Source organism: Girardinichthys multiradiatus, chromosome 17, assembly GCF_021462225.1.
Source record: "Girardinichthys multiradiatus isolate DD_20200921_A chromosome 17, DD_fGirMul_XY1, whole genome shotgun sequence".
Taxonomy (NCBI): domain Eukaryota; kingdom Metazoa; phylum Chordata; class Actinopteri; order Cyprinodontiformes; family Goodeidae; genus Girardinichthys; species Girardinichthys multiradiatus.
This window is the reverse complement of record NC_061809.1, coordinates 150,308-218,423: the sequence shown is the minus strand read 5'-3', so window position 1 is coordinate 218,423 and position 68,116 is coordinate 150,308. Positions and strand designations below refer to the sequence as shown.

Below are 68,116 nucleotides of genomic sequence, written 5' to 3'. Positions count from 1 at the left end.
TCAGCATACCACCAAGAAGGACGAACCACATCCAACAGGATTAACTGTGGACGCAAGAGGAAGCTGTCTGAAAGGGATGTTCGGGTGATAACCCGGATTGTATCCAAAAAACATAAAACCACGGCTGCCCAAATCACGGCAGAATTAAATGTGCACCTCAACTCTCCTGTTTCCACCAGAACTGTCCGTCAGGAGCTCCACAGGGTCAATATACACGGCCGGGCTGCTATAGCCAAACCTTTGGTCACTCATGCCAATGCCAAACGTCGGTTTCAATGGTGCAAGGAGCGCAAATCTTGTGCTGTGGACAATGTGAAACATGTATTGTTCTCTGATGAGTCCACCTTTACCGTTTTCCCCACATCCGGGAGAGTTACGGTGTGGAGAAGCCCCAAAGAAGCGTACCACCCAGACTGTTGCATGCCCAGAGTGAAGCATGGGGGTGGATCAGTGATGGTTTGGGCTGCCATATCATGGCATTCCCTTGGCCCAATACTTGTGCTAGATGGGCGCGTCACTGCCAAGGACTACCGAACCATTCTTGAGGACCATGTGCATCCAATGGTTCAAACATTGTATCCTGAAGGCGGTGCCGTGTATCAGGATGACAATGCACCAATACACACAGCAAGACTGGTGAAAGATTGGTTTGATGAACATGAAAGTGAAGTTGAACATCTCCCATGGCCTGCACAGTCACCAGATCTAAATATTATTGAGCCACTTTGGGGTGTTTTGGAGGAGCGAGTCAGGAAACGTTTTCCTCCACCAGTATCATGTAGTGACCTGGACACTATCCTGCAAGAAGAATGGCTTAAAATCCCTCTGACCACTGTGCAGGACTTGTATATGTCATTCCCAAGACGAATTGACGCTGTATTGGCCACAAAAGGAGGCCCTACACCATACTAATAAATTATTGTGGTCTAAAACCAGGTGTTTCAGTTTCATTGTCCAACCCCTGTATATCTGAGCGTACTGCACCTTCACCCAGTCACTGCAGACTGTAGAGAGAAGTGTATACATATGCTGTGCAGGTTTGCCTGTACACACAACAATGACCATGCGATCCATGAAATGTGCATATGCTTTCACCACTGCATATGCACACGTGTTTAAACACAGCAGAGAAGGAATAGGATCACTCGGTCCATACAGCAAAATTAGCTTGTCTGGTCTTTAGATTTGCGGTTCTGAATCAATTTGTTCAGTTGATCACGGTATAGAGAACTTTGAGGCTGTATACATGGAGGTTCAAAGTCAGCCTGCCTGTTGACGACTTGATCAAGTCTGTAGAGTGGCTGACTTTCATTAGACCATAAACAAACAGTTTGTTTTTGTACATTTTAAAACATATTCTTTGAGTGGCATCCCATAATCCATCGGTTTAGTATGAAGTCAACCCACCCTTCACAACTATAACAGCTGCAACTCCTCTGAATGATTTTCACAGGATTTAGGAGTGTGTTAAGGGAAATGTATGACCACTCAGCCAGAAGCACATTTGTGAGGTCAGACATTGATGTTGGACTCACAGTTCATCCAAAAGATTGTCTATTGGAATTCTTTACAGGCTTCCAGACCAAACGTGCTCATCCATATTTTCCTGTGCCTTTCCTTGTGCACTGAAGCACAATCATGTTGGGACAGGAAGGGGTAATTCCCAAACTTCCCCACAAAGATGGGAAAAGAATAAAATTGTCCAAAATGTCTTTGTATACTACAAAATTAATAGTTCCTTGCACTGGAACTAAGGAGCACAGCCTAAATCCTGTGAAACATCCCGACCACAATCCCCTATGCACAAAACTACACCTAACATATTGCAGTCAGAAAAGTGTTGTTTTTGTTTATTTGGATTTCCAGACAGAGAGGAACGTTTGTGTAATATGAAAATAAAAAGCAAAACACATCAAAGGGTATGAATACTTATGCAAGTCACTGTAGAGATGACACATTGTTATGTGACAAAAGAATGAGGGATCTCAATCCTGTTTCTGACTCAAACACCAACAATGGGCAGGGCTCAGGAAAGGCTTCCATCTCAACCACCATATCACATCTGTCACCACACACTGGAAGAGAACAACCTGAGACTGACAGTTATTGTCTGTACAGTAAGTCATCTGATAAAGATCAAAGTTTGAAGTTTAAACTTGTTGAACTCGCCTGTCTAGTGTTGTGGAATTTTCTTAACAAGTTGGTAGAAGTTGACTCACAAGAAGAGAAAATCCGGACTTTGTCTTTATAAGCTTTATTCAAAGGCATTCAGCGTTTGAATGACTCTGTCACTGAGCAAGTCAGTGAAACAGAGTCCTGATCAACATTTACACACAGTATTTATACCAGAACATGACAGTGTTATCTCAACTTCAAAGAGTCTGTGTTCTATGACCCCAGACCCTTCTCGGGTTCAGAGGTGACAAAGTTATCTAGGAACAGACCTAACTGCTCTTTCAAAGGCATCACCCTAAATGATGGGTTTTAACCATTAAACTTCTGATAATGGCTTTACAGCTTCCTCCTCTAACACAGATGTTCTGAGGAGTGAGGTAACCTAAAGGTCACACACTTTGGAGCACTTAATACAAGAATTTCCATCACACTCCTTTCTTCTGATTACAAGATAATCACAACTAAAGGAAAATTCTTCAAAACCATCACCCCTCTCAGCTAACAGATAATCCAAAGCCATTCTAGTTTGCAAACTCATCGTTCTAATAGCTTAGGCTGATTGAAGTATAAGTTGTGACCGTAGGTAGTAAATGAGCTAGATAACATACTCCAGACCAATTAGCAGGCACATACAGATATAATCTATTTCCACACATCCAACCCATGTTCTGAGGACATGAGTACCCATCTCATAAAGGAAAAGTAACAAAAAAACCCTGGTTAATTCACCTGCCATGCCATACAATTAACCTCCATCCGGCAAGGCTGTAAGATTAAAATTTAACACAAAAGGATCTGGAGCCAAAGATCCTGAAATAGTAGAAGGATCAGTTCTGATAGGACATGACTCAAATTTATGTCTGTTGATTAAAGCACATAAAACACATATAATAGCTTCGCAACCTACTGTCTTCCCAAGGAAATAAGGTGTACTTTCCTCCTGTGTAATACAAATATCTGGATCTTCAATCGGATTTCTAATACCCCAAATTCTATAAAGAGTTCCTGTAGAAGCACACGTTAAATTAGTCTCACTAGAAAATCTACTAACATTTCTGCTTTTCCTTACACTATAATTCCTCACCCAAGGAAAAATGACCTCCACCAGCTGGTTATGTTGCCTATCTGGAAAGAAAGTAGTATCAATAGGAACAGGTACTAAAAATGGTTGATCATTAATAACACGTGAAATCAAACAACAAACATAGCAACTGTCATTTCTAATCTTCCTCACAGTTTGATGCATCTGCTGCCACCAGACATTATCAGTATGATCATAGTAGTGTTGGGACCACACAGCCATGGGTTTTCAACACTAAAACTCCGGTACATACTTTCCTGGAACCTTTCAAAATAAAGTGCATTAACCTTCTTCCAGCACAGCCAGGAAATGGGGTAACTGCGGACTTCCTGTGGCGCCAATACCCAAATAAAAGCCCCACCTTTCCACAAGTCTTTCTCTTCCACACCGATGACCATCGGGTCAGGAGGGAACACAGCGCGCTGAATGTCTTTTGCTGGCAAAAGGACATAAATTCAACTGGATCCAAGGACCGATCATTTGGAAAAGTTAAGTAGAATGAAATACTGTCTATGTATCCGGTATTTTCATTCATGAACGGAGAAATTAAGGTGTAAGAGTTGCTTACATTTTCTCTTCGAGGCCCCACAGAAGCAAACGGTGTTCCGAGAGAAGCTGTTTCGACAAGCCGAGTCTGGAGGAAAGACTACGGCCCGCAAACGTGTTTACGGTAACGAACAGCTGGTCACCTTCTGGTCGGGAGAAACTGAAGAAGTTAGCGGGAAGCTAACTCTTTGTTCACGACGGATATCTTCTTCAAACTTCGCCTTGGGACGACATTCCCTCAACAGTTTCAGAGGTTGGGGTTTGGGCAGATTAACAGATTGGTTTAGGATGAAATAATCTAAACGTTTTCATGTTATGAAGTTTGTTTTGTGGAACTCGGCTATCTTGGTGCTAGCATGCTACCTGTAGCACCCAGGCCGGTTCGGGTTCTTTGTATGTTTTAAAGCTATGATAAACTTTATTAAAAGGGTGGTTTTAACCAGAACATTGCTCATAACGCGCCATCAGCGCTTATGCATTTTAACCCTTTTATTAACCTGGTATTTTAAAGGTATGTGTTGATTCTGGTGCTAAGCTATCTTTTAGCTTAGCACTTTAGCTAGCTTCTTTGTTAGCCCAACGGCCAGCCGGTAAGAACACGTGTGCTAGCATTAAGGCTAGTCAACAGAAAGGTTGTTAGTTTTCAAGCTAGTGAATAATAGTCCCTGAACATCATTTACTAAAGTTGATAACTAAGTAAACACCATTAAGCCCCATTTCTCCAGAAAGATTTGGCTCTCTTCCAAAATACTCAATAATATTTCTTCAAATATTATTTTAATAAATAATGGCAGTTAATTAGACACCGTTGAGAATTAGTCATCCAGGAGGTTGGTTTTATTCAGCAGATCATTATTTAAAACATTATTTTATTAAAATAATATTTAATCTGATCTTGCATTGTGAATGGTTGCCTAAAGGTTGCTGATCATTTTCTAAGTTAGTTCCAAAACTAACTTAACTTCATTTCCAGATTCTTCAAGATAATCCTTGGTTCTCACACATAAACATTGCATGGTAATGTTGCATCACTCTTTTTGGTCATAATTTCTAATCATCTTTAATCAACTTGTTTATATTGTACATAGTCCATTAGTCTTCATTATTCTTTAATTCTGCTTGGTAGTTTAGTTGGATTGTTTTAGCATAGTAAAGAGTTTGTTGATTGAAATATGTTTGACTTTGAGTTGACTTATTTTTGTTCATAAATTCTTGTATTTTAAGAAATTGTGTGAATTCTGTGTCCCATATGTGTGCAGAGTTTATGCTGTTCAATAATGCCTGAGCTCGTCTCACACCTTTCTATTCTGTCCTAATACCATCGCCATAATGGGCTGGTATTCACAGGACAATCCTTAACAGACCGGAATATTATTTGGTGAAACATTAATATTAAATATTAAATAATATTCTCAGATTTATATTTACAACAGTAGTCAGAAAAGTGATGAATCTCTCTTCGAATCAGCTGATGAGTATTATTAGTCAGATTAACCACACATTGTCTTTGCTGTACCTTTCCCAAAATGAACACAAGAGTTATAAAAAATACTTGCAATACCAATCATTAGCATCAGAACAAACCATCTTCCATATAGCTGCATCGTGACCTTGAAGTGGAATGTCCTTTCTTCTGGTACTGAAAGCAAACAGTTTTGTTTCAAAGAAAACATTATAAACACAACTTAAAAATCCTGCTGTCTCTCCTGAGTGGCTTCAAGCTGCCCTGTTACCAGTCTGGTACAGGTGGGCGGTCGTAGGAAGCTCCTCTAGAAATATATTTAGAAACAGGAACTCTAACCTGCTGGAAGTTAAGCTTCCATAGTCCAACTAAACAACGGTGGAAATGAACACATTCAAATTTGTAATAATACCAAAACGATAAATATCAAGCAATAAACATAAAAGTTAGATAAAAGCATCCGAGATTTCCTCCTCAGAGTCAGTTTCGCTGTCAAAGTGGGAGAAAAGAATTTGGCTGACCCTCACTGTCCAGGTAAAGGAGCGCCTAGTAGCCACCAAATATTAAGAAATTAAGGAGAATAAGCATCATGGCGCATGTTTGACTGTCTCTCTGTTGCAGACGTCACCAGTCCATCATCCAGAGAAAGGTTATGTGCAATGTGTAGAGGTCTTCCCTGTATGTTTCCTATGTGTCTCTCACTGTGATGTGTGTGCAGTGAGGCAAATGACCTTATGATTTCTAACTTTCAGGCAATGCGATGGCCTTAAGTAGATTCTGAAATAACGTTGCACTGCCCAAGGGATTATTGTGCCCTTGTAAGAACAGTGTTCTTCAAGCACCTCTTCAATCACTCGCCAGTGATCAACTTACAGTTCTTTGTCTTGTGGTGGTCCGCTGTCCTCACACCTTTCAGGCCGTGGATGATCCAGTTGGAAGATGACTTGTCCTGGAAGCCAGATGAAGCTGGGGAGCTTTCCTGCAGCTTTCCTGGGTGTCTAGTAGGATCTGATATGGGCCATTCCAGCCCTGGACTTCCTGTGTTTTCTCCTAGATTCTCTAATCAGAATCCAGTCCCCAGGAATAAAGGACTGGAGGGTGGAAGTGACTGTTTCTGGTAATGCAGCCTTCACCGTCTGTGAAACTTGAGAAAACACAGTGGACATGTTTTGACAGTAAAACAACATCCTATCTTCCCACAAAGATGTGGAAGAAAATGATCTTGGCAATATCCCCATGTCCAAATTAGGAGACCTGCTACACAGCACTTCAAAAGGACTGAGATTTGCCTCTGTCCTTTGTCTCAATCTCACATAAGTGAGAACAATAGGTAGAGCCTTCACAACACTTGGCTAATTTTCAATTCAAAGTCCCATTCTCAAACCTAAGTGCTTAACTACATGAACTTCATCAAAACATCCAACAAAATCAAAAGAGAATTAATCTTCTGACTCCACCTGATATACTAGCAGTGACCATCAGCTAAATATTCTGAATATCAAAAATATGACATGATGTTTGAGGAAGGTCTGATTACAGGTCAACATTTCATAGTTTCAGAATACCCAAAAAGAATTTCAAAAATGGTCTAATCTATGGAGATATAAAATTTCACAAAAGAATCAACACCATAATTTCAGAGAGGTTTTCATAATGTGGTCTTAGGGAACTATGCACCATTTATAGAAACAAAGTACAACGTCTCTCTCGCATTGTCACTAAGTCCTCACTGGAGGTATGAGCTACCCTTTTTCCATGAGAGCTAAAACTTTTGGAACCTCATGTTACTTTATTCTGACATTCCCCTCTTCTGGCGCAGGGTCCAACCCATGCGACAATCCAGCAAAAAGTTTGTACAAAAATGTTCTAGTAACCAAGATCACATTACATAGAACCAAAGAAATTAATTCTGACATAACTATGTGTCATTATGAATTTAATGAAAGCAACATAAAGAAAATCCAGATGTTTTTAACTGCTATTCAGTTCCATTAACAACTAAACACAAACTTTAATTATTCAGTTCATCAATGTCTCACTTAGAAATTAGTCACATATCATCCTAATTTGTCTTGTATAAAGAGGAGTATTAGATTAATGGACATCTAATGTAATTCAGATGCATAAACCCTACAAATTCGAATCTAATAAATAATTCCCACCAAGTATGAAGGCATGACTCTGATTCTTTATCAAAAATATATTCCTTACTTTTGCATATCTTGAACTGTCAGCTAGCTTAATGATTCCAGGGAAACTTTCAATCTAATAAATCACCAATGATTCTGCATTCAAAACAAATTCTTCAAACTAGTTTAAACTATTTCATTAACCTTTTAGTAATAAAACACATAAATCTAAAAGTCATCCTACATCCAAAAAAACATGTTTTCAAGGCAACAATCACTACAAGCATTTTGATTCTATTGTCTCTTAAACAGTGTTAAAACTCAGGAAGGGAGGTGCTGAGCGTTACCATGACAACAAAGGCATGAACCAACCTGGTAGGTGGGCGGAGTCAGGCAGAACTAACCTCTGATTGACAGCCTATGGGCGGAACCACAGTTTCTTCATCCCATCCCACATTAGTGCAACTTAAACTACAAAACTGTTAAGAATTTCAGGTTAAATGCAAAGAAGTATTTTAAGCCGGTGTTGACATTTTTATGCAGTGTTAAACTTAACCAGCAATGATGCTAAGAAACTTGACTCCAAACTGGACTTTTTCCCACATAGTGTTTCAAAAGGAGAACAAACATCATTTTCTTTAATTTGGACTATTTGAATTTTGAGAGTTGGGGAGAACTTATTACTAGAACCCCTCTTTAATAATCCAAATGCTGATAAATGTTCCAATATTTTATCTCTTAGTAATCTGAAATCACCTTGTGTATCTTTGTACTCATATGTATTCTTTTAATCTTTAAACCCTAAGAAATCAAACAAGGAGACTTGAGTTTGATCCGACCATCCTCTTACTGTTAAGAGAGCCTTTATTTATTTTCTTTTCCTAAAATGAAGGATTTTACTTGTCTTGATTCTGTTATAAAAATCCTAACCTTGGTTCCAAAACAAAACTCTTCAACCCCAATCTGTGTTCCCCAGAGTAGACATTTTTAGTATTATTGCATTTCAAAGCCACCAAATGACTGGAACTCATCATTGGCTTAGATCTGTTTTAATAAGTAATCATTCTACCTTTAATTATATATTATAATTTTATGGACCCAAAATCTATGGCTTACGGGCTTCAGGAGTCCAGGAACCACAAGTTGAGTACTACTGCATTGAACAATGGTGTTAACTTTCTGCAGAGATTGAAGGATTGGCTAAATATATTGTTTCTGCTTGGACAATAATCAGATTTAAAATTATTAGTTCACAGCTCCTAATTTACCTCAGATCATATTTGCTTCTATCCCAGTTCATAAGAAGCTTCAGACAAACATTATGCTAAAAAACAAAAAAAACAAAAACCAGATCTGTTTTAAAATAAAGAAAAAGCATGCTTAAAAAACTTGTTACTGTGGTGGAAAATAACTCCACAGTTCTGAAGGCCTTTTCATGCAGAGTCTTTTAGGAAACATGAGATTAGTTTAATTTTTGTGTGGTACCACTGTCCAATCAGATTCTTTCTAAATAACCCCATTTTTTCATACTCATTTTAAAGATTTGTTTTACCAAGGAAAATGTGTTTAACAAAACCAATTACTCTCAAAAGTTTTAAAAGTTTTAGCTGGTGATATCTTAGAAAGCAACAAGTGTTTTAATATTTCTATGCAACACAGAACTGATCAGGTGTCCTTTCCTTCTCCAAAGGGAGAAAAAAGGAAACTGCAGAACCAAACCTTTCATAGTTTTTTATCAGGACCTGATATAAGGTACAGTATAAATCAACACGCTGCATGAATCAGAAGAGGTAAGAAAAACCTAATATAACCTCTTCCCAGCAGCTGCTGTGAAAAACAATGAATTTGTACTTTCCATAAGCGTCAGTTAGCACTTGTGGACAAAAACTGCACCAAACTGTAAGTACTGTATCAGAGACTGTATGAAGACCATCTGCAGTAGAACTAAGCCTGTTTTAATGAGGTCTCTACCCATTAGATTTATGGAATACAAACTCTGACAACAGAAAATAATATCTGAAGGAGAAACCCATCAGGTTTTACGCATGCAATGGGTTTTAAAAATGCTCCTTCATGAGATCTGTCCTGAGAATAACATAGAAACACATGGTTACTGCTGAGTTGTGGAGATGTTGTAACTTCCTCTGCATTTTCATAACTTTTAATAACTATAATAATTGACCCTGAATATTCCACGACAAAAGAGAACTTGCTTCTCTGAAAGAATTAACTGGAATGTATCAAATGAGTTAAGTTATCACCCTTTTAAAGATACTTTTCTAACCCTAAAATAATATTTTAACCCGCTATATCTGTCCACGTCAAGCAAGCGTGTCACATGAGCAGAGGTTAATAAGCGTTCTTCTTTGCAGAAAATAGGAAAAGATTTATGCAAATGTGTGTGTGTTTGTACGTTACCTCCATCAGTTTCTAAATCGCTCCAGAGTCAGACTGTCACACAGTCCTCTATCAGTCCAAAAAACAACCAGGCCCTTCCCAGGTCTGTTGGTGAGACATTCAATCATTCTTTGTCCACTTTAACTTCTCCAGGAGGGAGAAAGAAGAAACTTTGCTCCGGTTTCTCTTCTGCCCGCACAAGATGAACTCAAATCCCATATATGTGTGTATTTGTGTGTGAGAGAGGCAGAAGAAAAAGTTTAGTATAGGTTCAGATTTTGCACAAAGAAATATTATCAGTCAGTCAGTTGTCCCCCTGCCTGTCACTTCCTTCCACAACATGAACTATACTCCTTTCTAAAACAACTTTATTTTCGCATCTCTAATGTCCTTTTTAACTTTTACCTTCTTTTCCAACTGATCGCAATATTTAAGACAAACGAAACTTCTTTCAGGAAAGTTTTAACTTCTTTTTTGAACTTATTTACACTCAAACTTCCACGCTGTGAAAAACCAAACGTATCTTCCAAATTAAAGCACATTTAACACAATCATCCCCACTTTTTCCTTTCATTATTTTATAAATCAGAGTATGAAGAAGGAGACACCCCTGATGCCTCAAGGTTCTAGAACCATTTTTTTTTACCTGTTCAGCGGCACGTCTGCCCACTGGCTTTTCTCCTTGATGAGGTGTAGAAAATTGCTAAAAACTACCTGCAAAACCCTGTGTTTTGCTTTATCTTATTGTTACCAATGAGAACCTCCCTGCCATTCCTTTTGCAGGTTAACTGGGCCCTCAGCTGATGTCCTCCCTCTCGCAACTCTGGAACCTAATTAATTAGTTAGGAGATGATGGTTAATGTGTAATAAAAATAATAATATACATTATATCCTACAGAGCAACTTCTCACCCAGATATATTTGAAGACAAATAGTTCGGATCTAATCGTCCAGAAGCCGCAGGCGGGCACCAGAACTCCCCTCCGTAAAATGGAAGTGGACTGAGAACAACTCTCAGGCTGGCCAGGCGTCCGTGTCCCCGTCCTGCGGTCTCCTCTGGCACGATAGATCCTGTTCGTGACGCTAAAATTGTTGTGGAATTTTCTTATCAAAGTGGGTAGAAGTTGACTCATAACAAGAGAAAATCCAGACTTTGTCTTAATAAGTTTTATTCAAAGGCATTCAGCGTTTGAAGACCCTGACACTGAGGTTAGTCAGTTGAAACAGAGCCCTGATCAACATTTACACACATTATTTATACCAGAACATGACAGTGTTATCTCAACTTCAAAGAGTCTGTGTTTTATGACCCCAGACCCTTCTCGGGTTCAGAGGTGACAAAGTTATCTAGGAACAGACCTAACTGCTCTTTCAAAGGCATCACCCTAAATGATGGGTTTTAACCACTAAACTTCTGATAATGGCTTTACAGCTTCCTTCTCTAACACAGATGTTCTGAGGAGTGAGGTAAACCTAAAGGTCACACACTTTGGAGCACTTAATACAAGAATTTCCATCACACTAGCGATTAAGAGAAGAAAGAATTTTGTTTCTGAACTTCGTGGAAGTCGCTATGCAAACATTTGCCTTTAGCTCTCTTTGTGTTTAAGTGCCTTGGTGATCCTAAAGCAGAAACAGATACATATTTACTGGCTAACAAGATCCTCTCAGTTTGTTCTGAGATGATAAAAGTATATATTTTAAAATATGTTATGTATGATATCCCTTGATAGCAGAGGTCCAAATAAGGAGCTTGTTGTGACTGCTTAGTTGTCCTTTTTCATTTACAGTGCAGTGAGAAGTAGAAATATCTCATTTGTCCACACGAGGATGCTGTTTCCTCAATAATATTTGGAGAGCAGATTTTAATGTGGCCTTGGACTCTGTGCCGTAGTTAATTTAAAAATTGTGTATTTAAATCAAGAACGCCGAGCGGTATAAACCAGACGAAGATAACGGTAAAACCTGAATGCTGAATCATGATGGGCTGATTGTAAGTTACAGCTAATCACTGATTCACCCAGCAAGACATGAGGTGGAGGTTCACTCTAATGAGCATCTCCAGGGTCATGATGAGGGACTTTCACCTGAGCTCCAGATGAGGTTAAATGTGGCTGTGATAGAAAACAGCAGCAACCTTCTCTGTGAGCTTCTAGCCGGATTTGTATCATAATGTGAAAATATCTGGTCCTTTACTTCAGTCAAAATAAAAGCATTTAATCCTAACGTAGCTGAACACATTAAAAGGTCCTTCAGATCAACACATTGATCTCATGGCTGCAGCCAGTCTTATAGTCCAGTTCTACATGTAGACAGAAAAAAGTGTTGCTCAATAAACCAGGAAAATATCTCCTGGTTCCAGTAAGACGTAGAAGAAAGAGCAACAGTAACCCTCCCTCTTCTCTTTCATATCTTCTGTGCTGATTCTAAACATACAGCTCTGTACGGAAGAGTATTAGGGCCACTACAGAAAAAAATAAATAACAAAGTGACTTTAATGCAGGTGAGCACCTGGAAGCATCTGGGTGCAACCAGCTTCAACCAGCTTCATCCTGCCTCTTCTTATGAGTGAGTTTTTTGTTAATTAAAGCCTTTTTTACTTACAGTCATGCTGCCTGCTAGTCTGCATTCCGGGGTCCTCCATTTCGCAAGTACTAACAAATAATGACACATTTTAAAAACCTAATCTGAATTTTTGCTGACAAAAGTTTTTCTTAAACTCAGCGATGTTTACTTTGGGCCAGATAAATGTGCTTCTTTTGTCATCTACATAAATTACCTTTTTAAACGTTACATTTTCATCAAAGTGTTTCACTCCTGAGTCTCTATTGTCTTTATTCTTATATTTCAAAAAAAGAAAATGAGATAAAGCTGATTTTCCTAAATCTTAGTCAAATGGTAAAATCCTAAAACACATTTATTTATTTTAATTATGCCAACAGCTTTTAAAACATTTTATTAAAATTGTTCTGAGGCACAGAAAATAGATGTGTCGAACAAATGCAGATGTTTCTGCGGAGAAACCACGCAGACAGTTTTGCAGGGGATAAAAGTTTCATTTATGGGAGAAGTACAGCCAACCAACACATATCCATCTATCCATCACATCATTTTGCATTTCCATTGGTTGTGCGAACAACATCACATCACCCTATGGTCAAACTTCAAGGAGGCAGTGCTCCCCAACCAGCAATTGTAATTTTACTGTTTCATAAGAAACATTAATCAGCGTATCAAGTTTGATTTAGTGAATTGTAGCCCACCATTTCCACACCTTGGCGATAACTGCACTGACAACAATGAGGGTAGCTCAGAGTATAAAATGTAACTTAAGTCTTGAGCTGGCACATAAAACACAGAGCAGGAAAATGATTTTGTGATTCTGACATTTTAACAGTTTGTATATTTTCCCGACATTGTACCACTAACATAGCCAATATATAGTTATTTGCACATTAGTTGGTGCTAGTGAATGGTTTAGTCAACCACAATCAGAACAACAATCGGGGATCGGCAGCTGTTTATGCAAGCCATCCATTTTCCTGATTAATATATTTAAACATGTATTTCACCTTCAATTTCATTCAAGTTTCTCTCCTCTGCTGTACGAAACGTTACTCAATTGAACGCATCAAATACATTTCTCATGTTGGCAGGTGGTTAGCGTCTATAATTCAGCTACTGGTTAATTTCCATGGAAAATATTCAACACAAAGAACAATAAAATAAAACACAACCAACACTATTACCAACAGCTATTAACCCTATATTCAATGCGTGTGATGTAACATTGTGGAACACGTTTATTCCTCCTAACGATGTAAGCTAACAAACATGCTAACAGCTCGTTCCGTTTTGGACACTAAACTAACTCTGTTGTTTTAGTCACCTTCTGCTCTTCCAATAATAAAATGGCATCTTCGGGAACCCCTCGGCCACGTAAAAAGTCCCTTAAATTTAACATGTTCCCTGAGATTGTTGGACGTTCCCCAGCACGATTCACATCTCAGGTGATGAAGCTGGTTGCACCCAGATGCTTCCAGGTGCTCACCTGCATTAAAGTCAGAATTCTGAGAAAAAAATCTGAATTTTTATTTTTTTTCTTTAGTGGCCCTAATACCCTTACGTAGCTCTGGCTTTAAAGATGCAGCATAATTAAGAAATAAATCATAGCAATTAATCACAGGTGGACCATTGATTAGTTAACTATTTTATTTTTCGGAATTACACATGTAATATAATATAAACTAAACTAATTAAACAAGGATACAGTTTTACTGAAGGTGAGACATACATACCAAATGTATATCGTTATTGATAACTGTAATATTAGTACTGATAAGGTCCAGGATGAGACTTTATGCTATATTTTAAACACCACAACTTAACATCCTTTCCTCTCAGAAAGTCTTTAATAGTAAGAACTGCACTATTGTCTCACATGTTCAGTGCAGAACAAAACACTGTGTTGAAAAATGTTTCATTTATTATTTTTGGCAGGACATATTTCTTTAGAAATGGAATGAAGGGCTGAAAAGATGGAGGTGAAAGATAACAGGTTCATAAAAGAAGGAACAATTTTAATAAAATGTTTCGAAAGCTGTTGGCATAATAAAATAAATGTCTGACTAAGATTTAGGAAAATCAACTTTATCCCACTTTCCTTTTTTGAAATATAAGAATAAAGACAATAGAGACTCAGGAGTGAAACACTTTGATGAAAATGTAAAGTTTAAAAAGGTAATTTATGTAGATGACAAAAGAAGCACATTTATCTGGCCCAAAGTAAACATCTCTGAGTTTAAGAAAAACCTTTGTCAGCAAAAATTCAGATTAGGTTTTTAAAATGTGTCATTATTTGTTAGTACTTGCGAAATGGAGGACCCCGGAATGCAGACTAGCAGGCAGCATGACTGTAAGTAAAAAAGGCTTTAATTAACAAAAAACTCACTCATAAGAAGAGGCAGGAACAAAACAATAAACAGACAGGCAAGACAAGGCTTGGCATGATCCAAAAAACAAGACATGAGCATGATCGAGAAAATGTTTCTGTGAGGAATATATGTATATATGGAGTGTGAACCAGGTGAAGCAAGACAGATGAACTAGGTGCAGGTGAACCGAATAAAGTTGATTAACAGACAGGAGAGAACAAAACGTGACTGGAGCAAAACAAACACTTGAATACAAACTAACAGAAACTAGAAAAACATGAAACTAAAGCATAACCAGATCTAAAAACCAAACTTGACAAAACATGAACAAGACTAAAACATGACCAGAAAAATAAACAGAAACATGATTCAAAACTTCAACTGTGAAATAAGACCAACAAAATCCAAAAGCACCCACAAATCCTAACATTATTTACTTCAGCAAAATTGTTTTTCATGAGTCCTAAACTCTGTTTCTCCTTGTCCTTCATTCAGCTTCTAACAAAAATAAAAAGTAAAATTATTGCAAACCTTTTTTGTTTGATTCACAATAATTTACATTCAGTCTAAAACCAGCCGAAACAGAGAACTGGTACAATATGTCCTATATTATTTTGATTTTAAATTACCTATAAATTGTCTTATTGAAATCTAAATATTTTGGATTTGGGCTAAAGTCCCCAATGTTTTGAGACACTAAAAACGCCCCTGACTGAGATATATTGACAGATTTCACTGAGTAATCTGCACGCACGGATTGCAAAATGGAAAGCACATTTTATTAAACCATGCAGACGGACTGCAGAACATCTATCTGTGTTATATACCATCCTAACATTTTAATTGAATCGCCTAAGGTTCCTTTGATTTTGTCCAAACAAATCTTCAAAGTAGTATTTATCCTTTTTTATCCAAGGATTCCCTTTTCTATAGAATTATTTGTTCATTTTCTGTCTTCCATCACTGCAACTATTGGGACCTCATTATTCATCTAACACTCAAGATCCTTTCACCTTGTTGGACTGACTGCATATGAGTGACAGGGCAAAGACTCAAGGAGAAGTGTGTATATGTGTGTGTTTTTATCTTGCCAGATATATAATGAAAAATATATAGCAACTTGGGTAAAATAGTAATTTTTGACAGACTGCACCCCAGAGCTAAGCCCTAGGGAGGGAACTGAGATCCGTTAAAGTAGATCTGACATAATTTCTGGAATTAGGAAGTTGATAATTATATGCAAAGATATCATAAGACAATTGAACTACCAAATATGTAATTGTGTCTGAATTTCAATTTATTTGGCATTTTTCTTGAAAAATATATCATCTGCATAAAAGAACAATTTAAGGACATTGTATGTATGTATTTCTTTGATTATAAACGTCTGTACAATCCAATTGTCCAATTGACTGAGTAGCTCAATAAACAGAGTAAGGAGGAGGGGAGAATAAAAGAGTGAAAAGAACATGCACATTATTAACCTATAATTATCATGTACAGATATAAATATGCCCGAATTAGCAAGACAGCTAATTTCCATCTATTGTTCCTTTGCAGGTATCCTATAAGAGATACAGTTAATGTACACATATAAACCCTTAGAAAAGCTGACATTAGTTTATTTCCTTGTAGTGGGTTTAGGGATGAAAGCTTGGAAAGTTCAGATATTAGAGTGATGCAAACCAAATTTTGGCAGCACTGAAGAAATGACCGGCTCACAGTAGCACACGCTTTTTCTTCATGGAGATTCAGAAGGACCAGCCTTTATTTTTTCCTGAGTGATGTGTCTTATGTGTCAGGTCTTTTAGATAGTATCTGGTCTCCAACTGATGATGCCTGGCTAGTCTAAATTTAAAAAGTTTTAGATATTCACCATTCTGATTTACCATTTCTTGGAATCAAAGTACCCCCCACCAAGATAGGGTGATTTCATTTAGCCTTTTTCTTTTATTTTATTATCGGTGCTAGTTGTGTTCTGTATTAAGGGCATTTGCTCCAGGAGATTTATTTAATTTTTTTAAATCTTTTTAACTATTCATTTTTTATTATTGTTATTATTCAATTACCTTTATGCCACTCTTTTATGTTTCTTTTTCTTTTTTTTCATGTACAGCACTTTGAATTGTCTTGCTACTGAAATGTGCTATACAAATAAACTTGCCTTGCCTAACTTAAGTTTTGAAATTGTTACAGTATTCCTCAAATGTTAAAACACTATTTTTGAAATGTCTTCTTAAGTTTTCACAACTTTGAACACTAATCTCATAGCTCCCAAGCCCCAAGCATTGCAAAATGTAGAACACTACAGACCAATCTGGAAACACTATAAGGAAAAAAGGAAAACATAGTTCTCAGAACATCATGGTGTCAAAATAATGGTTTGTATTTATTCATAGCAGGCCAAATGCATAATTTCACAACCCACAGAAAACTCATATCCATGTAGAGACTATAGTAACATGAAGCAAAAGTAAAAAAACTGTATAAAAACATAAAATGAGAAAAGAAGGAAGTTCATCATGAGCAAACAGTATGTGCAATATGTCATTCAGCCACAGCATTATGTCTTCTAGCTGGGTAAGGCGACAGAACCTCATTCACATCACAGGCCACATTCTCCCTGTCCAAACAATGAGAGAAAAAGCCCCTAGCATGCCAGATCCAGACTTGGCATGCCTCCACACCTGTCTCATCATAAGCCAATTCCATCGCCTCCAGGAGGTTTTCTCTGTTGTACGGTTGCAGGTCATAAACCACTGCCAAGAAGAGAAGAAGTCCTCTGGGGTTCAAGAAAGAGAAGTATGGTGGAAGGCAAATATTGATTCTTATTTAAAATGAACCATTCCCTAATCTTGGCTGCATGGTGGAAACTTACATTATCCCATACAACAACATCCACAGCATTCCCAACATTCACAGCATGCTCCAGGTCCTGCTGACCTAACAGAACATCTCCATCTATCCATTGCAAAACCTTGACCTTGCACACCTTCCTTAACTGGCTTATATTGGTTCCCTCATCATTAGCCAAACGTGGAATCAATTTTAAGTCATTGTGTTTAGCTGACGACAACGTGCCTTATTTGTGATCAAAGTGTGCAGCATGTGCATCACAATGTAAATGGGTTTGCAAGCAGTGTCTAGTGATATGAAATGTGCTTTGGGTTTTGATCACAAGGGGACTGATTTGATACCTTGGTTTAGCCTACTGAAAAATTGGCTTTGAGAATAGTATGCAGTGTTTAAGCAATTGAGAAATACTGTAATTTCAGCCAAAAAGAAACTATGGTGTAAACATTACAGGAAGAGTCAGAGGGGCACTCCTCAAAATGTTTTTTGATCTTCTATGGTGTAGTTTGTTGGAGCAGCAGCTTATCTACAGCTGAGAGGAAACAGTTATGGTGCATTCACACCGAACACGGATTCTGCGAATATTTCGCGTCATTTGTGTGCTGTTGCTCGCTTCATATTCCACATGAACTCCGCGTTGCCAAATGGCAACAAACGGCATCACTTCGTCAAATAGGAGGAGCTTCTATCTGCTGCTTGCTGGTTTCAACTGAACATGGCGGACATGGATTTCGCGGACCTAATTATGGTGTTTTACCTGTGGGGAGCCGAAAAACGCCGCCGACGTCAACGTCTCTGGGTTCACCAGATTCTTCAGGGACGGGAACAGTTTGGAGATTACCACCACCTACTCCAGGAGCTGCTTCTGGATGACGGTCAATTTCAGCGGTACTTCCGTCTATCCAGGACCCAGTTCAAAGATCTGCTGTCCCGCGTTGGGAGACAAATCGGCCTCCGGGATACGAACTACCGGCGCTGTATCCCCGCTGCTGATCGCCTGTCCATCTGTCTTCGGTGAGTAAATAAATCTCAACTCAATAAAAAAACAGCCGATTTTTTATATCCACATCTCTTAAATATAAGATATTTTGCCTACACATAACCAGGCCAGGTCCTTTCTGTACTTGTCTCGGTAAAAGTAATTAGTTGAGTCATACAACCCTGGCTTGCCGCACACCTCCACTATGATCTGGTCCTTCACCCTACGTCACAGCCACATCCAGTCCCTGATTGGTTGATGCGACGTAAATTTAGGAAACAGTTCCCACTGCGCCTGGCGCGCCTTCCGCACCACATCCTTCATCTCCTTTGCTCCGCCTCACACCGCTCCGCTCCTGAATGCGCCTCTACATAGGGATAACATGTAAATCGGCCGCTCCTATCGCAGAATCCGCATTCGGTGTGAACGCACCATTAGATAAGCTAATCGGGAAGGCCAGCTGTGACCCCTGGACACAATGCAGGAGGGGGGAGGCAGAAGGACTGTCATAATGGTTAAATAATTGACTGAAATGGCCAACAAATACAGAGGTAGAGCAGCAGTTCAACAGATTTATTGAAAGGTAAGCGGAATGAACTGGTTGGCCATCTAGATATCATGTGAAGGTCTGACTGGGCACTAAGGAGGAGAAGTAAGTAGTTATTATCTGAATGGCTAATGGACACAAAATTAAACAGAGAAACAATGAAGGAGGAGGAGGAAGTGGTGAGTATGCCCACAGAGGCTGAGTCTGACAGGTGGTGGAGATAGATAGCTTGTTGAAATTGTTGAAGTACCCCTTTAAAGGGGCCTTCTGCGCGTTCGTTTATTCACCCTAACCTGGAGGAATTCACAACACATTAGAATAAATCACACGGAGACAGCTGTATGTCATTCAAATACCTGGGCCCAGTGAGAGGTAGGATACACCGAGACTTCTTCTGACTCCTGACTGGGCTCATTTCTTTTATTAAAACACACACGAAAAATGGGCAGCGCCCTTGTTTACAATATTTCTCTACACATAGTCACGTACACACTTTTGGAGAGTGGACAGGCAGGTGAGAGGAAGTCAGGTTATTGTATGGAGAAGATCTCTGATTTCAGGCGGAAGGTTCTGGGAGCGGATTGGAGACTCACAACAGCTTTCACATGGAGGAGTTTTATAGGAATCCATGGAGCAAGGCACAGAGCACTGGAACGGGGAAACCCAGGCATGAACACCAGATGAATTCTAGAGGAAAGGAGCATAAACTCAAGTAAGAACTTGGACCACTAAAGAGTAACAAAACATCAGAAACACACGCCAGATTTGCACACTGATAGAGCTAACAATCTGACGTCTCCCTCTTGGTTCCTGCTCCTAGTAAACTCCTCCTGATTAGTATCAAAATAAGGTGAGATCTTTCCATGTAATCCATGCAACATATAGCAAACTGCTCACAGTTAACTCCATAACAAGTTACAATGAGTATTCTTATATCCCTAAGTGTAATCCATGCAATGATTATTAAAACACACAGTTGGAGCAGTGAGGAGTGAAACAAGCATTATCTCATATTCTGGAGCTGAGAGACTGGAGAGGCCTGTAATGAGCAATGTCACATGTTATCTGATTTCCTCTAGCAGAAATATAAACAAGAATATTCAATGAAATAATGTACGATGATTCTATGTTCTTTCACATGTATTAAATCAACAAGTTAAAAGATGTATGATGGAAATGCAGGAAAAGTATTAAAGTGTGATGGTTTTGCAACTGTGTTTTAAAGTAAATGTTGAAAGCTGAAGAATGAAATGTGTGAAACTGTGTAAAAGTTAGAACTGAGCAGATTAGGGAAGGAACTGTGGGACCTTCCCAGTTAGGGACCTTCCATAACTGAAAGGAGGATGACTACAGACCAGTATGGGTGTTTTTGGGACTTTCCAGAACTGAGAAGCAGAAACAAACAGTCACAAACCATGATGAATGTATTGAGCAATAACCAAGGAGCTGGGCTGAATAGCCTAATAAGGGCCTAACCCAGTGCAGGCTCCAGGCACTATAAAAACAAGGTTGAGAGAAGAAACGGGGTTGTATTCCTCGCAGAAGACCAGCAAACAAGATCGGAGAGACGCTACAGATGAATCAGACCCGAGACACAGCCCAGCTGATCAACTGCATTTAACAGAGAATCAACCCGTTGCCTTTGAACGACTGTGCCTCATAATTAGGAATCTGATTTCATCTGAAAGCTTTTTTATCCAGACAACAGAAGTAAACAGCTGATTGCTCCAAGATTCAGACATCTGGAAGTCCTGAATCAAACTCATTTGCGTCTCCGGTTCTCCCTCAACTCTTCAGCCCATGGAAACCACTACCTTTGGGGACAAAGAACAACAAAGATCCGGTTTAACCATCAAAGTTTGGAGCATCAGTTCCTGCCACTTAAAGGAAGAAAACTGAAGATTAAGTCGTATTCCCTTCAAGAAACCACTCGTTGTCATCAGAAGAATTCTTCTCCATCAGGTTCATGGATGAGTCTCCGTCTTCAAAAGCCTCTTTAAATCCACTAGTTTCAGCATCAGGGAAAGACAGGTTGAGTTGATTGATTCATTACTGTTTTTGTGATAATTAATTGTATTACTGAATTTAAGCTGTTACTGACTCCTGCCAAAGCGTTACTAATTAAAGCAAGCTTATAAAATTCTAGTTCATTCGTGGACATTCAATTATTTGAGTCACTATACTGTTGGTTTTTCAGTGGTGGTAAAAAGTCTTGTTGCCTGGTTCTGAGATGTTTTAGGAGGTTTTTATTGGTTGCCTTAGCCAAAGTTTGACAAAACAACGCCCTTGAAGCTTGTTCCAAGCTACAAAAATTAACCTAGCCCATTTCACCAAGATGGCGCCGCAGATGGTCGCCTTGGCGTGTTGGTGCGCATTGTTTTGTTTTGTTTTTTGCTTTAAAATGGTCTTCTGTGATGGTACCCGGAGCTCTCTCACCAGAGAAGAACTCATGAACATCAGGGCTACTACACCAGAGGAGTTATTTCCCACTTTTCTGCCTACTGCTCTGGAATTTTTGGACATTCTGGTCAAAGGTGCGCTCACCTTTGTTCACGCGGTGAAACGCCGGAAGAGAGGGAAACGGGCTGGGGTGCTGGTACGACTTCGCCAGCGTGGACTACGAACACCGTTACCTGGAATAAATATTTCTCTCTAACGTGCGCTCACTTCCCAACAAAATTTACGAACTACAACTGCTGTTGGGGAAAAACAGGGACTTTTATTCATCGGCAGTTTTGTGCTTCACGGAGACGTGGCTGTGTGGATTAATACCAGACTCTGCGCTGCAGCTGGCAGGATTCCAGCTCTACAGAGCGGACAGAGACACGGAACTCTCCGGCAAAGCAAAAGGTGGAGGAATCTGTTTTTACCTCAACAGTGGTTGGTGCAACGACGTGACAGTGATTCAGCAGCACTGTTCTCCAGACCTGGAAGCCTTCATCATAAACTGTAAGCCTTTCTATTCCCCCCGTGAGTTCGCTTCGTTCATCCTGGCCGGTGTTTACATCCCGCTGCAGGCTAACGTGCAGGTCGCACAGCGCATGCTCGCCGACCAGATACTGAGTGTGGAGCGGACCAACCCGGACTCCTTAGTTATCGTCGTTGGTGACTTTAACAAAGGTAATCTCACCCACGAACTCCCCAAATATAGACAGTTTATTAAATGTCCGACCAGAGAGGACAACATTCTGGATCACTGTTACACCACCATCAGAGACGCTTATCACGCCGTCCCACGTGCTGCACTGGGCCAATCCGACCACATCATGGTCCACCTGATTCCTGCATACAGGCAGAAACTAAAGCTCTGCAAACCTGTTGTGAGGACGACAAGGAAGTGGAGCAGTGAGGCTGTGGAGAATCTCCAGGCGTGTTTAGGTTGTACAGACTGGGATGTGTTCAGGACTACTACCAACAGTCTGGACGAGTACACAGAGGCTGTGACTTCCTACATCAGCTTCTGTGAGGACAGCTGTGTACCATCATGCACCAGGGTGAGTTACAACAACGACAAACCCTGGTTCACAGCTAAACTCAGAAGGTTAAGACTGGATAAGGAAGAGGCCTTCAGGAGTGGGGACAAAGACATACATACAGAGAGGCTAAGTTTGGCAAGGCAGTGAAAGAGGCCAAACGACTGTACTCTGAGAAGCTCCAAAACCGGTTCTCAGCCAACGACTCTGCGTCTGTCTGGAAAGGGCTCAAGCAAATCACCAACTACATGCCGAAAGCCCCCCACTCCATCAACGACCGACGCCTCGCCAAAGACCTGAACGAGTTCTACTGCCGCTTTGAAAGACAAAGGGACAGTCCTGCAACCATCCCCCAAAACGCCCCCCAACAGCTGCAGCCACAATCCACCACCCCCATCTCTCCAACCTCCAGAGGGGCCTTCGCACCTCCAACCCCCACCCTGAAGTTCCCCCCCACCAGCCCCCTACCCACGCCGAGGACGGCTCTTTCCATCCAGGAGAGGGACGTCAACAAACTCTTCAGGAGACAGAACCCCCGGAAAGCTGCTGGTCCGGATTCTGTCTCACCAGCCAGCCTGAAGCACTGCGCTGATCAGCTGTCTCCAGTCTTCACAGACATTTTTAACACCTCACTGGAGACATGTCATGTGCCAGCCTGCTTCAAGTCCTCCACCATCGTCCCTGTTCCCAAGAAGCCAAGGACCACAGGGCTTAATGACTTCAGACCCGTCGCCCTGACCTCTGTGGTGATGAAGTCCTTTGAGCGCCTTGTGCTCTCACACCTAAAAGACATCACCGACCCCCTCCTGGACCCCCTGCAGTTTGCCTACAGAGCCAACAGGTCTGTAGATGATGCAGTCAACATAGCCCTTCACTTCATCCTCCGGCACCTGGACTCCACAGGAACCTACGCCAGGATCCTGTTTGTGGATTTCAGCTCTGCCTTCAACACCATCGTCCCAGTTCTGCTCCAGGAGAAACTCTCCCAGCTGAGTGTGCCCGACTCCACCTGCAGGTGGATCACTGACTTCCTGTCTGACAGGAAGCAGCGCGTGAGGCTGGGGAAGCACGTCTCTGACTCCCTGACCATCAGCACCGGTTCCCCCCAAGGCTGTGTTCTCTCTCCTCTGCTCTTCTCCCTGTACACCAACAGCTGCACCTCCAGTCACCAGTCTGTCAAGCTTCTGAAGTTTGCGGACGACAACACCCTGATCGGACTCATCTCTGATGGTGACGAGTCCGCGTACAGATGGGAGGTGGACCATCTGTTGAACTGGTGCAGCCAGAACAACCTTGAGCTCAACGCTCTAAAGACAGTGGAGATGGTTGTGGACTTCAGGCAGAACCCAGCCCCACCTGCCCCCATCACCCTCTGTGACTCCACAATTGACACTGTGGAATCTTTCCGCTTCCTGGGAACCATCATCTCCCAGGATCTCAAGTGGGAGCCAAACATCAGCTCCCTCATCAAGAAAGCCCAGCAGAGGATGTTCTTCCTGCGGCAGCTGAAGAAATTCAACCTGCCAAAGACTATGATGGTGCACTTCTACACAGCCATCATTGAGTCCATCCTCACCTCCTCCATCACCATCTGGTACGCCGCTGCTACAGCCAAGGATAAGGGCAGGCTGCAGCGTGTCATTCGGTCTGCTGAGAAGGTGATTGGCTGCAGTCTACTGTCGCTCCAGAAACTTTACACCTCCAGGTCCCTGAAGCGGGCAGGAAAGATTCTGGCTGATCCCTCCCACCCTGGTCACAGACTCTTTGAGACTCTCCCCTCTGGCAGGAGGCTGCGGTCCATCTGGACCAAAACCTCACGCCACAAGAACAGTTTTTTCCCATCTGCCACCAGCCTGGTTAACAAAGCCCGGAAACCACCCTGACACTCTCCCTTTCCCCCACACCCCCCCTGTTTTTGCTGACAGGACACCTGTAACCTGTAACTCTATGAGTTACATTAACGCTCAGCTTGGACTCCTGCTTTACTTGTACATTGATCACCTGCACTGTTGTATTGCTCTTGCATCTTATACTGCTCTATATTTACTCTCACTCACTTAAAACTGTGCACATATATTTATATTATATTGTAGATATGTTTATACTGTTTAATTTGTATTGTATTGCACCGACTACGCCAAAACAAATTCCTTGTATGTCCAAAAACGTACTTGGCAATAAAGCTTTTCTGATTCTGATTCTGATTCTGATACCAAGAGCCAGTTGTAAATTAGGGAATGAGCAGCCGTGAACAAAAGTGACTGTTGAAGGTGTGGATGACTGTGATAGGCTACTCGGTCACCCGGACCTCCAGTTGAAGAAGGGTGAGACTTTTGGATGTAGGCTGTCAGAGGCTAGGCGAGTCATTTCCCGACACCAGCTTAAACAGAACTTTCCGTAAACCTATTTAGTAAGACCTCTCAGGTTTAGGGAAGTCTGGACCCGTTGGATAGAGAGCTGGATTGAGCAATCCCTTTTAGAATTAAGGAAGTAGGAGGAAGGGGTTGGCTCAGCGGACAACGAAATTAGCCTTCATGAGCCACACCCGTGAAGCTGCACCTGCTGGTCGTGCTCTGTATAGAGAGGATGTGAGAGTAAAAGAAAACAACACACACCAACCTGGAAGCGGCTCTATAGGGAAGACAAGGATTCTAGCAAAAACAACATCACTTTTGGACAATGTCTTCCACCCCATGCATGAAGCTGTTGCAGAACTGGAGAGCTCCTTCAGTGAGTGCTGCATCCTCGCTGCACAAAGGAGTGTTATCACAGATAACAGATTTTTTTTTTACTTCTTGTAAATAATTTGCTGTTGCTTTTTATGCACAAATTTGCATTCATGTTTTGTACGTTTTTTTAAATCACCCTACTAAGTTGCACATATCATTTCATCTGAATATGCTATGTTTAATAACTAGAGTGTTTTTTCTTCTACCCCTGTTTCCATGTTTCCTTTGTAGTTGTTCGGATTTTGTTTCTAAATAATGAAATCTTTGTATTTTTTTTTTATAAAGGAAGTAGTAGGAATAATCCTAACCCTAGACACAACTTTAGGTTGAAAAGAGTTACCTCCTCATTGTAAGCATTTTTCTGTTTGATTTTAAAGCATCTTAAAAATGAACACTGTTCAAAATATTGGAATTGAACTTTTACAGTGTTGATAATAGGCAGAGATATAAATTGGATATACTGAAATCCAGGATGGCTGGCAAGGACAAATATTTTCACAGCAATGGACAAAAAATGTAATGTAGTTTTTATGTTTATCATAGTTTGAGGTGTTTCTTCTGCAAAACAACAGCCATAACAGAACAATCAGTTTGTGGTCTGGAGGAACGAGGCTTTAGTGTTCTGAAAATATTTTCTCAATTTCGTCCACCCAGTCACAAGGAGATTCTTCCTCAAAGTCCGTGTCCTCATCATCAGAGCGAGGCAGCAGTCTGGACTCGTCTACAAGTACTTCTGGCTTAAAGCCATCAGTGTCATCACCCCGCTGTTGGGATAGGGGTCCAACTAGAGGGTTGTCATCTCCTCTGTGAATTAAAAAGGTGCTGAAAGCTTTGTTCAGCTGGGCCTTTTCCAAGGTTCAAGTCTCAAGAGTGATATCATTTTAGATAACTAGAGATGATCAATGTAGCTCAGAACTTTAAAAAAAAACTGTGAAATTTGTTTGGTTCCCAAAGTAAGCTACAATTAAGACGTCATCGTTAGTGTTGAAAGCTAGTCAGAGTATACGGCAATTTCCTTCTTGTACGTTTAGTGCTCACCAAGTATTTGTATCTTCCTGATTTTTTTTCCATATCGAATTGTGTCTTAAATATTTACGTGTCAAAACCATCAACACAGCAGGACAACTCGAGGACTGCTTCCTCTCATCTTCAAAATAAGAGTCTCAAACTTAGATACAGGGTGTCATAGCCTTCATTTTTAGGAAAAACAACTTGCACTTCTCCAGATGAAGTTATGGGAAGAACAGCAACTCAAGAGACAGACATTATTTTAATGTTTTTTAAACCAACTACTGCACTACATGTTAACACAGTAAAACATTGCTGCAATAATTCTGCCTCTAGCAGGTATTTATAAAAAATAGTAGAAAGACGGCTCATATTCATCCGATTACTCTTTTGGGTTTTTTTTATGCACTCATTTTTTTTTGCTTTGTAGAAATAAGTAGTGGCAACTGACCTGTATCAAGCAGAAAAATCTGCTTCTACTAGAGTTCAAATGCAGGGGGCATACAATTACCTAAATCAAAAAGTCTAAAGCAGTTGATGACCATGCCAAACAATAAATTAAAATACGTTAAGAAAAAAATTAAAAAAGAACAACTTGGAGGAAGTTTTTGTTGGCCAATTGGACCAAAAATGAACCTTATTAAACACAAGAAACACCTATTGTCATCTTTACCGCAGCTTAGAAGTAGGAAATGAAAGAAGTCATAGTGGGGCCAAAGAATGCCTAGCCATGAATTGGCTCACGTCAATTGACAGGCACAGCGGGATGTGTGGGAAAGTGCGTAAACACACATTTTGTCAAGGTTTGAAGAAAGCAATTTCTCTTTTAGCAACAAAATAGGCCTAGACATACAAAAGCTTTTACCACTGGCACAGAAAGAAGGTTTTCTTTAAACTGTTATTCAGAGGAGTGAAAAGCTTGACAAGAATCTTTGCCAGCAAAAAAAGGAGACAGGAGGAAAATAACTCCCATAGCAGCAGAACTAAAGGTCAGAAAAAGCATTTTCAAAAGAAAAAAGAACAGATATTTAAGTCCTATTCATGTCCGTGTGCTGTGGACAAGAGGTTTCATTGAGTCATGACTCAAGGCAACCTTTGATAATATTTCATTTCCTATCACAACTGCACACATTTATAATTTATAATAACTATAAACATAAAAATAAGATATAACTATAAACATAATTTGTTTATAATAACTAGAAACTTAATTTGGGCATCAAAGTCTCCCCCCAAGAAAATGGAGGGGGAAGGTGAAATATTACATCTCAGACACTTTGATCTTCACATATCTGGCACTAGAACCTCTGAACAGATGTACATAATCATGGATGTAATTGCCAGGTATTAGATGTAGCAAAACCCATCCTGAACATCCATTGACCTGTATAGTGTAATCTACGAAGGATTTTATATTGTATGAATGGTAAACTGGGGTTACTAATCATTTTAAAAAGGGGGGACTTTATCTAGGCCTAGCAATGTAGTGAAAGCTGGCTCAGTTGGGACTAAAAACATATACACACCAGACATTTCACATTTCTATTTGTAATAAATAAATAAAAAATTTAATCCACGTCACAATTATGCACTTCTTTGTGTTGCTCTATTACATGAAATGCATTCAAGTTTGTGGTTGTGAACGGACTAAATGCGAAAGAGGGGATTGCTGCAAAGTCAACACCAGTGACTGTCCACTGTCTCTACATGCTCATCCAGGAGGAGTGAATGCTGCAAGTCACTGACTGGATGCAATCTGCTTGGTTTCCTTAGATAGAAAAACTTTTTATCCAATTTGAATAAAAAGCTAACTCCGACTGCACTGTTCAATTGTTAGGATTAATAGGAATGTATGAACCTGACTGTTGTGAAGAACCTCGAGACAACATGTGTTGTGAATTGGCGCTATATAAATAAAACGGAATTGAATTGAATTGAATTGAATACTTTGCTGGGCACTGTTTGGGATTGGACTCTTACCATTAGAAAGCAGTTTTTAATGTCAGATGGATACAGAAAGGTCCTATATGATTTATTTAAAGCACCGCATTACCTCACACTCACTGAACATAACCAAGAGGAGACAGCGGTGGACAGCTTCTGAAATGGGGAGGGAGGGTGGTGTCAGCACCAGTGTTTCCAGTTCAACAAAGGAGTGTTTGGTAGATGAGCTCACACATAGCAGATATAGTCTGCAGGCACAGCAGCTGAGAGCACTGAAGTAAAAGTGGAAACATGTCTATGCATTTATAATGACAGAGCTGAAGCTGTGCTCGTGAACAGCGAAAACATTCTCTTATAAGTGCCAGCTACCGAAAGGTCTGAGTATCTTTTGGATGTCTAGCAGTACTGGTGGATTGGTGGTTTTCATCATCATCGGCCAGTTAGTTAACTCCTTGTGGCTCCATTGTTCAATAAAAACAATTGATAACTGAATAAAATTTTCCGTTGTAAAGGTCTTGCTCAAAGTCATTTATCTCTAAATAATAATAATACCTGAATGTACAATACCACTTAATTTCCTCAGTCCAGCTAAAACACCCTCATTTTGATCTTGTATTCTGATGCCAGTTTATGTCAACTGTACCTGAGGTGGATTAGGGGGTAGAACAAGGGGACGCTCTACTTGCATTGGTAGATTTCAAGCCAATTCGTGGTGTATATTCTGTCATATGTCAGATTTTGATCTGAAAAATGGCCAAAGACAATTCAGACAGTTTTTGTTTTGTGAGCATGAAAACTACTTTGATCAATGTTGGGGTCATCCATTTTGGTCGCACATTTTGACATGCGCAGCTCAATAGACGTCGCAGCTCTGACGTCACTGGGAGCATAAACTGGCTGAGATGCAGAGTTTCGTTGCCATTTCCCACCTGTCACAGGACAGCTCATAGGAGGCGCATATCTGGAGAAACAAAAGCTCGCAGGCGAACTTTTACTCCACAAGGCCATTCCCGGAAGAGCTTGAAAGCTGGAAATCTGTCTGATATGAGAAGATCAGAAGATTTATTTGTCGATCGAAGACCACGCCGACACCTGGCGCAGGTGGAAACCCACAGAGGTTCTATGTCCAAGGAGATGAGTTTCCCTCCTTGTTGATTCAGTTGACTAACGGTTCATCTTTTCCCCTCCTGGATGGATGAGAAATGACCGTTTTTTCCTTTAATTTGATCATGGACGCGTGGTCCCCCTCCCCTCCTTTTCTTCAGACCTGATCCTCAACCGGTGGAGAGAAGAAATCAACCTCAAAGTAATTTTGTTCTTTTCATATTAAACCGGATAGGTGCATTTAGAGGTCTGGGCAGGATGAGGCAGTTAAGGTGATGTAGGATCACCAGTAGTTAATCTAAGGTATTAACTTGTTGCATGCAATAAATAATTGAATTATGTTATGCTGAGCTGTGCTTTGATTTGGTGTGCCAGCGCTGCTGAATCATGTGTGTTCATGTTTTGTTCAGCTGATCTCAAATCAGACAGGAGTTAGAAGTTGGACTTTTAAAAGTTTTTCATTCAAAGCAACTGTGGTCTGGGCCTCGCCCAACCACTCTTTGTTCCAGTTTTATTGCTGGAGATTTTCCACTGAGTTCCCGCCTCAGAGTTTTATGACCCTTTGTCAAGATTTGGAGCGATCTGCTGATAGTGGCTAAAGGGGTGTGGCCTCACCGTTTTATCAGCTGATCACTGCGATCGAGACATCAGCACAACAGGAGGACTTCTTTCCATTTAACCCAAATTATATATTTGGCCATAAAACTGCTGGTTTGATCTTCATAGACACTAAATACGCATATATATATTTCTTCTATTATTAGGGTTAGGTAGTCATTTTTATTCCCTTTGTGTAGAACGGTGCTTGTTAGTAAGGTGAAGGTTTTTGGACCAGAATAATGGTATATCAGGATTATTTGGCTTCAATACATTTTCATATATATAATTAAGAGAAGCGTTTGTGTTTATTTCGTGCAAGAGTGATTTATCTGTCAAAACAAGGTCGAAGTTCCTCCACCTTCGGTGAAGTGGTTGAATAAACAGTGACAGTTGGTGGTTCTGGTTAATAATTAATAATTATTAAAGAGCGTTGAGCCTATTATCACAACACCAGAGGACATCTCTGATTTATATTCGTAAGTAATGATTTTTGGTTAAGAAATACATTTTTTTCAAATTATGATTTTAAATTATAATTCTTGATGAATATTAATTAATCAATAATCATAATCCTTACATCAATATTCCAATTAGAAATAATGCAGACCATAAAAAGAAAAACAATGTATTGTATGGTCTGTTCAATGTGTAATTAAAAGAGAAGAGTGATAGGTGGTGTGTGATATGGGTGATTTGGCTGACCATCCAGACAGTCTTTTAGTCAGTTGCTTCTAAATGGGGGCTCTGTTGCTTTCTTGCATGTCCAGGTAATGAGGAATGGGCGCCCCCTGTGTTGCTATTGTGTAAAGCACAGTAAGAAAACATCAGCATACACCTTTGGAGCCTAGAAATCCTGAAGTCGGTATCAGATTTACAGATTTTTGAAAGAAAAATAACATCTTTCTGATAATACATTTCTCCACAAAATTCTAAATTTATAGTTTTCCCATTTCATTACACTCTGCATCTCATGAAACCTTTAATAGAGACCCATCCCAAAGATGTTAAGTAATTTTTCTCAAATTCAAGTCCAGTCTCTGAGAGGCAAGTCCAAATTAACTGTTAAGTATTTCACCCCAAAGAATCAAATATTTGAGTGTCAAGTCCATGTCAAACCTCAAGTCTTTCACCTCAAGCCCACGCCAAGTCATAAATCTTTAAAGGGGTAAGTCCAATTTATTCCAATTTCTAAAATAAAAAAAAACCATTTCCTCAAAAAAACATTTTCTTATCAAATGCATAGACACTTGTCTATAACACTGTAGGAATTCAAATCTTGTACCGTTTCTCCATTTGCCTAATTTACCTCCATAACATTTATTAATTATTTGTCTGTCATTATTTATTTTAGTATAAAAAACCTTTAGAAGCTTTGATATAAGACTTGAACTCTAAAGACTCGAGACATACATTCACGCACTTAAGACTCAAAACTTAATACAAAGTGTGAATGGTTCACTCACCTCTGGATGCTGGATGCTTGAAACTGAAAGTGAAACCTAAAACATCCCTTACTGTCTGATTATTACAGTTAATAATTATCTGACCACTTAGAGGCACTTGCATTGAAATTTCATTTTCAGATAGTCATTTGACCTGTAAAACTAATTTTTAAATAATAAAATATAAAAGAGATTGTGACGCCACAGAAAAGTAATATGCCTAGTGGGTTAAGCTACACATGTACTTTAAAGATGTGAAAGAATTTTATGGTTTTAGACTTATAAAGAATTCCAGGTCTGGTAGGACCATAGTGCAGACAAGAGGACGGGAGTAAGTCAAAGAGTATTTAATTACAGGTCCTTCTCAAAATATTAGCATATTGTGCTAAAGTTAATTATTTTCCATAATGTCATGAAAATTTAACATTCATATATTTTAGATTTATTGCACACTAACTGAAATATTTCAGGTCTTTTATTGTCTTAATACGGATGATTTTGGCATACAGCTCATGAAAACCCAAAATTCCTATCTCACAAAATTAGCATATCATTAAAAGGGTCTCTAAACGAGCTATGAACCTAATCATCTGAATCAACGAGTTAACTCTAAACACCTGCAAAAGATTCCTGAAGCCTTTAAAACTCCCAGCCTGGTTCATCACTCAAAACCCCAATCATGGGTAAGACTGCCGACCTGACTGCTGTCCAAAAGGCCACTATTGACACCCTCAAGCAAGAGGGTAAGACACAGAAAGACATTTCTGAACGAATAGGCTGTTCCCAGAGTGCTGTATCAAGGCACCTCAGTGGGAAGTCTGTGGGAAGGAAAAAGTGTGGCAGAAAACGCTGCACAACGAGAAGAGGTGACCGGACCCTGAGGAAGATTGTGGAGAAGGGCCGATTCCAGACCTTGGGGGACCTGCGGAAGCAGTGGACTGAGTCTGGAGTAGAAACATCCAGAGCCACCGTGCACAGGCGTGTGCAGGAAATGGGCTACAGGTCCCGCATTCCCCAGGTCAAGCCACTTTTGAACCAGAAACAGCGGCAGAAGCGCCTGACCTGGGCTACAGAGAAGCAGCACTGGACTGTTGCTCAGTGGTCCAAAGTACTTTTTTCGGATGAAAGCAAATTCTGCATGTCATTCTGAAATCAAGGTGCCAGAGTCTGGAGGAAGACTGGGGAGAAGGAAATGCCAAAATGCCAGAAGTCCAGTGTCAAGTACCCACAGTCAGTGATGGTCTGGGGTGCCGTGTCAGCTGCTGGTGTTGGTCCACTGTGTTTTATCAAGGGCAGGGTCAATGCAGCTAGCTATCAGGAGATTTTGGAGCACTTCATGCTTCCATCTGCTGAAAAGCTTTATGGAGATGAAGATTTCATTTTTCAGCACGACCTGGCACCTGCTCACAGTGCCAAAACCACTGGTAAATGGTTTACTGACCATGGTATCACTGTGCTCAATTGGCCTGCCAACTCTCCTGACCTGAACCCCATAGAGAATCTGTGGGATATTGTGAAGAGAACGTTGAGAGACTCAAGACCCAACACTCTGGATGAGCTAAAGGCTGCTATCGAAGCATCCTGGGCCTCCATAAGACCTCAGCAGTGCCACAGGCTGATTGCCTCCATGCCACGCCGCATTGAAGCAGTCATTTCTGCAAAAGGATTCCTGACCAAGTATTGAGTGCATAACTGTACATGATTATTTGAAGGTTGACGTTTTTTGTATTAAAAACACTTTTCTTTTATTGGTCGGATGAAATATGCTAATTTTGTGAGATAGGAATTTTGGGTTTTCATGAGCTGTATGCCAAAATCATCCGTATTAAGACAATAAAAGACCTGAAATATTTCAGTTAGTGTGCAATGAATCTAAAATATAGGAATGTTAAATTTTCATCATGACATTATGGAAAATAATTAACTTTATCACAATATGCTAATATTTTGAGAAGGACCTGTATAACTAAGAACTTACAGAACTGAACATAAGCTGGGTTACAAGCAGAAACATGGAACAGGGAGGTAAGCATGGTAGTATTTGGGGTAGACATCAGGAGGAACCAGTGGTAAACAATGAAAATAGGGGAGTCTAAGTATTGAAGAAGGGAGACGAATAGACCAATGAACCAAGCGAGGTAATTAGAGGGACTCGGGGACAGCTGATGGAAAAGGGACTGAAGAGAACTGAGGTGAGTTACTAATTAACACAGATAAGCATGGAGTGCAGGGAGGTAAGAGAAAACATTTGAGTGAACAGAAATAAGTTAACTAACAATGAGACTAACAAAACTTAACTTGGGTGGAACCTAATCTATAAGGAAATATAAAATAACACATCTAACACCGGACTCCAGGGAAATAACAAAAACTAAACAGAATAAATCTAATAAACCTGAATGAACTAAAATTTAGCAAATGAAAAACATGGCAGTGTAAATCAGTTAATCAGAATTCAATCCCAAAACTAAACATGGGCAGATTATGACAGCTGTACTTGTGTGGCCAGGTTTTCAAGTTTTGCAGGTCTAGCCAACATGTCTTCTAAAATTTTGTCTTTTGGTCATGGAAACTGTAGAACACTTTTCCAGTCAAACAATCAGTGAGTCTGAGCATCTTGGATGAAAATAAATTGATGCAATTACATACATTTGACCACCGGCATGAGTAAATGCTCACTTGCAGACGGAGCACTTCAATCCTGGATAAAAAACTGGATGCAGCATGATCTGTGCTGGGAGGTATTTGTGTTGCTCTCTGTTGTTCAGCAAATTTGTGATTAAAACAAATTGCAGAAAGTGTTAGCTGATTCATCCACGCATTAAACGCAATCTTACTGAGAGATCTGCAAAAAAAAAAAAAAGATGGGCACTCTGGAAAATCCATGGAGGCCTTTCCCTTTGATGGCTGGCACCATGGAAACGTTGAGCGATTTTTCAGTCACTATGTCCCCAGTGGAAGGCTCATAATTACAAGAGCCTTGTGATTAGGCTGGAGTCAGGGTTTTCAGCCCCCTAATGGGCATTGTTCTCATTTCTCTTTTCAGATAATGGAATTGACTCATCTTCAGTAGTGAGAATTGCATTGATTTTGTCCCCCTTTCATTTTGTTAGTAATTGAACTGAGTGTTTATAGTCAGGTCTGAAGGATTAAGAAAGAAATTAAACCAAAACAAACACAGATTTATTCTGATTTTGTATTTTTGTCACACTTAAGGATTCTAGGTCATTAATCACATTTTAATATCAGGAAAATAGAACCTGAGTAAATACAAAACACAGTTTTAAATGACAATTCAATCTGAAAAGACTCACAAAGAAAAGGGATGGCAATTAGAAAAGTTTTAATGATGTGAAATTACATGGTTATTACTTTGGCAATCGGACCTGGGAGGAAGACATGAATGCTGAGAATGACATGAGCTAAGATGAACATTTGTAAGGTTTAGATTTAGAGATGTCTTCTCCCTGATCCGACACTGGTGGTAGATTGGCAGCCAGGGAACGAGGAAGCCGGGAGGAGCTGGGAAGGAAGATGGAGGAGGTTGGGTGGAGGAGGGATGAGCTCAGCTGACAAGCGAGGATGAACACAGCTAAAGGTCCTTTAAAAGCAAGGCGTTGGAAGGAGATTGGATGGAGAATCAGGTGGACAGGATGCTGATTGGAAGGCCAGGAGACGCACAGAAGAGTCATTGAAAAGTGGAGGCGGTGAAGGTGAGTCTTTCATTCTGCATTTTCATCTAAACTCAATTTTAATTAATTAAGGAAGAAAACAATCCAAGCCAACATTCCGCCCTATGTGAAAACTCTCTGGGGTGACATCTGGTGGCTGCATATGATGCGGACATAGATTAACCTAAAAACCTGTTGTACTACACTTGGCATCAACAGCTACCATTAAGCATTTGTGAAAACTGGCAGTGAGCCGTTTACGTGACGGAGGAATTTTGGCCCACTCTTCTTTTCTTCTTCACAATTGCTTTAATTCGGCAAATTTGGATGGTTTAAGAGAATGCACAGCCTGTTTAAGGTCATCCCACAAAGTCTCAATTAAATTTATGTCCAGTCTTTGACTAGGCCACTTTGAAACCTTCATTTTCTTTTTTTTTTTAGCCTGTCAGAGTTAGACTTTTTGGTGAGCTTTGTATGATTGTCCTGCTGCACACCCCAAGTGAGCTTGAGTTTAAGGTCACAAACTTGTGGCTTGACTTTCTCCTTCAAGATTATCTAGAAGAGAGCAGAATTCATGGTTCTATTAAATATGGCAAGTTGTACAAGATGCAAAGTTAAAAGAAAGCCTAGACCATCATACAGCCACTACTATACAGGTCCTTCTCAAAATATTAGCATATTGTGATAAAGTTAATTATTTTCCATAATGTAATGATGAAAATGTAACATTCATATATTTTAGATTCATTGCACACTAACTGAAATATTTCAGGTCTTTTATTGTCTTAATACAGATGATTTTGGCATACAGCTCATGAAAACCCAAAATTCATATCTCACAAAATTAGCATATCATTAAAAGGGTCTCTAAACGAGCTATGAACCTAATCATCTGAATCAACGAGTTAACTCTAAACACCTGCAAAAGATTCCTGAAGCCTTTAAAACTCCCAGCCTGGTTCATCACTCAAAAACCCAATCATGGGTAAGACTGCCGACCTGACTGCTGTCCAGAAGGCCACTATTGACACCCTCAAGCAAGAGGGTAAGACACAGAAAGACATTTCTGAACGAATAGGCTGTTCCCAGAGTGCTGTATCAAGGCACCTCAGTGGGAAGTCTGTGGGAAGGAAAAAGTGTGGCAGAAAACGCTGCACAACGAGAAGAGGTGACCAGACCCTGAGGAAGATTGTGGAGAAGGGCCGATTCCAGACCTCGGGGGACCTGCGGAAGCAGTGGACTGAGTCTGGAGTAGAAACATCCAGAACCACCGTGCACAGGCGTGTGCAGGAAATGGGCTACAGGTGCCGCATTCCCCAGGTCAAGCCACGTTTGAACCAGAAACAGCGGCAGAAGCGCCTGACCTGGGCTACAGAGAAGCAGCACTGGACTGTTGCTCAGTGGTCCAAAGTACTTTTTTGGGATGAAAGCAAATTCTGCATGTCATTCAGAAATCAAGGTGCCAGAGTCTGGAGGAAGACTGGGGAGAAGGAAATGCCAAAATGCCAGAAGTCCAGTGTCAAGTACCCACAGTCAGTGATGGTCTGGGGTGCCGTGTCAGCTGCTGGTGTTGGTCCACTGTGTTTTATCAAGGGCAGGGTCAATGCAGCTAGCTATCAGGAGATTTTGGAGCACTTCATGCTTCCATCTGCTGAAAAGCTTTATGGAGATGAAGATGTCATTTTTCAGCACGACCTGGCACCTGCTCACAGTGCCAAAACCACTGGTAAATGGTTTACTGACCATGGTATCACTGTGCTCAATTGGCCTGCCAACTCTCCTGACCTGAACCCCATAGAGAATCTGTGGGATATTGTGAAGAGAACGTTGAGAGACTCAAGACCCAACACTCTGGATGAGCTAAAGGCTGCTATCGAAGCATCCTGGGCCTCCATAAGACCTCAGCAGTGCCACAGGCTGATTGCCTCCATGCCACGCCGCATTGAAGCAGTCATTTCTGCAAAAGGATTCCCGACCAAGTATTGAGTGCATAACTGTACATGATTATTTGAAGGTTGACGTTTTTTGTATTAAAAACACTTTTCTTTTATTGGTCGGATGAAATATGCTAATTTTGTGAGATAGGAATTTTGGGTTTTCATGAGCTGTATGCCAAAATCATCCGTATTAAGACAATAAAAGACCTGAAATATTTCAGTTAGTGTGCAATGAATCTAAAATATATGAATATTAAATTTTCATCATTACATTATAGAAAATAATTAACTTTATCACAATATGCTAATTTTTTGAGAAGGACCTGTATTTGGCTATCTGTAAGATGTTTGTCTTTTGTCTCATCTGTTCATAGAATATTGTTTGGCAATCATCAAAAGGTTTTAAGGGAGATTTGAAACAGACCTTTTCTTAGCAATGGTTTTGCATTTGGAAATCTCCTATAGATGCCATTTTTGCCCAGTCTGTTTCTTACATTTGGATCTTAAACAGTGACTTTATCTGAGATAAAGGCCTGTAATGTTTTAGATGTTGTTCCATGTTTTTTTTTTCCCACAGTGGAAAATGACTCTCACTGTGGTTCATTGGAGTTCCAAAGCCTTAGGAAAGGTTTTGTAACTTTTTCCAGACAGATCAATGTCAATGGCTTTGATTTTCATCTGTTCTTGAACTTCTTTAGATCGGGCATGATGTTCTGCATTTGTAAAATATTTTATCCTACTTCATGTTACCAGACAGGTTCTATTTATGTGATTTTTTGCTTCAACATGTCTAGCAGTAATCAGGCCTGGGTGTGGCTGATGTAATTGGAGTTTTCAAAAAAAGTGGTTAATTACAGTTAATTCATGATTTAACACGGGAGGGAACAGTTTTTCACACAGGGCCAGGTTGGTTTCACTAGCTTTTCTACCTTAATAAATGAAATTATGATTTGAAAGCTGTGTTGTGTCCTTACTCAGTTTATCTTTGTATGATATTAAAATGTGTTTGATATGAAATAGTTAAGTGTAACAAAAAAACAAAAAAACAGAAGAAATCTGTAAGGGAGTAAATACTATTTCACAGTACTGTTGCTGACACCTTTGATGAAGTTGGAAAAATAATTTCATGTGGTGTGAAAACTCCATCTGCTTGCTGCAAACGGACCTAAATACACATTAAGTAAACCATCTGCCTCTGACAAAATGTGTTTACATTAAATGAATAAATAAGGCTGTCGAGGTGTTGTTTTATTTTTACGTTACAACTCTCCACAGATAGAAACTTCCTCAGATAGAAAAGCTTTTTATCCAATTTGAATGAATAACTGAATCTCACTGCACTGTTCAATGGTTAGGATTAATTGGAATGTATGAACCTGACTTCGTGAAGTGCCTTGAGACGACGTGTGTTGTGAATTGGCGCTATATAAATAAAGTGAATTGAATTAAATAGATCAGCATTATTTCAGGAAGCATGAAGATACATAAACTGCACCTACAGCTTAATGCCGTCTGAAATATTCTGCCCCAATGAGCCTAAAATGCTGCTCCTCTGTTAAAGTGACAAAAAGCCAAAGTATGTATTTGGAAGCTGCAGCTGGCTGTTTACTTACTTCCACAACTCAGTGCAGCTAGTGGCACATAGCTTTCCCTTTCATAGACTTCTTCACAGTATAGTGAAGCCAAGCAGCAATAACACTGAAGCCTCTGGTTGTGAAATGACAAAGATGTCCTCAGTCACAGATGCCTAATTACAGTGAAGTTATCTTTAATGAACTGAATCGTCCTTGCAAAGGCTCTATTAACAGGACAATGTTACTACAAGGTTATTAACATAGGACACACTCAGAAATCCCTGCAGGTTTTATGGCCCTCTGGCTTGCGGTTACATCTAAATGTTTCATACACAGAGCTTCAGGTTGAACATGAAAATTAAACCAATAATGATACACCAAACAATAAAACATTCACAAGAATGATTAGAGGCAAAGAAAATATGGTATTCAGTATATCCCATGGGCAGAAATTAAAGCACTATTATTCCAGTCACATGGTGGTTTAAGCCTTTGTACATTACAGTGTTTTTCCACAGAAAATGATGTTGCTGCAGGAAATGTGGTAAATGAAGCTGTGTAAATGTTCATTTTTAAATTATTTATTTAGGCCATACTTTTTCCACATCAGGCTCCCTGAACAACAGTTTGAATGATTTTTTAAAAACACAAGTGCCCAAGTTAGAATTTATTACAGATTTTCTCCAATCCACACAGGTTCAAAATTATACATATAAACAAAAATAAAAACTTACACCCCTATGATATTTATATCATTGTCCCTAGTTGCACCTCAACCATTAGCAAGCTTCTGACATATTCTGGGAGCAGTTTTGACTCATGTTCCCCCTCGTCCAGGCGGAATGGTGCTAAATGAAAATAATTTTTTAGAAGGGCTGATGCCTCACCTTGGTTCCTGCAAATATACTTCTTGTCATTGTGGCCAAAAATTCAATCTTTGTTTCGTCTGACCATAAAACGTTTATCTGGAAGGCATTTGGGTTGTCTGTGTCGGCAGTTGCAAATCTTAGTCAAGTCTGAAGGTGTTGATTTTGGAACAAGAGACTCTTTCTTGATGCACACTCTCTCAATGGAAATGTAAAACTTCCATTTCTTGAACAGTGTCACTGGTGTCCCAGTACTTTCTAGGTCATGGCAGCATTAACTTTTTCAGTCAATGAAGCCACTGCAGGTCCTCTGATGGAGACCAGCCATCACTCCCCACATGCATCATTGAGTGTATAGCAGGGGTGGGCAACTCCAGTCCTTGAGGGCCGGTGTCCTGCAACTTTTAAGTGTTTCCTGATTTGATAGTGTTTGATAGATACTGAACTCCACAGACCGGACCCAACAAGAGCTGGAGAGTAATTTAGTAACCTTTAAATTTGCTTACTGTTGAGCTTGGCCATTTTTCCTACATCTACCATCACATCTGATGACAATTGTTCAGTTGGTGCCTGCATATACAATCATTGTTATTCACCTTACCTGTCAGTGGTAATAACGTCATTCCCAATCAGTGTATAGGTGGGTTCTAAGGCCAGTGTTCACCACAAAAGGATGAGTTGTTCCATCTGGGTTTGTCAGTTGTATTACCATACAATTCATGTGAAATCTGCTAATCAGTTCTGTGGACATTTATTGTGCTTATTAATTAAACACACATATAGCGAATTATTTGGATGCTTCTCATGCATTTACTGACTTTTTCCCCAACAAACAACACATGTATTGAACATTCTCAGTTTGTGGTGCTGATGTTGCTCTCTACACCTACCTCACCTGCTCTTCTACATCTCTCTTCCTCTCGGCATCTTCCTCTCTCGGGTCCTCAGTGCATCGGTCGCTGTGTGAGTTCCGTGTTTACTGCCAGGATAGGACGACCCCTCCCTCCCTCATATTTTACATGTCGTACGACCTGTAGGTGAGCCGCTCAGCCACGGTTTTCACCTAGAGTCAGAGCGGAACATCCGAGCGGCAGGAAGCAACACGCTTCGCTCCATTGAGATCCAAGTTCCCTGCATGATTTTAGGATTTAGGAACGGCCGAGTGTCGGCATTGGAGGGCAGACGGGGAGGATTGGAAAAGGCAACAGTGTGGACGGGAAGGTGAATTGTTTTTATGTAATGCGTTTGGTTTAGGCTGCTCGAAACTCGTACAATTTTTCCACAGAGGAATAGTTAGAACAAGAAAAAAGAGAGTAGCCTAATTCATACTAACGATAGGGTTAAAAACATATTCAAGCCAACTGCTCGTAATTTGTTTTGTTTTTGCATTAATCTCATTTTAGTAAAGCCGTAAATTTCTTATTGCCTGCAGTTAATATAATAATAATAATTATTATTATTATTTTTATAATCATCATGTGGAAAAGCATAATGTTTTTCTTGTGGGGATGAAAAAAATATTATTTGGAATCGTGTTTTGTTCAGTGCAAAATGTAAAGTTTAGGATAACACAGTGTGAACTAATCTGCCTGTTAAAGATGTTGCAGCCTATTACACTGTAAAACAAGAACTTTGAGGGTATTAAATATTAGCCATTAAAATGTAATCCAACAAATTAATTTGAAAATGGACTGCAGTAATGGTTACATTCTACTAATGTTAACAGCTTTTGTGGGAAACAAATCCCCAAAAACAGTTGCTTTGTTTTTGTTGTAAAACTTATATAACTACTACTCAAAAATATTGATAAAAATCTAATGCATTTAATTTGTTATGCCAGTTTAATTGGTTACATTCTGAGTTTGTTTAATCAGTGTGAATAACTGTAATACACACAAAAAAATGATTCATGTATCATGACTAATGTTTTACAGTCTTGACGTTTCCATGCTTCATAATGGCTTTTCCAAATCAGTCAACTATTTATAGATGTTGCAACCACAGCATTATGAAAATGAATTTTACTAATACTGTCATTGTTTTTCTAGCTGCTTTGACCCTCATGCAGAAATACACAGGAAAACAGGAAAAGTTTAAACAAGTTTATTAAGAAATATTTCGATTGCTGGAGAAACTGGAACTCGCCGCTGTGTGGAGAGGGGATCAATGGTAAGTGACAGGTAAAATTCTGGGTTGTTGATCTTGATATGTTATGCTTACAGAGGGTGATTAGGAGATCCGCCAGGGGGGAGGAGAAGGTAGATGATGGATACTCCTGGAGTGTGTCGGGTAAGTGAAAGGTCCAGGTAATTCTGTTTTACTTGCTCTTGAGATGGAGGTGGCACCAGGTGGATGATCTTGGGGGAAGCATGGTGGAGGGTGAGCCAGGTTTGTTCACAGGTAGCGAGAGGAGACTTGAAACCTGAATGCAGCCAACTGAGAAGATAATCTGTGAAGTTCTTTTGCGGAGACAGAGTCTGGATTTTCTGCATACGCAGACTGGATAAGAAGCTTGGAACTGGAGGTAACCTGGGAAGAAGGACACGAGAAGGTAAGTATTCAGAAAAGAATCACAAGGAGATCTGTCTTGTCCAGCTAGAGTTACCACTGCAGGTTAACACTCAGGCGCCGGAGTCTTGGCAACGTTGGGTTCTTAAGCTCCTCTCCTGATGAGGCTGATGGAGAATACCTGTGGACTCAGCTCCTACCGTGCATCTGGTGCTATCTAGATGTTGGATGGGGTTAGTAGCAGGTAAAACAGAAAGAAACTTCCAGAACTCCGACTGTACTCCCCCCTCAACAGCTGCCGCCTGGCAGGAGTGGAAGGAAGGGAGGAGAGATAATCAGAGATGAGAGATGGGCCCAGATAAAAGACCGGGGCACCCAGGTGCGGTCCTCAGGATCATAGCCCTCCCAGTCGATGAGATACTGCCAACCGTGACCCCGCCGATGTGAGTCCACAATCCGTCGGACCGCATAGACTGGGTGCCCCAATCCATCCCGGGTGGGTGGAAGGGTTTCGGCCAGAGGGCAAGAAGAACTTGTGATGACAGGTTTGATCTGAGAAACGTGGAACGTTGGATAAATGCGGAGACTCGAAGTAAGCTTCAGGCGGACAGCTGAAGGACTGATAACTGCCTCAATCTCATACGGGCCAATGAACCTGGGGGTGAGTTTCTTGGAGGGATGTCATGTGATGAGAGCCAAACCTTCTGACCAGGCTGGTACTGGGGAGCTGGGACCCCTTTCCTCTCAGCATACCTCTTGTTCTGTTTTGCGGTGCGTTGAAGGGCTTGTGCGGTGGCTGTCCAGATGTGTTTGCATCTACGGAAGTGATGACGTACAGAAGTGACAGAGATCTCTTTCTCGTCCACAGAAAACAATGGTGGTTGGTAGCCCAGAGAAGTTTTGAAAGGGGAGAAACCTGTGGCAGCAGAAATGTGAGAATTATGAGCGTACTCGACCTATGGCAGGAATTGACTCCAGTCTGTGGGGTTGGTTGATGCTAAACAACGGAGGATGGATTCCAGTTCTTGATTCATCCTCTCCGTTTGGCCATTGGACTGTGGGTGATATCCTGAGATTAGAGATACTTTAGCTCCCAATGCTAAGCAGAATTGTTTTCAAACCTTAGCTGTGAACTTAGGTCCACGGTCTGAGAGTATCTCCAGAGGTAATCCATGGAGTCTGAAAACATGCTTCACCAGACGTTGAGCTGTCTGAAGGGCAGAGGGTAGTTTTCTGAGGGGAATGAAATGACAGGTCTTAGAGAAATGGTCGATAATAGTGAATATGGTGGTCATACCTCTTGAAGTGGGAAGTCCGGTGACAAAGTCGAGGGCTATATGTGACCAGGGCCGCTTAGGAACACAAAGGGGGTGCAACAGTCCTGCGGTTGGTTGGTTAGAGGACTTTTTTCTAGCACAGATAGTACAGGCTTGTACATACTCTTTAACGTCCCTATGAAGGGACGGCCACCAAAACCTTCTGAAGATGAGGGTGATGGTTCGACTAGAACCAGGATGGGCAGAGAACTTGGATGAATGTAACCAGTGGATCAGGCGGAACTGATAGTTAAAGGGACTTAAGTCCGATTTGGGGGTCCAGTTCCGGGATCTGGTTCATCTCTGAGGTTCCACAAGGTTCCACATCCCACGTGAGGGCTCCAACAACACAACTTTGTGGTAGGATGGGAGCAGGCTCCTTGTCAGAGTCGTTCGGGGAGAACTGTCGAGAGAGGGCGTCGGGCTTGGTATTTTTGGAACCAGGTCTGTATGAGATCGAACGTGAAAAGAAAAGGGACCAACGAGACTGGTGAGGGTTAATGCGTTTGGCTGCTTGAAGGTAGCCTAGGTTTTTATGATGTGTCCATACCACAAATGGGTGTTCAGCACCCTCCAGCCAATGGCGCCACTCCTCCAGGGCCAGTTTTATTGCGAGGAGTCCTTGGTCTCCCACATCATAATTTCTCTCGGCTGGATTGAATCTGCGGGAGAAAAAGGCACAAGGGTGAAGTTTACCATCAGAGTCAGTGGACTTCTGTGGACTTAGCTCCTACTGTGCGTCTGGTGCCATCTAGAGGTTGGATGGGGTTAGTAGCAGGTAAAACAGAAAGAAACTCCCAGAATTCCGACAAATACAAGTCAATAAAATGATTACAATTTTATCAAGTATATTAGTTTGTAGAATAATTGTTCAAAACATCTGCTACTATATTTTGGTTAAAAAAAAACTACCTAAACGTTTTATTAAAATGAATGTTTAATATTGATTTAGTCGACTGTTAGCTATTTTTACTTCTTCTGTCCAGTAGCTAACAGAAATGCTCATGTGTTTATAAAGATTTAATTTAAAATTAATATGCTAACAATTATAAAGAACTGTCATAAGACTTGTAATTGAGAAGTTTCTGTTTTAAGGTAAGAAAAACGTAAGTTTGTATCCAGTGTAAGCTAGTTTAGTGGTAACGCGAATGCTGAAGACAGACTGGCTAGCTAGCTAAGCTTCTTCATCCACAGGCAGTTGTTGTCATTAAATGCTGCTGTTCTATACTGTGGACGTCAGGATATACTACTTTGATAGAATAGATTAAAAAACGTTTCGGAAATGTTTTACACCTTAATTACAAACATTTTCATTGATATCTAACATGGGATGACAAACTAGATTCACAAAATAATTTTAGAAATTTAACTAATTTACAGTGGGGAGAGCAAGTATTTCATACACTGCCGATTTTGCAGGTTTTTCCACTTGCAACGCATGTCAAAGTCTTTAATTTTTATCATAGGTATTCTTCAACTGTGAATGATGAAATATTAATTGCATGCATGCTCAGTATATGAGGGACTGCTGCAAAGTCAACGGCAGTGACTGTCCACTGTCTACATGCTCATCCAGGAAGAGTGACTGCTACAAGTCACTGACTCAATTCAATTCAGTTTACTTAAATAGCTCCAATTCACAACAAATGTCGTCTCAAGGTTCTTCACAACAGTCAGGTTCATATATTCCAATTAATCCTAACCATTGAACAGTGCAGTCAGATTGAGTTATTTATTTAAATTTGATAAAAAGTTTTTCTATCTAAGGAAACCCAGCAGATTGCATTGAGTCAGAGACTTGTAGCAGTCAGCCCTCCTGGATGAGCATGTAGAGACAGTGGACAGTCACTGGCGTTGACTTTGCAGCAATCCCTCATACTGAGTATGCAGTATGAGGCATGCAGACTCGATGCAATCTGCTGGGTTTCCTTAGATAGAAAAACTTTTTAACCAATTTGAATAAATAACTGTATCTGACTGCATTGTTCAATAGTTAGAATTAATTGGAATTGAATTTAATTTAATTAATCCGCGACCCGCTATGGAAGAAGCGGTATAAAAGATGACTGACTGACTCAATTGAATTAAAACAAAAATCCAGAACATCACACATTGTGTGATTTTTAAGTAATAATTTTAATTTTATTGCATGACAGAAAGACTTAAAGACAGTTATTATCCACAAACTGTCAGACTACAGAATTCTGGAAAATAATACTGCACCAAACCACATTTCTGACATTGTATTAGCATATTGCTTGTGTTTTCTTATCTCAAGCATTTCATTCCCTTTGTTGACTGTGTGTTAACCTGCATATGACAAATAAACCATTACGAATAAGTATTTGATACATTAGAAAACAAAAGTTAATATTAGGTACATAAACCTTTGTTTTCAATTACCGATATCAGACATTATGCACCACTCCTTCAGACAGATCTTCTCCAGATCCTTCAGGTTTCGGAGCTGTTACTGGGCAATATGGACTTTCAGCTCCTTCCAAGCATTTTTGATTGGGTTCAGGTCTGGAAACTAGCTAAGCCACTCCAGGACCTTGAGATGCTTCTTACGTACCCACTCCTTAGTTCCACCTCCATGATTCATGGTAGGGATGGTGGTCTTGGGGTTGTACTCATGCTTCTTTTTCCTCCAAACACGGCAAGTGGAGTTTAGACCAAAAAACAATATTTTTATCTCATCAGACCACATGACCTCCCATTCCTCATCTGGATCATCCAGATGGTCACTGGCAAACTTGACGAGCCTGGACATGCGCTGACTTGAGCAGGCAGACCTTGCGTTTACTGTAGGACTTTAATCCATGGTGGTGTAGTGTGTTACTAATGGTGTTCTTTGAGAATGTGGTCCCAGCTCTCTTCAGGTCATTGACTAGGTCCTGCCGTGTAGTTCTGGGCTGATCCCTCAATAGCTTCATGATCATTGATGCCCCACAAGGTGAGATCTTGCATGGAACCCCAGACCAAGAGAGATTGACCGTCATCTTGAACTTCTTCCATTTTCTTTTAATTGCGCCAACAGTTGCTGCCTTCTCACCAAGCTACTTGGGTGTTTTCCTGTAGCCCATCCCAGCCTTGTGCAGGTCTGCAATTGTATCCCTGATGTTCTTATACAGCTCTCTGGTCTTGGCCATTGTGGAGAGGTTGGAGCTTGTTTGACTGAGTGTGTGGACAGGTGTCTTTTATACAGATAACATGTTTAAACAGGTGCAGTTAATACAGGTAATGATTGGAGAACAGGACGGCTTCTTAAAGAAGAACTAACAGGCCTGTGAGAGCCTGGATTCTTACTGGTTGTTAGCTGATCAAATACTTATGTCATGCAATAAAATGCAAATGAATTACTTAAAAATCACATATATGTGATTTTCTTGATTTTTGTTTTAGATTCTGTCAGTCACAGTTGAAGAGTACCTATGATAAAAGTTTAAGACTTCTGCATGCTTTGCAAGAGGGAAAACCTGCAAAATTGGCAGTGTATATATATATATATGCAGTGCTCAAAAAAATAAAGGGAACACTCAAATAACATCCTAGATCTGAATGAATGAAATATTCTCATTGAATACTTTGTTCTGTACAAAGTTGAATGTTCTGACAACAAAATCACACAAAATCATCAATGGAAATCAAATTTATTAACCAATGGAGGCCTGGATTTGGAGTCATACACAAAATTAAAGTGGAAAAACACACTAGAGGCGGATCCAACTTTGATGTAATGTCCTTAAAACAAGTCACAATGAGGCTCAGTATTGTGTGTGACCTCCACGTGTCTGTATGACCTCCCTACAACACCTGGACATGCTCCTGATGAGACGGTGGATGGTCTCCTGAGGGATCTCCTCCCAGACCTGGACTAAAGCATCCACCAACTCCTGGACAGTCTGTGGTGCAACGTGACGTTGGTGGATGGAGCAAGACATGATGTCCCAGATGTGCTCAATCAGATTCAGGTCTGGGGAACGGGCGGGCCAGTCCATAGCTTCAATGTCTTCATCTTGCAGGAACTGCTGACACACTCCAGCCACATGAGGTCTAGCATTGTCTTGCATTAGGAGGAACCCAGGGCCAACCGGACCAGCATATGGTCTCACAAGGGGTCTGAGGATCTCATCTCAGTACCTAATGGCAGTCAGGCTACCTCTGGCGAGCACATGGAAAGAAATACCACCCCACACCATTACTGACCCACTGCCAAACCGGTCATGCTGAAGGATGTTGCAGGCAGCAGATCTCTCTCTACAGTGTCTCCAGACTCTGTCACGTCTGTCACATGTGTTCAGTGTGAACCTGCTTTCATCTGTGAAGACCACAGGGCACCAGTGGCATATTTGCCAATCCTGGTGTTCTCTAGCAAATGCCAAGCATCCTGCATGCTGTTGGGCTGTGAGAACAACCCTCATTTGTGGACGTCAGGCCCTCATACCATCCTCATGGAGTCGGTTTCTAACCGTTTGTGCAGACACATGCACATTTGTGGTCTGCTGGAGGTCATTTTGCAGGGCTCTGGCAATGCTCCTCCTGTTCCTCCTTGCACAAAGGCGGAGGTAGTGGTCCTGCTGCTGGGTTGTTGCCCTCCTACGGCCTCCTCCACGTCTCCTGGTGTACTGGCCTATCTCCTGGTAGCGCCTTCAGGCTCTGGACACTACGCTGACAGACACAGCAAACCTTCTTGCCACAGCTGGCATTGATGTGCCATCCTGGATGAGCTGCACTACCTGAGCCACTTGTGTGGGTTGTAGAGTCCGTCTCATGCTACCACGAGTGTGAAAGCACCACCAACATTCAAAAGTGACCAAAACATCAGCCAGAAAGCATAGGTACTGAGAAGTGGTCTGTGGTCCCCACCTGCAGAACCACTCCTTTATTGAGTGTCTTGCTAATCACCAAAGATTTCCCCCTGTTGTCTTTTCCATTTGAACAACAAGATGTGAAATTGATTGTCAATCAGTGTTGCTTCCTAAGTGGACAGTTTGATTTCACAGGTTTCATTTACTTGGAGTTATATTATGTTGTTTAAGTGTTCCATTTATTTTTTTCAGCAGTGTATATATATAAAACTGTGCAAAAGTCAGGTGTCCTGTAAACAAAGAATGCTTTCAAAGATGGAAGTGTTAATCAATTATTTTCATCAATCAACAAAATGCAGTGAATGAACAAAAGAGAAATCTAAATCAAATCCATATTTTGTGTGACCGTTTGCCTTCAAAACAGCATCAGTTCTAGGTCCACTTGCACACAGTTTTTGAAGGAACTCGGATGGTAGGTTGTTCCAGACATCTTGAAGAACTAACCACAGATCTTCTGTGGATGGAGGCTTCCTCACATCCTTCTGTCTCTTCATGTAATCCCAGACACACTGATGATGTTGAGATCAGGGCTCTGTGGGACCAGACCATCACTTCCAGCAAGTCTTGTTCTTCTTTACACTGAAGATAGTTCCTAATGACTTTGTCTGCATGTTTGGGTTCACTCACTTAGCATTTTGTAAATTGATAAAAATAAACAATCATCATTTATGTTTCTGAAAGCAATCTTTGTTTACAGCATTTTTTCACACCTGCATAAAACTTTTGTACAGTACTGTATATATATATATATATATATATATATATATATGTTTATGTACATTTGTTTGCTTACTTGATGGCTTTTCCTGGTGTTTTTATATGATGGGTAAAGCAAAGGTCACAAGACTGTCACTGTTGAATGCACAACTTAATTGTTGATTCATCTTTATTTATGCCTACTATGTTAAATTCAATTTCATTACAGCATAATCAAATGTCCATATTTTTACCTGCCACGTAGGGTATTGGTTGATAATTTGAATAGAAACATGCATTCAAATGGAAAAATATGTCAAGAACAAGTGGAGTCAGTCTGAAAATAAGAAATTTGTGAAAATAAAACTGCAATATTATAAAAATATGTTTTCAGCTAAAGCATAAAGTAATGGTATTGTGGATGTATAGGCAGAAAACTAGTGAGGTGGATCACAAACATGGATCGGGTAACACTTGTGTTGGCGATCCCAGCCACCATCAGAGCTGTGGATTAACTGTGTATTTTTAGAATCATATGCCTTTTGGCTCACACAGTCCTATTGTGTTTTTGTTATTGTTATGTGTTTTTGTATCTTTACTTTCTGCACTGAGATTACTCAGAATGTTAATAGGACAATACAGGATTATGTGGAGTAAAAGGGAGAAGACAATCCATCTAAATCTTCTGTCCTTTTTTCCTTGTTACTTTCCATTTCTCAGGTGTGCAGTGTGTTATCGGAGACTTGTAAACCTGACCTGTGTGCACCAAGTGAGACGGTAACCTGAGTTCCATCCCAGGGGTATCCAGTATGCATGCTGTTGCCTCACAGCTTTTAGGCAGGACCAATGTTGGAGGCAGCTGTTGCAACCCTGCTGTTGAAGCCATGCTGCTCCTTCTGTGTCTTGGCTTCATTCCCACAGTGGCCCCTTGCCCACCACACTGCCTTTGTGCCAGTGATATAATTTCCTGCAGTGGGAGCAATCTGTCCGCATTACCCTTTGGTCTTCCTAGCTATGCCACGAGGCTGGACCTGAGCCACAATGCCCTGAGAGTTGTGCATGTAGACTGGGTTTCACAACCGTTTCACTGGCTCACCACACTGGTTCTCAGCTGGAACTCCATAAGCCAAATCGAGGTGGCCGCCTTCATTTTGACACCACATCTCCTCCACCTGGACCTTTCATCTAATCAATTGAGAGTCCTGAACTCATCCATCTTCACTGGGCTGACAGAACTGAAAGAGCTGCTGCTGATTGGAAACCAGATTGCCCAAATAATGCCAGGAGCCTTTAGTGATGTCAATAGCCTACAGAGACTCTACCTTTCTGTAAACAGCCTAACCACTTTCCCTCTGGGACTCTTTGAAGACCCTGGAGGACCGCGTAACCTGACCTTCCTGGACCTGTCACACAACAGGCTGTCCAAGTTACCTATCCAGAGCTTGCTGTCTGTCAGCCGCCATGCAGTAATATATTTACAGGAAAACCCTTTGCTCTGTGACTGTGCATTGATTGCCTTGCTTGAATACTGGCTATGGAAACAGTATCGTCCTCTGGTGGACTTCCAAGGGGAATACCAATGTAGAGGCACTGCAGTTCGAGAAGTAAGGTGTACACATGGAGGTTTGTCGGATGTACCCCTTGTGGCACAAAACTATCAAGTAGAGCCTGGTGAATGGCTAAGAGTGCCCTGTCCTGGGTTAAAATTGCCTGTACAGGAAGGATTGATAGTCTTCTGGGTTACCCCAAAAACAGCAGTGAATTCAACAGCAAGTGATCCAAGTTCTCATCTGTCAGTTCTTCCCAATGGCACCCTTGAATTCCAAGGAGCTCTAATGGAAGACTCTGGCATATATGAGTGTGTGGTGGCACGGGGACGCTACTATGATGTGGAGGAATCTCCGGAGGCCAGAGTGATGGTCGGAAACTCAACCATTTCCTCCACCACAAGCTTGGCTCGTCGCAGCAGCGGCGAACATTTCAACACAGCGTTTACCACCCTTGCTTCCTGTGTGATAAGCATCATACTGGTCCTCCTTTATCTCTACCTCACTCCCTGTCAGTGTCGAGAAAGCCGAGGTGGTGGCTCCAGAGGCTGTGGTGCACGGGCCATCATTCTCTGTTCAGACCCTAGAGAGGTAGAGTCGGGACAAAGGCGTGCCAATGGAAAAAGAGTGGTGTTCTTAGAGCCTCAGGCTGACGACTCAGATATTAGCGTCCCCAAAACACCAGTTATGACATTGGACCATGTTTCCAATGAGGGAATTCTGAAAAATGGAAGTAGGACAGTGGGACACACCCTCACAGACCCCACTCACATGACATAGTGAGGGAAAAGCACCTCCTGCACAACACTGTACTCACAGTCTTATGTTTTTCAATGTGGAAAAAAGTCCATTTGATGTATAGTAGTTCTGTAAAGTAGTTGTCCACTTTGGGTTGGGGACTTTGTCTGAAATGCACAGAGTAGAATTTAAATTATGTCTGAAATCTGATTTATATTCAGAGTTCATATGGAAATGTCCCTGTTATGTCAGAGAATCGTTCCTGCATGGATCACAGAGATCATAGAAACATAGGAGGGCTCTTTAAATTGGGCCAATAGGGATATTTTCACACCTGACTGATGAGCTGAGTTGGTGGACTTTTACTGTTATTAGTCTACAGTGTCCGGCATGTGCTGTGGATAAAATCATAGTTTTGTCTGTTCATGTTAATCTTTCACCTCATGGAACATTTTAAATGTTCTTTTTGTTTTAGCTTTTTTGTAATGCAAATGTTGTAGATCATTAGGGAAACGTTTGCCCCTTTTTCACTGGCTCGATTTGGTCCTACTCGAGTCCACTTGGCTCGCTTTGCGAGCGTTTCCATTACTGTTTTTTCCGTACAGGTATCTACTTTTTTGGTCCCTGCTCCTGAGTACATGTGACGTGAACAGACTGCTGTTCACTGATTGGCCATCGGACCAGGAGAAATGAGAAACGTTTTGTTGAGACAATGCAAGGAAAAGTTAATAGAACTCAAAAGCAAGTATAATATTAAGGACCGCAGTGGCCAGAGCAGGTCATACATGTTATTTTACCATTTACAGATCATAAACCATGCCTGAAGGCTGACAGAAAATAAAAGGGATATATCAGCTTTCCAAATTACACGCAGGCAGAGCGTTGTATTTAATAACATCCTAAATCAGCTGATCACACATAAAATCAGCTGTTCAGAGGCACAAACATTTCCCCCAAAACCACAATAAAACAACGTGTTTGGTTCGGACATTTATTGACGAACCAGCGTCTGCAGGAGGAGGGAGCAGGCAGAGAGCAGCTGCCCGTAATCAGACTGCTTGCATCGGATGAGTCCGCTGAATCTGTGGGGCACGAATATGTAACATCCAACCTAAAACTAACTTCAAAGGTCAAAAGTCCACGGTTTTGCACTTTTAAGTTCTTGTCCTTGTTATTGCCATTTATAAGACAAAAACTTCTTCATAAAGCTCAAAATTGTAACTTCAGGCTAACTTTAGAGCTTTACCAGTCTAGACAGCAGCGTCTCTCTTCTCTACTTCTCTTGCCATGCCCACCGCACATCAGAACCCCTGAGCCTTATTTTAGAACTTCTGGCTGGGCTGTGGTCCAGATAATCATCCTAGTGGATCATTTTAGGCATAAAAAACAAATAGGACATTCTTACATTTACATTAATACAAACGTCATTAGTATTTAGTTTATTTATGTTTTTATTTTCTATTTATTTTTTATTATTTCACACAGATTAATGTAACAATGTAACACAGTACCGTTAACAGCAGCACAGCGCGCTGCACTCATGGCTGGAGGCGGGGTTTCAGCCACCATAGCTTCAGCCATCGGCGGGTCAGTGAAAACACAACAGCTACCGGTGCAGAGCCGCTCCGGCTAAAACAAGCCAGTGGAAAAGGTGTATTTGATATTAGACAAAGACATCCCGAAGTTGTATATGAATAAATACATTATGTAGTTTTCAAATGATGATTTTATTAATGGAAAAAGCTATCCAAACCAGCTAGGCTACAACCTTTTAGTGGAGTAAGTAAAGACCCCATTAACCTAATAACTGCTGTGTCACTCTTGATGGAAACAACTGCCATCAAGCTTTTGCAATAACTAGCACTGAGTCTTTTAAATATAGACATTTTTTTTATAAGGTTCTTGAGCATGAACAACCTATGTGAGGTCATTAGGCAACATCTCAATCAGATTTAAGACCGGCCGTTCCCTAGGTTGCTCCAAAACCCATATTTTTTAAAAGAAAAAAAGCCATTTAGAAGTGGACTTGCTGGTCTTTTGGATCACTGTCCTGACCAAAAACAAAATGTTTTCCCAAAAGTCTTGGGAATCACCAAAAGGCTTTTTGGCTATGGAGGTTGTCCTTTCTTTACAGGGATTCTGGCCTTGCAACTCTCCCGTGGATGCTGTTTTTGCCCAGTCTTTATTTCTTAGTGTAGAATTACGAACACAGAACTTAATAGAATTAAATGAGACCTGCAGTGTTTTAGATGTTGTTTTGGGTTCTTTTGTGACTTCCTGAATGAGTCGTTGATGCATTCTTGGAGTAATTTTGGTTATCTGGCAACTTCTGGTAAATTTCATGGCTGTTCCATGTTTTATCCATTGGTAGATATTGGCTCTACAATGATGCACTAGAGTTGCAAAGCCATAGAAGGGCTTTTGTAACACTTCCAGACTGATATACGTCAGTGAGATTGTCATCTGTTCTCATCGGGGGATGATGTATTGCTTTTTGAGATCTTGTAGCTTACCTTGCAATGTCAGGTGGTTTCGTTTTAAATGCTTTCTTGATAAGGCAGGTTTGGGAAGTAATCGGAACTGGGTGTAACTAGTGAAACTAAATTCTACTTTCCAAAAAAACGTGCTGAAAACAGTACGTTCAAGATACTACCATAGGTGGAATTACTTTTTCACATGGGGCCAGGATTTTGTAGAGAGGGAAATAATAAATGAAATCATCCCTGAAAATTTGCCTTTGCATTTTTAAGTTGATCTTTGATATAAACATTTGCTGGATGGTCTAAAACACTGGCAACTAAAAGGCTGGCAAAAAAGCAAAAACTGTAACGGGGCAAATACTTTTTCACAGAACTGTATTTATATACAGCTGCTTTTAACTGGAAACCTTACAATTTTCTTTCTTGGCTCAGGATATCTGAGTCCATTTAATGTAACAATAATTCAGTGTTGACTCAGAACTACACATAAAGCTTATTACTATGCATAAAAATGGGCCATTGACTCTCAAATGACAAGTTCTCAGTGAAAAAAAGTTGATTGTAAATGTCCATGGTAATTTGTGACTGTGATGCCTGCATTACATAGAAACATGAGGAAAATTCTGGTAAAACATGGAGGAATATTTATTTTTTGTATTAATGTGCATATGGGCATAAAGACGGCCTTTTATGAAAAGTCAGCATTAATTTCAAAGCTGTGTATTTCAGTGGGAAATTTGACTCCTAACTGCAAGCACCGAAAAAAGTCAATTTATGTCAGTTGTTACTGTTATGCTTAAAGAAATTTGAAATTTGTATTTCCACCACCAAACATTTTCATCCTTAAACTATTAAGGTTTCCACTAGTTTAAGCTGTTAATTTCTCCTTTGCTGTGAAAATTGGACAGCAAATGGTATTGTCAAGTTACGTAATGGTCCTATGTTATTCTCTATATACACTCACTGGCCACTTTATTAGGTACACCTTCCCAGTACCGGGTTGGACCCCTTTTGCCTTTGATCCTTCGTGGCATAGATTCAACAAGGTACTGGAAACATTCCTCAGAGAGTTTGGTACATATTGAAATGATAGCATCACACAGATGCTGCAGACTTGTCGGCTGCATCCATGATGAGAATCTCCCGTTCCACCACATACCAAAGGTGCTCTATTGGATTGAGATCTGGTGACTGTGGAGGTCATTTGAGTCCAGTGAACTCATTGTCATGTTCAAGAAACCAGTCTGAGATGATTCGTGCTTTATGACATGGTGCGTTATCCTGCTGGAAGTAACCATCAGAAGATGGGTCCACTGTGGTCATAAAGGGATGGACATGGTCAGCAACAATACTCAGGTAGGCTGTGGCGTTGACACGATGCTCAATTTGTACTAAGGGGCCCAAAGTGTGCCAAGAAAATATCCCCCACACCATTACACCACCACCACCACTAGGGCAAGATGGATCCATGCTTTCATGTTGTTGACGCCAAATTCTGACCCTACCATCAGAATGTCGCAGTAGAAATTGCTCTCATCAGACTAGACAACGTTTTTTTTCAATTGTCCAATTTTGGTGAGCATTTGCGCCTACAGAACTGCTGCTCGCTGGATATTTTCTCTTTTTCGGACCATTCTCTATAAACCCTAGAGATGGTAGTGCGTGAAAATCCCAGTAGATCAGCAGTTTCTGAAATACTCAGACCAGCCCGTCTGGCACCAACAACCATGCCACATTCAAAGTCACTTAAATCACCTTTTTTCCCCTTTCTGATGCTCAGTTTGAACTGCAGCAGATTGTCTTGACCATGTCTACATACCTAAATGCATTGAGTTGCTGCCATATGATTGGCTGATTAGACATTGGCGTTAACGAGCAGTTGGAGAGGTGTACCTAATAAAGTGACCGGTGAGTGTAGGTTTGATGCATGAAAACTCTGGGTAAATATTGGGATCCATATGGGTTCTAGATAAGTTTCACAATTTTCACAAATTTTCTCAATACCCTCTAGGTACCTATAGCTAAGAATCACATGGAATACCATACTGGTTTTGCAGATACTGGTTGTGTTTACTCAACGCAATTACTCCACAATACAAAAACAATGTTATGAGCCTAGGCCCATTTATTACTCATCCAGGCTGAGCAAAATTCGTAAAGAACCCAGGTCCACATCTTGGCTGGGATGTCTAGTTATGTGTGGATGCATCATCCAGGCTTTTCTTTCTATTAGGGATGTCCAAAACTGATCTATAGTAGTAGTTCAGCGTCCTGATCAAGGTATTTTTAAATGACTGCTATTGAAGTCCCTGACTGAAGTCAGCTCCTGGAACCTGGGGTTGGTGTATTGCCTGTGATTTTGTCAACTGTCTTCCTAATGATCCATGTGGCACAAATGTGTCCAGCTTGTATTCAGGGCCATCCATATTATTTTACTCTTGTGATACAAAACAATATCCCAAACGTTTGTTTTTTCCAGGACAGCTGTGGATCAAGGAGATACACAGGGAGCAACTGAGACACATACAGTGTCACAAAATTGTATGATGTTCAAAGAAAAGTTTATAAAACAAGGAGAACAGCTTTTTCCTTAAGTTTTGTTTGCACACAATTAACTGGAACTTGAGTGAAATATGTTGAGAGCTATATTAACAAATAGTCATAATAAAATAGCAAACATGCTAACGTTAGCTAATCGCTCAGCAAAAAAACATTATCAGCAGGGCCTTAAATAATCAGTGTCTTCAAAGCTGGAAATGTAGATATCCACCATCTTGTGATTCCTTTTAAAGCAATGTATCAGCATTCATGAACTGTTACTTATTTCCTCTCAAAAGATGTTCAAACTTTGCAAGTAAAGATTAATTATCAGACCCCCTGGACTCTTTCTTCTGCTGTTCACATTTAAATTTTTTGTTGGATATTTTTCTCGCTCTTTACACCAGCTGATTTCATTATCACTTGGGAAACTGCATCTGCTTGTTGCTCGATATGCCAACAGTTAATTCCTTTTTTAATTGAGAAATGCATCCATGGACGTTGCTCCACCGTGGTTAGCTGGGTTTAATTTTCTTTGGTGTGGAGTTTCAGACTTATGTCCTTCTGTTATTTTTTCTTCCTCGCTTTCTTCAGTCTTCACACTTTATGTAAACACCGGCATGTTGTGTGACTGCAAAAACTATTCCTATGAAACAGATGACTGCTTCTCCATATGAAGTTACAAGAATTGAGATAAACATCAAGTCCAAGGTTTAGGCTGGAGGATTTTTTGGGATCGAGTCATTCAAGTCATGGGATGACTTGTTTCAACTCTATTCACAAAACGTTTTGGAGTTTGTGGATTGTGGTTTTGGCTTTTAACATGCACTTTCATTTCTTTTCCACAATTTTTGTTGTCAGCCAGTGTACATTATAGTTACAGTTTCAACGTTATCATTACAATTTTTATGGAATGCACAAGAGAAAGAAGTGAAGTTCAACTTTTCTATTGAAGTTGTCAAAAAACATATTTACAAATGTAAGTTTAGAAAGTAGACGGTTAGCATAAATGAATATATAAGTCTGTGTTTTGTGTCTATGCATAGGATTTTACCGATATGTTTTCTTTTATAAGTGTAGAATGTAAAACATTCTAAAAGTCATTGATTTTTCCTTAACAACTGACGCTGTCCTGTTTGTTCTGTTGTGAGTCATGTTAGAAATGACAACTTTCACACTAACACTGATAAAGCAGCAACACAATTTAATTCAATACTAACAGAACATGTTTAAAATGTTGTGGTTCTAAATGACTTGTGTTGTTCTTCCTGTTGTCATTTAGGCACGTTTTCACAGAAAATGTGACAAATGCTTTTTTACTTGTTTATTACCAAAGGTAATAAAGGTGATTAAGTGTTATGTTTAGCTAGCTTCATTGACATATTAACAATTTTTTGGTGACCTCACCGTTAAGAATTTTCTTTGAAACTACTTCTTAACAAAGAAAAGACACAAAGTGTGTTGAGTTAAACAAAACCCAGCAATTCTACACCCTAAGTCTTGCTTTTCATACTCAGCCATACATTGGGTCAGATGTTGAAAAAGACATATCTGCTTGAGATTGAAAATGCATGAGATGAGGTTTGCAACTTGAAGCCACAACAGGTGTAATACAGCAAGATCTCCAACTTAAATGAAGTCTCTTTAGTCCCTTCTACAGTATCAGCATACAAGCTGGCAAATTACTGTTTCAGGGTCATTTCTGTTTCCACCGCCCTATGTGCCACAAGATTTACACTATTTTCATTGACCAACCAGTTGGAATGCAATGGTGTTCTCTGCTCTGAATTTTGGGTTTTGGGCTACACCTACTCAATCAGAAATATCTCCACTGCTACGTTTATGGAGATAAACGTAGCAGTGACTGCTAAGACTGAGATAGGCAAAAGGTTTTGACAAAGTATCAGAGTAAATGGCTTTAAAGTAATTTCAGATTTTGTTGTGTTATGTAAACTGCTGTCACACTGTTTCTGATCTTTGTACTTATGTTGCGATATCTAAAAATATGTTTTAGCCCATGACCTAACCCAATAGGATTTAAGCAAAATGAAGTGTGTTTTAGGATAGCCACAAAGTTGATTGTTTCCCACAATTAATGACTAGCGAACCATCTTGGGTGGAAAGTTCAATGATCTATATTCAGTTTTGAGTGGCCCCAATATTCACAGACTGAATTAATTTAGATTGCTGGTGTAGTCTGTCATGTCCTGTCAAGTCATGGATCCTAAGTGCTTAAGTAGAAGGCAACTTGTTTTTTTCTCATGTTTATTGATTAGACTTTGCCTCAGATCTAAAAGGCTTCTTCAGTTCTGAACATGGTTGGAAGGGCCATGTAAGGTATTGATTTATTACTCAGTGCAGTAATTAATTTGGGTAATCTAATCAAAAAATCTTTCATAGATGGTCAATTGATCCATCTATGAAACAAAAAACAAAAACAGTACAAGTAAGTGACATCATTACTAAAGAAAATAGGATGTCTCAACCCGGTTGAACATTGTAGATTCCACACACTTTATCCCTATATACAGGCGCCATTCAAACTGGGAGTGCATGAAAATCAGCATGTATACCTGAAAGACCTAAGAGGACTTTATGTTACAATAAATTTGCATCATTTCCTGATGTCTGGCTCTTCCTTAAAGTGCCATCAAAGTTCAGGTCCAAACTAGTCTGTTCAGATATTTCTCCAGTTACAGTATCAAGCCAAATACTTGTCAATTTGATCTTCATATATACTATAGAAAAGGAGAAAATTTTTTTCCATTTACCCACCCTTTTACACATTCCCACCATTGGATAAATTGCCTGAAGATAGATCATTATCTGTTAGGACAGGAGTGTTTGGGTTTGGCACTAAAGTCTGCCCTTATCAGTATCACAGAAATCAAAGAGATGTTTGCTGGTATGCCCTAGAGCTCACGGTGACCCACATTTCTCCAGCTTTCCTTTGTCTCATCTCTGTACATGTGTGGGATCACTTGCAGCATGTCGCCAGATCCACTAAGGATTCTTCAGCCACACCAGTCCATTATACCGTTGTCTCAACAGGATTTATTTTTTTATTATTACCAAGAAAGTAGCAAATGCTACATTTTGTCATGATGAATGAAGCTGAAATAAAATGTCTTGGAGCTTGAGGTGGGTTGTGTACTTTATCCAAGAGCAACACAGTTATCCTGTCATGTTTGGCTGCTGCCTCTGGCCCTGTGTGCTTCGGCATTAGTGGGATATAAATCAAAAGAGGCAGTTTGGGTGAAAAATGAAAAGTCATGTTACATCAGAAGGATTTAATGACGACAAACAACCTTTTAGTTAACAAATCGCCTTTTCAGAAATCCTCTTACAGGATTCTCCTTAGGCTACCACAAACATTGATCTTTTTATTCAGACTTTCCCAAAAATATTGCAACATTTATCCTAAACGATTCTAAAAAAAAACATAAAAAACCTGGTTGCATAAATGTGCAAACCTATAAAATAATACTTTTGTTAAAGCATTCAGTCATTCAATTCAGTACAATTCAGTTTTATTTATATAGCCCCAATTCACAACACATGGTGTCTCAAGGCTCTTCACAAAAGTCAAGTTCATACATTCCAATTAATAATAATCATTGAACAGTTCAGTCAGATTCAGTTATTTATTCAAATTGGATAAAAAGTTTTTCTATCTAAGGAAACCCAGCAGATTGCATCCAGTCATTGACTTGCAGCATTCACTCCTCCTGGAGGAGCATGTAGAGACAGTGGACAGTCACTGGTGTTGACTTTGCAGCAATCCCTCATACTGAGCATGCATGTAGCGACAGTGGAGAGGAAAAACTCCCTTTTAACAGGAAGAAACCTCCAGCAGAACCAGAACCAGAACCAGGCTCAGTGTGAGCGGCCATCTGCCACGACCGACTGGGGGTTTGAGAGAACAGAGCAGAGACACAAAAACAACAAAGAAGCACTGATCCAGGAGTACTTTCTATGGGAAGGAAAAGTAAATGTTAATAGATGTAGCTCCTTTAGTCATTTCACCTAGAAAGAAAGAACAGATAAACTCTGAGCCAGTTTTTAATGTTAGTCTGAAAGAGAGAACATAGAGTTAGTTACAGTAGAAGCTCAGTCAGTAGCCATGTCTAGGAGAGAGAAAGGGTTAAACACTGAAAGACAGGGCCATGTGGATCATCTGTAGAAGGTGAGCATTAAGTTGTTGCCAGCAGAAGCTTGGACGATGCCCCTCTCCAGAAAGGTGTCACAGGTATACACAGACCAGGTGTAGCTTCTATGAAGAGAAAAGAGAGATAACATAAAGTTAAAAGCTGAAATAACAGCAAATAATGCAAAATTGGAGAGTAGTGTGAGAATGTAGAGGGTACAAGTTGTCATTAGCAGCCTAAGCCTATAGCAGCATAACTACACAGTTAGTTTCAGTTCAGATTATTTAGTTAAACGGCGCTTATTTACAAAAATGTCGTCTCAAGGAACCCCACAAAGGGTCCCACTGATGGTCATTGTTATACTAAAAACCACAAGGATCGGGATACCTCTCTCTGTCAGACTGATTATAACCAACGGAAAAGAGAAGGGGTCATACAGGTAGCAGAAATGGAGGGTGTGTTTGGACCTCAACCATAACTGAGCCGCTTTAGGCTAAACCTGACTCCCCCTTACTCCAACCAACAAGGAGGGAGGAAGGCTCCCTCCCTGATAATCTAAGCCACTCTAACTATAAGCTTTATCAAAAAGGAAAGTTTTAAGCCTAGCCTTAAAAGTAGACAGGGTGTCTGCCTCACGGACTAAAACTGGGAGCTGGTTCCACAGGAGAGGAGCCTGATAACTAAAGGATCTGCCTCCCATTCTACTTCTAGAGACTCTAGGAACCACCAGTAAACCTGCAGTCTGAGAACAAAGTGTTAGGAACATATGGACCAATCAGATCTCTGATGTATGATGGAGCTAGATCATTAAGGGCTTTATATGTGAGGAGGAGAATTTTAAATTCTATTCTGGATTTAACAGGGAGCCAATGAAGGGAAGCTAAAATAGGAGAAATATGATCTCTCTTTTTAATTTTCATCAGAACTCTTGCTGCAGCATTTTGAATCAGCTGAAGGCTTTTAACTGCATTTTGTGGACATCCTGATAGTAAAGAATTACAATAGTCCAGCCTTGAAGAAACAAATGCATGGACTAGTTTTTCAGCGTCACTCCTGGACAGGATATTTCTAATTTTGGCAATGTTCTGGAGATGAAAGAAGGAAATCCTAGAAACCTGTTTAATATGGGATTTAAATGACATGCCCTAGTCAAAAATAACCCCAAGGTTTTTTACTTTATTATCAGAGGTCAATTTAATGCCATCCAGGTTAAGTGATTGACTAAGCAGTTTCTTTTTTAAAGACTCCGGTCCAAAGACGACAACTTCTGTCTTGTCTGAATTTAGAAGCAAAAACTTTAAAGTCATCCAAGTTTTTATATCTTCAAGACATGCTTGTAGTCTGACTAACTGGTTGGGTTCATCAGGATTTATGGATAAGTAAAGCTGAGTATCATCAGCGTAACAGTGAAAAGTTATCCTATGCTGCCTGATAATTTGACCTATTACAAGCATATATATAGTTAAGAGAATTGGCCCAAGTACTGAACCCTGTGGTACTCCACAATTAACCCTGGAGTTTAAAGATGATTTATCATTTACATGAACAAACTGGAATCTGTCAGACAAATAAGATTTAAACCAGCCTAGCGCTGTTCCCCTGATCCCTACAGCATATTCCAGCCTTTCTAAGAGAATTTTATGATCGACTGTATCAAATGCAGCACTGAGATCTAACAGAACCAGAACAGTCACAAGTCCATTATCTGAGGCCATAAGAATATCCTTAGTGACTTTCAGCAGAGCTGTTTCAGTGCTATGATGAGCTCTGAAGCCTGACTGAAACTCTTCAAACAGGTCATTGCTGTGTAAATGTTCACACATTTGATTAGCAACTATTTTCTAAAGAATTTTAGATAAGAATGGAAGATTGGATATAGGTCTGTAATTTTTCAAGTCATCTCGATCAAGCGAAGGTTTCTTTAGTAAAGGTTTAATTACAGCTAACTTAAAAGCCTGTGGTTCTGATCCATTTACTAAGGATAGATTAATCATATCTAAAATGGGGCTGGTAATCAGAGGGAACACTTCCTTAAATAATTTGGTTGGGATTGGGTCTAACATACAGGTTGAAGGTTTAGATGAAGCTAATATTTCTGATAACTCAGGATCAAAACAGTCCAAACACAGATCAGGTTCTACAGTTATTTCCAATGTTGTCTTAGTTACAGAGGATGAAGTAATCATCTTTGGGAGTATGTCAAAGATTTTATTTTTAATAGAATCAATTTTATTTAAGAAGAATCCCATAAAGTCATGACTGCTAAGAGCTAAGAGAATGGATGGCTCAACAGAGCTATGACTCTGTGTAAGTTTAGCAACTGTACTAAAGAGAAACCTAGGAATATTCTTGTTCTCTTCTATTAATGATGAGAAATAAGCTGTTCTGGCTTGGTGAAGTGTCTTTTTATACAACAGTAGGCTATTTTTCCAGATTAGGTAGGAATCCTTTAGGTGTTTAGAGCGCCATTTTCTCTCCAATTTTCTAATATTGTGCTTTAAAGTACGCAGATCTAAATTAAACCAAGGAGCTAGCCTCCTACGAATGATTACCTTCTTTTTAAAGGGGGCTGCTTTGTCTAATGCATCACACAATGATGAAGAAACACTATGAACAAAAGAATCAATTTGTGAAGGGGCAGAAACAGAATTGTTGGCCTCCACTGTGCTTTTCTGTGATATTGAGGAGATTAAAAGTGGAACAGATTCTTTAAAGGTTGTTACAGCATCATCTGATAATGATCTACTATAATGGCATTTTCTTTCAGGTGTGGAGTACTCTGTTAAATTATACTCAAAGGTTATTAAAAATGGTCAGACAGGACAGGGTTATGAGAAAATATTGTTATGTCTTTACACTCAATGCCATATGTCAGCACAAGGTCCAGAGAATGAAGACAAAGGTGGGTAGGTTTGTTAATGTTTTGTGCAAAGCCAATTGAGTCTAAGATAGTATTAAAGGCTATATTTAAGCTATATTTAATCACTTTCAGTGTCAACATGAATGTTAAAATCCCCCACTATAATAGCTTTATCTGTATTTAACACTAAATCAGATAAAAAAAGTCTGAAAACTGATCTAAAAATTGAGAGTAAGGGCCTGGTGGATGGTACCAAACAACAAACAGAAGTAGTTTTAGTGCTTTGCAATTTGAATGAGGTAAACTAAGGATTAAATATTCAAAAGAGTTGTAGCTATTGATTGGTCTAGGACTAATCAATAAATCGGACTGAAAGATGGTTGGTACTCCTCCTCCTCGCCCGGTACTTTGAGGAATGTAAAAATTTTAATAATTAGTAGGAGTTGACTCATTTATAGTAACATAATCCTCTTGCTGCAGCCAGGTTTCTGTGAGGCAAAATAAATCAATCTGATTGTCACAAATCAGGTCACTAACTAGCAACGTCTTTGAAGAGAGAGATCTTATGTTCAGTAAGCCACTTTTAATTGTTTTATTTTTCTTTTTAGTCTGAGTTGTGTTTATTTTTCTGATTTCCTCGTTTAAGATAATTTTTTAATCTATTCAATTTTGGCCGTGGGCGAGAAGTATTATTTAATCAACTCAGAGGTACGGAACGACACAGAGTCAGTTTTACTTGCGTCAAGTTGTGCTATACAAACTACGAAGTATTAACACTCCTCCCTCTTTATTTATACATGCTTGGTCACACACAGTTCAAACAACATTCAGGGTGGGTGTGTGTGTGTGTGTGTGTGTGTGTGTGGGGTCAGAAAGGTTAGGGTTCATTTGTCTTGATTATAAACAAACAGAGGAAGTGGGAAGTGGGGACCTGGTGAATAGCCCCCAGATGCTGCTAATAAAAGAATAAAAGCATCAAAGAATGAAAGCATAAAAGCATAACTCATTCTTGTGACCATCTCCCTTCCTGTAACATGTAAGGAGGGAAAAGCACTTAGAGCAGACATGAGTGATAAACAATACAAGAGTCTTAAAACCCTAACAATAGGGTAATGGGTGGGTAGCAGTACAGAAGCTGCAGAGAGGAGTGTTAAACTACGACCCTGCTTCCTGGTCTGAACCCTGGGTTGTCAGAGTTTTGGAGAACTAATAAATTCGGCCAGATTCCTAGAAAGAAGAGCAGCTCCATCCAAAGTGGGATGGATGCCGTCTCTCTGGATCAGACCAGGTTTTCCCCAAAATATTCGCCAATTATCAATGTAGCCCACATTGTTTTCTGGACACCACCTAGACAGCCAGCGGTTGAATGACAGCATGTGGCTAAAGATGTCGTCACTGGTCAGATTAGGGCGGGGACCAGACAAAAATAACGGACTCCAACATTGTTTTAGCAAACTTACACACCAAAGCAACACTAACTTTGGTGACCTCCGACTGACGTAACCGGGTGTCATTACCGCCAGCGTGAATAACAATCTTACTATATTTACGCTTATCCTTAGCCAGCAGTTTCAGGTAGGATTTGATGTCGCCCGTTCTGGCCCCTGGCAGACATTTGACTATGGTTGCTGGTGTCTCTAGTGCCACGTTTCTGACTATGGAGCTACCAATTACCAGAGTTGGCTTCTCAGCGTGTGTGTCGCTGAGCGGGGAAAATCTGTTAGAAACGCAGACGGGTAGGTGGTGACCTGTGGGCTGGGATCTAGGACTATGCTTTCTACGTACCGTCACCCAGCCGGCCTGAAGCCCCGGCTGCGCGGGCTCTGCTGGAGGACTGCTACGGGGAGCAACCCTCGGCGCGGAGCCAGGCCTCCAATTCCGACACCCTCGCCTCCAAAGCTACATAAATGCTACATTTATTACACATACCATTATCACTAAAGGAGGCAGAGGAGTAACTGAACATCTGACACAGAGAGCAGGAGAGAGGAGAAGACTCAGAGAGAGAAACAGCAGAACGGGTAGCCATGGTGGAGCTAAAGCTAACGCTAAGCTAGCGACCCCTTACCACTACTAGAAAACCGTGTAAGACACAGAGAGTCCCCAAACGTTAAATACAGCAACAGAAAGTATGTGTTTTAACGTGCTTTTGTATTAGAACAAGTAAGAGATATCACAGTAGAGAGAAATCAGATCAAATGAGAGAGCTTCACACACCAAACAATTCACCAAGTGCAACAGTGAAAACAGGAAGTGACGTTACCCAGAGCTGATGTCGAGTCATCAGTGGGTAATATTAGCCCACTCTATCCAAATCTATCAGATTGCAAAAACATCTCTTTTCTATGAGGACTCCACATATTCTTTCTTTCATATTTCTGTACTTAGAGTAGGCCATTTCAAGAACGTAAAACTTCTTCCCATGTGGTCATTTCTGTTGATTTGGATGCATGCCTAACCATCTAGATGACTCCTAAAGTGGCTAGTGTTTGAAACTTTTCATAACTTCATCCACCATGACAGAACCATTTTTCAATCTGATGGAAGGTAACCCCAGAGCATGATGCTGCCACCACCATGTTTTACTGTGAGTATGGTGTTCTGCATGTTATGATCTATTATTTTTGTGTTAAACATACAATTTGACAATGGCAAGTTTGGTTTCATTAGATCCTGCCCCTTCTTCTTTTAATTCTGTCTCTGAACCTTAGTTCTTAGAACACAACCAGTACTTGTTGGAAATTCATGCAGCTCTTTCAGTGTTGCTATTGGCCTCTTGGTAGCCTCACTGACCCGTTTTGGTGTCATCTTTCCATCAAGCTGAGAGAAATCTCCAGTTTTTGTAATGTCCTTGAATCATATATTCTCCAGTTATCTATAATGGTGTGGATTTCTTTGTACCTTTCTTTTGACTGATATAATTGAAGAATGACAATCTTTTGATCTTTTGTAACCTGGATGCAACTGAGCAAGAAAAACCCTACTTGGACAGTTGAACTTGATTTCATGTTCATCAACTTCACTTTAATTGATTGGACAGGTGAACTCAAGAAGTCTAAATTTTGAATTTAAAACAGGGCTGGCCCAGCAAAGTATTAAATTAAGAATGTGCACCCACAGACAGCTAGCTTTGCATTTTCTTATTGTCTCCAAAAATGTTTTTCAGTGAATGATATTGAGTATATGTCACAATAAATGTGGAAAAAACATTTTGAAATGATTTATCATTGTTTCATTTTTTAACAAGGGTGTCTACACTGTATGTGGATGCCTTTTACTTATTATGAAATGAAATTGAAAAGAGAAATAATTTAGTAGTAGAAAGTCATGAAAATAATTATAATAATAATAGACACCATAAGCTTGTACAGGAAACAGTTTTAAGGCAGGTGCAGAATAGATACCTCAGGTATTCCTATTTACTTTGTGTGAACATGTTGCTTTTCACAGGTCTGTAAAGTGACCTTTCCTGAAGTGCTGCTGGAGTTAGTTCTGTACAAAAACCTACAACAGATTTTCCAGTGCTGTTCAATGGAAAAAATATATATATGTTTTTACAGAAAGAGGGTTTATGACCTGCTGTTTTCAGTTTGGTGGCCAACCTTTCATGAAAATCATGAAGTAAAATAGCAAATTGCAGCAGATGTGTTTTCAGTTATTAGGCATTAAATGGTTAAATTGTTTATGTGACTGTATGATGATTGTTAAAAACAGTAGAAATGAGAAACTGTGACAATAGTACTGAAACTGATACAAATTATCAGAAGGTAAAAGCAAAAATACTGCAGTGGTTATGAAGTCTGCATCAGCTTCAACATTTCGTATCAGCGCTAAACTAAAGGGCTATTTCACAGTTTGTTAAGAAGTGAACATACTTAGATTGATCATACCTATATTGGATGATTCAACACTGAATGGAAATTCTTTAAAACCCAGCTTCAGATTTCTAAGAGCTTTCTTCTGTTTGGGAAAACACAAATAAGAGCTTTTTCCATGCCTTTTGAGGACTACCATAAAAATAGACAAGCATAAAAAACACAATGCATATATGGTTTGGTCAGTCCAGGATTGAGTGTTTTCTACACTGATTATAGATCCTGTAAAACACATTTTGTGATTTTAGTATTTTTGTGAGAAAAACAAAAAAGGGTGGTTTCTTCTTTACCCCCAAAATATTGCTAAAATATTGTTTCATCCCATTTCTTTTTTAATTATCAAAAAGAGGTGGAGTCAAGTTGGTTATCTGGCTGTGGAAAATAATAACATACTGGCAGCTTGTTTTTTCTAAAACAGTTCAGAGCAAGCAATATTCTACCTCTGAAAATTGATAAACTAGGTCCAGCCAATAGAATAGAAGTACCTGAGCCCCAGCAAGCCTCAGACCGAAATCTTTCACTGTCATTGCCAGATTTAAATAATGCAAAGAAAAAATGTCAGATTTGTTGGACAAACCCTCGACCAGCAAAATTGGGATGTTTTAATTTCTATTAAATATTAGACAATTGTTGAGGTTCTCAGGCTCTTTAGTATCTTTACCATGTACTTAGCATCGGGACCAATCTGCAACATTTCTGCAGCGACCCTCCTGGCTTTTAACAACGTCAATAATAGCTTTCTGTTGTCCTTAAAGCAAACTAATTCATGTCTAGTAATTTATCATTATTGTTGTAGTAATGGAATCATGTTCAGTGCTGATTCATTAGTAATACCATATAATTAGCTGCTATCCAAAGTCATGCATTAATCACAAGGCCTCAAAACATGCAGTAATGAAATGCTCAAGTATTACCCAGCACTACAGAATCATTTACTCCCTAGTGTAAATGTAGTCATTTCCTGACTATTCATAATTCACATGCAGAGAAAGAAAGTGTGGGTTGGAGCTAAAATAGGAACATTAATGTGAAAACCTTAAAGACAAAAGAAAATGGGGCCATTTAGCAAATTGTTTCCATTGTTTAAT

General features: G+C 40.1%; 1 protein-coding gene across 1 annotated transcript; it reads left to right on the top strand.

The window, feature by feature from the left end:
* Nucleotides 1–40,551: 40,551 nt before the first annotated feature.
* Nucleotides 40,552–54,667, top strand: LOC124882824 (amphoterin-induced protein 2-like). Its single transcript, XM_047389405.1, has 2 exons — nucleotides 40,552–40,672; nucleotides 49,563–54,667. Exon 2 carries the CDS (start codon nucleotides 49,652–49,654, stop codon nucleotides 51,167–51,169), a length of 1,518 nt encoding a protein of 505 aa, XP_047245361.1. The 5' UTR covers nucleotides 40,552–40,672; nucleotides 49,563–49,651; the 3' UTR covers nucleotides 51,170–54,667.
* Nucleotides 54,668–68,116: the final 13,449 nt, after the last annotated feature.

Coding starts and splice junctions, on each gene's coding strand:
- LOC124882824 (XM_047389405.1), top strand. CDS start 49,652: ATGCATGCTGTTGCCTCACAGCTTTTAGGCAGGACCAATGTTGGAGGC.